Source organism: Pleurodeles waltl, chromosome 10, assembly GCF_031143425.1.
Source record: "Pleurodeles waltl isolate 20211129_DDA chromosome 10, aPleWal1.hap1.20221129, whole genome shotgun sequence".
NCBI lineage: Eukaryota > Metazoa > Chordata > Amphibia > Caudata > Salamandridae > Pleurodeles > Pleurodeles waltl.
Genome location: NC_090449.1, coordinates 525,818,553 through 525,890,641, shown reverse-complemented (window position 1 = coordinate 525,890,641; position 72,089 = coordinate 525,818,553).

Here is a 72,089-nt window from a genome sequence, read left to right as displayed (position 1 = left end):
AGACTCTGTCTAGGAATTTGAAACTGAAAAGAAACTGACTATCGTCATGAAGAGGCACGGAAAAGAAAGCTTGTTACAAATCAACCAGTGTGAACCACTCTGCATTGCAGGGCATCTGAAACATTATTACTGCTGGATTTGGCACTACGGGACAACACTTGACCACCATGTCATTCACTTTTCTCAAGGCCTGAACAATTCGTACTTTCCCACATGACTTCTTTAAACCCATTATCGGTGAACTACATGGGCTGCTCAACACTTCTTTTAAAACTCCCTTTTCAAAAAGTCTCCAATTATCTGCGCCACTTTCATCAAGACATCTTGTGCCATATTGTACTGTGGAAGCTGCGGAAACACTGCGTTCGGCTTCAAAGTGACTTTAATCAGTTCCACTCCCTTGATCAAACCTACTTCTTTTCCTGTTAGGTCCCACACGTTTTCCGGCACTGCTCCCTGCAAATCTGCATGCAACTCTTTCACTGTCAACATAGGGAAAAACTCAATCAATGGATATTCTTCATTTGTAATCACACACTCCCTTTCTGGAGCTAGGTCCTCCTCATCATCGCTATTTGTCTGAATCTTAATTCCGTCAGTTGAACAAGTAATTGAACATCTTGTTTTACACAACAAGTCCCTTCCCAGTAGGGATAATGGACTCTGATCACAGACCACAAACTTGTGTAGTCCCTGGAAGTGGCCAATCTCAACTTGCACTGGATCTGTAATCGGATTAGTCAAATGTTTGTTTTCTACCCTTACCACCTGGACCGTTCTTCCTGAAAGAGGTAAATTCAGTACTTCTGCACTCCTTACAGTCGAGCGTGTAGCTCCTGTATCTACCAAGAATGAAACCTTGTGACCCATCACCTTTCCTTTCACATGGGACCTCGCTGATCTACTTCTGAGGATGCTGCAAGCACACATGGCTCCTCATCTGAACTATCGCTCATCCATTTACCATTTTATTTCATTCTCACTATGTAACAAGAATTGGTGCACTGTGCTATTATTTCTGTCTTGTCTCTGACCTGTGACCTGTTAAGTAAGCATTATCTGTTGCTGTTCCATCAGGGATTGAGGTATCTGCATTTGCTGAATAGATACCATGGGACCCTTCTGCTGCATTGGCTGCAACTGTGAAATCTGTGCTTGCAGCACTTGCACTTGCTGCATAGGTTGAAAATTCTGCATCAGATTCATGTTATTCTGAAAATTTGGATTAACACCTCTCATTCTGGGTACATTTTGCATTGCAATGACATCACCATTCTGCAGAACAACACCTTCCTGCACCATCTTCGGACACTCCCGCTTCCAGTGTCCCACGGCCCCGCAAATGTGACACGGTAATATCTTCTTCATCCCTTGCACATCATTTTGAACCACCACAGTATTCAAATCACAACTACGATTCATATTAATTCCACGTCCCCTACCTCTCACCTGAGGCTGGAACATAACAGTTCCCTTGTGCTGTGGTATCTGCTGCACAAAAGTTCCCTGTACTCCTGTTTGAGCTGCCTTGATCTGTATCACCATTGCTTTCTCCTTCAACTTTTTCTGCTTCAATTCATTTTCATCACTACAGTATTTTGCATACTGCAACACCTCATCAATCAGTTTGGCTTGCCAACAAATCAAATGACTCTTAATCATCTGACCTATTTCAGGTCTCAACCCTTCCACAAACCTGAACACAAAGTGCGACATGTCTTTGGCTTGATCGCTTCCTTGCCACTGTACTCCTTGAACGCTTTTAACAATCTCTCATAGTAAGCATGTATCGACCCCTTAATCTCTTGCACTGTCCTGTAAATCGTCTGCCAGTAAATATTTTTGGGCGAAATCTACGTCTTCAGGAACTCAATCACCTTATAATAATGCTTCCTTACTTCAGGTGATGGTGCACCTGTAGTCCTGTCCCTTTCTTGTTCACTTGTCGGCCAATCTACTGGTCACTTGCTTTCAACCCACAAATCAGCTTTGTGATAGCAGTAAACAACATAACATCCTGCAATGTCACTGTCTTCCACTTCTTCTGTTCCCAATCCCATGTCGCTTTTGCTAGCGACTTCTCTACCTTTTTTATTCTTCTCTAACCTTTATTTCCTGCTGTTGCTCGCTATCAGCTCCCAAACAGCTAAAGCCTCAAACTGTGCTGGTCTCTGAAGCAGTCTCATATCATACAGCGACATTCGTAACTGATCCAAAATTCTCAAATTAAACGTCCCATGCTCAGGAAATGCTAAAACTCCTTCTTGCTCTGTCACTTTGCACCTCACTCTTCCATCACAATGTAAGCCGGAGAATTTCCCGGTGAGGTAGGCTCCCCTACAGTCGCCTTAATATACATATCTCTCTTTAAGGCACTCTTAAATGTTTTGAAAAACTTAATCTTGCTACTGTTTGTGATACTCAATTCAAATTCAAATCAGGAAATGACTTTTACTCCCAGGATTCCGTTCACCTGCGTTCTCAACCAATTGTCTCTCATGGACGGCTGCCAATACGCTTGTGACTCTTCTCACAAGCCAACCTATCCCAGTGCAGCTTCAATTACGTCAAATTCACACGTACTGTGGCTGACAAAGTCTGGTGGCTTGTCCTCCTAAACTTAGATCTCTCATAACTAATGCAAAATATTGCGAGCACTAATCAAAACAAAACTCTAAACTAATCTGCTGGTTTACTACATGAAAGGTAACACAATTGCTTCAGAAACCTTATGGATTTTCACTGATAGCACTTTTCGCTCAAGCAGCTATTTCTCTTTCTCAGTTCCCCAGATTCACAAGCCAAAGTCGACCCGCAAATTTTACTCTCAACTGATCAATGGGTCTGTCCTGGTGCACATAGGACTCGCCAAATCTCAGTCAAGATTTTTATTTCGCCCACTTTAACTCACACACCGACTTGTTGACCACACCCCGATCAACCTACTAAACCGGACAGATTACAACATATACCCAAATGTCTCCTGCACTTGTCAATATAAACAACCATGTAGACAATTTTTTAGCACAAAGCGCCACACAATCAATCAATCAATCAAAAAATGTGTAGAGCGCGCTACTCACCCGTGAGGGTCTCAAGGCGCTGGGGGAGGGGAAACCCGGGGGGGGCAGGGAGGGTCACTGATCCATATGACACACATATGAAGTTCGACGACTTCCCTACTCTCATACTGCGGAGTACGCCCATTCGTACTAAAACTTTACCTGGAGTACGCAGACTCTCTAACTTGCCTCACATACGTCACAATTCACCTGCAATTTGCATAAGCTGTGCAAGCGCAACCTATCTCACACGCTGTCACTAAAACGCCGAGAGCATACCCAACATAACTAGCAGGATCCAGGACCTGGGAATGTCATTTCTGGGCTTAAGGGAACATCATTCTTGCTACCATTGCCATTTCAGAAAACAAAATCCCAAACTCATTAATAATGAATAACTAACCTAACTTAAACTACTACCATAACCACTTGTCACCAAGAAACTAGTTCTCAAGGGAAACTAACCACCAAGCTGCTACCAACAACTGTTAGCGCTTAGGTCCTTAATATGTAAACTTAAAAGGTGACACGTACAGGTCGATGAACCTTTTGATTCGCATGGAGTATCCTAGCTACAATGTGACAAATGCACACAATAATCAATGCTCAGCTTAATAACATTAGTCAAAGCATTAAACAGCTAATCAAGAACACCAAAATGATGAACACAACATGACTTTTCAGTCATGAATAACCAGACCTCAAGTATACGTTTAGTAGTTTTATTTCCCTTTTTGTTACACTACTAAGTAATGAAATTAGTTCAAAACTCGAATCAATTCAATAGTCCACGATTAATTAAGCAAAAGATGCCATGAATATAATCTAATCAAAGCTTGCATCAAGATACATTCTAGAGCATTAGCACAAATCAATAAGAAAATCAACCCCAATAACCCATTTAGTGGCATATGTTCAGCAGAATTGTCAGTCAATCAATTGTCAGATAGTCATGTCAAGTACCGTCATGTACGAGAAACCTTATCTAACCCAGATCAGCATTAGCATGTGGGGCATCATGCGAAAAACAATTTAGAACATGAATTTGAGGAAAAACATCTAACTTTGGATACTACATATGCAGCGCAGTTGGCACCTAAAAGGAAAAGCAATGTAATACAGTCACTTTGTCATATCTACCTATCCACAGCAACAGAATCAGTCGTCGTCCTCAGGTCATCAGTCGATCAGCATCTCATCAGGCTCTCAGTCAAAGAGTCGAGCCTAATGACAGAATCTCAAGTCACCTCCGCAATTTTGATAAAGGTCTGCTCTCATAACTCTCCCCTAACATCTCTCCTTTCACCTCTCCATCTGCATCTCCATCTGAAGTCGTTTGCCTCTGTCATGTTGTTATATCAAAGTCACCCAGACTACCCCCTAATTCCTAATTGGTAAATTAGTCGTACGTTACTTACTTAGCCAATGAAATAAACACATCAAATCTGTAGTTTCTAATATTTCATAGTTTACATGTAGTTGATTGGTTCGCCATGCGATGTTCTCATTATCCGTCTCGTCAGGTATCAAAAATGTTGCATCTTCTTCTCCAGTCAGTGTCGTCATTGTTCAAGTCCTGGGAAAGTACACTCAGTGCGCCTTACACGACATTTGCTACAATTCTAATTCTAACATCTCCTGTCTGTCGGTTCACGTAGAAGCCTTCAGCTAACCAAACCTTTTATTAAACCATGAGCAGTTCACGGTTAGTTCAAACTTGTTAGCATTTTCCATTTACCATTAGAAATACAGCTTCTGCATGAGGCTTTGGAAGACTAGGCCAAGACATTCGCTAAGTTAAAACCTACAATTAATAAAACATAGGTTGCATCTTTTAATATGTGACATTACTACATTAATTTAATACATTTTCATTATTTACGTATATGTTAGTCTTTTTCTTAATACTTTTCGTGAATTCTGGTGGCCACCCTCTGAGGTCACAAATTACACATGTGCACATTATTTTCTATATTATTCATTTTTCTACTAATTTCATAATTCAAAATACATAAACATTCATTAATAATTTATATTCTATACATTTGCATTAACACATGCAACCCCTCCCTTCTGGAATCATTTGACTTATCACGTGTAGATTGTGGCCCTTGGCATTTTAGAATAGGGAAGAACATTTGCCTTTTTCAAACTTGCCTTTGAAAAGTAGAAAAAGTACTGGTGAAAATCATGATACCAGCAAATCTGCCTTCCAGCAATGTATGTCAGTCAGCCAGCTGTGGATCAGTAGATGAATCTGGATTGCTTTAAACTGAACGTAGGGAAAACCGAGATTCTCCTTTTGGGCACACATCTCCTGTCTTGGACACTACTGATAAATGGATGATGTTGACTCATTCTCACCACAGGTCAGCACCACAAAAAATGTGGGGACTTTTTGTCAGATCTCCTTTTACGTACATATTAATTGGGTGGTTACGACCTGCATTTTCATCCTTCATAAAATTCTACTCCTCTTCATGCAAAACTGTAGTCCAGGCTCTTATCTTCTTTTGAATTTACTACAGATATTCTGCCTGAGAGGCCCTCAAGATCTCATTATGGGCCTCATTTAGAAGGCCCGTGGCCCAGAACGGTGCAACCTGTGCCTTGCTGCGCTTCCCTACGCCACTGGGAAATGGCAGAAATGCATTGTATCTATGAGATGCAGCACACATAGAATGATACAAAACGAGGAGAAATAAAGATATTTCTCCCTGGTGCATCACTCTTACCCCACCACTGAGGTCGCATAGGAATCTGAGGCATTCCCAGCCTTGCAAATCTGGGGAATCATCAGATTCCTTTATGTTCCATGGGTGTTGTGTAGGAACAACCCTAGCAACACCCATGGATCTCCCCTTTCACATAGTGATATGCGTGAAGAGGATCCATATATACAAGGCCATGAAAAGTCATGCAAAGTGGCTTTTGTTGGCCTTGTAAATATGGGCTGGCACACTGCGCCACCGGAGCGTAAAAAAAGATGACGCTCCGGAGGCGCAGTGTGCCACAAGGGCCTTGTAAATGAGTCTCTCATTGTTTACAAATAGTCCAGAACATGGCTTTCTGACTTGTTCTTAGCATACCTAAACATATTTTGGTTAAAACCAAGTCGAAGGACTTGCACTGGCTTCTGGTAGATAAACATATTTTGTTCAAAGCTTCACTTACAAAGCTTTCAGCAACATATGTCCTGCATACCTTACAACGAAACACAGCGATCACAGGCCTTCACAGCTTCTTCGTTCTACCACCTTACTCATTCGGGTTGTTCCTAAGATCAAACATTGCAGACTAGATGGCAGGCCCTTCCTCTTTCTTTCTGCTGAATTTTTGAACTCTCTTCCTGGCTACATCTGGGAAATCCACAATCACATACTTTTCAGGAAGCACGTGAAAACTTGGCTTTTCCAACTGCCATAAGCTGCTGATGCCTCTCAATCTGTTGTTGGTTGAATACACTTTATGCCAAGATGTCCCCATAGAATTTGTGCCCAAAAAAACAATTTTCAATCATCTATTCATTTAGACTCGAGTGAAATAATAACTGTTCCTGTGTGTGCAGTCCCCCACCTAAAAGTATCCCAGTACATGAAAGGATCTATAGAAACCTGATGTAGGGTTGATAATTACCAGGGCGACTCATGAATAACACCTATTGTCAGCTATTGTAAAGTGAGGTTGGCATTACATATAATATATGACAGTCTTCAACAGAACAGCAGAGAACAGACAGGTACCATAGAGGGAACTCAAGAGACAGAAATATGGTCTTGGGCAGCTGCAATAAACACATCTGTGAAATATATTTGGAGAGTGCAAGCGCAGAACTTTTAAAATAATAAACATTGTACAGCCTAGCTTGGTAAGCTGGAACGAACAAGCTACAGCACAGTCAATTGAATTTTTGTGGATGTCTAAAGCAAAGGTTAGGGTAACGTGCTCTTCCATACTCATAAACGGTTGCTGAATACATTTTACATCGGCATTGACGCCGTTTTAGCTATCTCGAAGCAGAGGTTTGTATTATCATTTACATGATGATAAGCCCAGGCATGACACAAGAAGCATCATCATATTTGTACTGGTACCCACCAAATTCCTCACTAATAGAACGTGCTTTGTTTGAAAAACATGAACAGTGAAACATCCATTCACTGCTTGGGAAGCACACTGATATCAATTATGCAAATACCCTCCACCGCCTTGCAATGACATAGGAGCCGCACCAGGTGGTGGACATGCATGCAGAGTTCCTGTGAGCAAAAGCGAAACCTCTAGCAGCACCAACTTCACTCATGTACACCAGGACCAGTGTCGGTATGGCTTGTTCTAGATTGCCTCAAGTTCTCTTTGTATGACCCCTTCTATGTGTCCCATTTGTTCCCTTGCTGCTCAAAGACTGTCCGCTCCGATGGGAGCCTTTGCCCTGTTGGAGCCCGGCTCTGCTGGTTGTATACCCTGTGAAAGCCAAAATTCTGTGGATATTATAGTTAGGCAGCATCTGTGCCTGCCTAGCCGAGAACAGGATATTAATGCCCCCTATTTAAGCACGAAGAACCAAGTTAGTTTGTATTGTAATGTACATCAATAGACATTGATTCATATAAGATTAAAACGGTAGTCACATACCAAATCCTGTTTTTGATATTTTACCATCGAAGAAGGGGGAGCATTTACACACGCTGACGCCCAAGTCAATCCCAGCTGCTCAAATCTCCCTTCTTTAGTATTCTAGGTCTCTGGTGTCCCTCACCGGATTGCCTGGCAATTATGGACGATTTGCACACGTAAGAATTCTACAGATTTTGACATTGTACTCGTTCTCTTCCTTTAAAGGCCATGATAGCGGTAAAATCATCCATTAAAAAGATAGATCGCTAGAACTAATTTGCATATTTTAATTTTTCCTGTCAACAGTCTAGGGATTCGCGTAATGCCTGTGGAAAGAGATGCTCTTAAGCCTTGTTTTGTTGAATAGAGCAGACAGCGTTGTTACATTTGATGGTCAGGATAGCCAAAAGAAGCGGATAGGAAAGGTCCACTCAATGTATGACATTTATAGATTGCTGAGTCGTGTAGCCAGGTGTGATTCAGAGATAGCAAACTGATTTGCTGAGCCTTTCTTCACGCACGATTCACGCGAGATGATAAGAAGGAAGTCGCACAGATCCCTCGCCAGCACCAAATGACCTTAAAGGATATCAAAGAAGCAATCATTGCACAGAAAGGAGCCGGCTAATATGTAACAGCCACAGACGGGCTTGTTTCAGATGGATGTCAGAAACATTATTGTCATGGCATTCACTTGAAATCACAGAGATGCATCATTTTGACCGGGGTGACTTAGACGTCATCTGTTTGGCAACCATGCTAGCCCTTTGGAAACAGCATGGCCACTCTTGAAGATATCCTTAACTAATTTTTGCTCACATTTGAAACTTTAAAAGAAGTAATTCATTTCGTTTGTAATGCAAATACATTTTTTAAACCTGTGTCAACTACTGGGACAGCGTGAATAATAAATTATGCCTTTTGCTGTAATAGAGAGGAAAGTACAGAGAACGTTAAAACATCAATTTAAGGGGCATAAGCAAAGTGCTGGTGAAGCAATACACGTCGCCCCAAACGTCGAAAAATGTAAAAACCTAAATAGTATAATTTTCACATTTAGGTTCTGGATATTTTATTGTAAGAAAACAGCAGTTTTTATTCAGCTTTTGGATGCTTGATAAGTAATATTTCACTGGGAAAAGGAAAAGGAAAAGGGGTTACTGACGGCCTTGAGATAGCGTGATTAAACATTTATCCCAAAAGTGGCTGTTGCTTGCTTGGTGTAAAAAATATGGGGACGCTTCCACCATGACATGGTGGATCCCCAAACGGGGTTCCTTTTCCAATGCTTACATACCAAATGACCTCCATGTGCTAGGAGTTTTCCCCCAGCACATGGGGGACATTTAGGCCCTCATTACGAGTCTGGCGGTCGTATGACGGCCAGACTCCTGGTGGCTGCCCCACCGCCAACAGGCTGGCGGTGAGACCACCACATTATGACCGTGGCGGAGCCGTCATGGTTGGACCACCGATATCGCCAGGCTGCCGCAAGCCGGCAGCCTGGTGGTCCCGGTGGTTTTCAGCAGCGCCGCCCTGGGGATTACGAGTCCTCATACCACCAGTTTCCCTTTGCGGTTTGCACTGATTTAAAAGGATCTTTTAAATTACAGTGTAAAGCCCTGGAAAGAAAGGCTACTGTTCTTGCACTATCCATAAAGAATTTAAAAAGGAAAGTGTCTTGCATTAACTTAACCCTGATATTGTGAGCAATTCAGGCAAAATTGATTCTGCTATTAACCTATAACAGCAAGAGGCTATGAGGGAGGGACACTCCAAGTCTGGACCAGATGATTGCCAAAGCTTACAGAATGATTTCTGTCTCCCCAAATTTTCTTCTCCAGCCCAGATAAGGTTGACATTTGGTCTCCAAAGACAGACTCTCACCAGAAGAGGCGAGTATAATAACTTATGGTTTAAAATGAAGAATGCCTGCTCTAACTCACTGAGCTCTCTCCTGTGGGAGGCACCTGGCCACTAGAAGTGGCTCCCCCGCTCAAATGTATCTTAATGAGTCCTTGACACAACTTGGACTTCAAGACCTATGGGCAATGTTATGTTGGCCACACTCACCAGCTTTAAAACCGCAGTAAAGAAATCTATTAATCAGGTATCACTGATAAAAGACAAGGAGGCAGTTGCCAAAAGACCCCATGGGTGGGTTGTATTGCTAGGCTACCACAAAGTTGAGCCACAACCATACCTCTGCACAGGCTTCTCAAGCTTGCTCAAGGAAATATTTTTGAGATATTGGTTGGGCATCCTACCTTCACTTATACGTCTACCCCTTTGGGAGCGTAAAATGACCACAACTGTCTGCCGGCTGTGTGGAAAAGGGGAAGAAGTTCCAGTCCATTTGATATTCATCTGCAAAGAGTTAGAAACTGAGAGAAAAGCAATGTTGTGGCAACCCTTCCTACAAAGAGGCCTTCAGTCCTGCAGACAGGTGGTTCTGTCTTGTTTCTCATCCACGGACATACAACTGATCTGCTACTTTGTAAAATATTTTGTTAAGGTCGAAAAGAAACCGCAGACAGCGCAAGTGAGTGATCAATGAGGGCTTGGAACGTATTGTTTCATTTTGGTTCATTCCAGCAGACATCTCCCCTGGTCCAACAAGAAGGTTACATACGTTTTAATATGCAGTTTTTAGGATTACTTGTTCATTTATTTATACAGTTTTACCCAATGAGGCCTACCTGGCTAAGAAATATCGTATTAGTTATCTGCAAGGGTCCGAGTTTGACTCTAGAAACAATTATGGCCCCTTAGGTTTGTCGGTGCCGTGTAGCAGGCTCTACAAGGCCATTACTTTACATCCGTATGTTCAAAGCCATACTGTACACTTTACTTTGACAAGACTACCTGCCCAATTACATTCAGCACTTTTGTTACTAAGCTATATTTAGTATGATGCACTTTAAATAGTGTACTAGAGACGCTTATTTTATTCGTTTTTATTGTAGCTTTATAATTGTTGTAATTCATGTATGGTTTTAACTGACTAATGACATGAAATATATACGTCAATAAACTATCACTAGGACTAAAGCAAGTCAATCTTGTGGTCCTGGCAGGTCCAGTTGCAGGAGGTCAACTGGGCAGTTGCGGAGGGGCCTCTGGAGCTTGTTGAGTTCCTGTAACACAAAACAGGAGGTCAGCCAACTGACCCTTGGAGTTACTCAGGTTAGCCTGTGATGAAGGGAGCAGGTCCAGTCTCCGTTCTCAGAGCACAGGGCAGGCATCAAGCAACAGGGTAGTCATTTGGTAGCAGGTCAGTCCTTCTTCTCTGTCCCCAGGTCCGGGAGTGTACAGAAGAGTGGGTCTGAGGGCCCTATTTTTATACCTGGTGCCAACTTTGAAGTGGAGGAAACGTTTGGAGTTTTCCCTTCACAGATGGTTCTGAAGTTTCCTTCTTTCCCGCCCAGGCTCCAAACTATCTGGGGTGACAAATGGCTAGTGTGAAGTTCATTGTGAGTGTGCTGAGAAATCCCCTTTGAAATGTAAGTAGAACAGGGAACAGGTCTGCCCACGCATCCTGACAGGATGGCCCAACCTGCCAACATCGAAACCCTCCTATGTCTCACTGTATGGGAATAACATACAAAGGCCAAATGTCATGCTAATCGTAGTCATGAGACCCTGAACACATGCATCAGGCATCAAATAGTTAGGAGAAGAAAATGCCAACTTCTAATTGTAACATTTTCAGAATTATGACTTAAAATCTGACACTACCATTACTGAGGATTTTAGATTACAGTTCTTTTTTTATAAACCAAACATGAAATTTCTACTAGTTCCCAAACAAAAGTTATAACTTATTAAATGTAGTAAGGTAAGTTAATGTTATCCTAAGGGGGGGGATAGGCCTCATGTTAGTGAAACACAATTGCAGGAGTTTTTCACTAGAAGGACATGTCAAATGTAACTTTCTAAATACGCAGCACTGCTCTATGGGCTGTTTAGGGTCTCTCTTAAGGGTGATTTATATGTACTAAGGCTAAAGTCTTAAGCCTGTCAAGGGGGTTATTTTGACAGGTCGAATTTACAGTTTAAAATTGCATAAAGGCTTCAAAGCCAGACCTGAGACTTGTTTCAAGAGGCTACTTAAGTGGGTGGCATAATAAGTGCTGCAGGTTCACTATCGCAAAAAGGACAGATGATGGATGGAATGGTGAACAATGCATACATTCAACCCCAGCCTCAAAGATCTGGGTTTAATCCATTGTTTTTTTGCCCACTGCACAACCCCAGTTAGGACCCAGCCATATACAAATCAGTCTTGACCCTGCTCCCCATGGGAACAGTCCAGCCCAAACTTCCAGGCCAGCTCCTCCCTGGACTGGAAATAAGCATCCTGGGTGTGGAAAAAATGGACTGACTGCAGAAACTCACTCACTTTTTGCCCCTATCTTTAGCTGATACTGATGTTTTCTGACGGTTAACAAGTCCCAGGGCCAGTGCTCTGTTTAAAATGGTATATGCAAAGTAGGCCTAATTATAATTGGCTCTGGCAACCTACCTAAACGTCTCTAATACATGGACTGGCATGTAGGTTTAGGGACCCCAGTATATTTAGCACACCCATAGGTGCACTGTCATTGTAAAGGCAGGCCTGACTTAAAATTAACACCAAATTTGACTTTGAAATTTAAAGTACTTCCTAAGTCTCAAACTACCTTTTTTGCATATGTCACCCCTAAGGTCTGTCCTAGGTGCCCCAACGGCTGTGTGCAGTGTAAATGTAAGCAGGTGCTTTATACAAGATGTTTTAAAGGCCCTGGTTAAGGAAAAACAGCCACATTCATTTTCCCCACTGTAGTCAATGGGTTCCATAGGCTAACACTGGGAGACTTTATTTTAAAATAATAAAGTCTTATTTCCATCAGAGGTGAGCCAAATATATCAAGTTTGGTACCAACAAAATGTTATAATAAATACAACAACTTGACAATGTTGAATTTAATATAACTGGTACAGGAAAAGAGATTTAGAACTCTTTCTGAAAGTTATCAAATTTATCTCTGTAGTGCTCTTTCCTGATTGGTAAGCCTCTGGCAGCCTGAGCCACACTACCTTAATGAGGTTTGAAGTGGGCTGGGCTGAGACAACTGAAGCATCATGTGGGAGGAGAACTGCTGTAGCCGACTGCAGCAACACAAAAGGATGATGGACGGAGTGCTGAAACCTTTCAACCACTCGCCCCCAGTCAGAGATCTGGGTTTAATCCATCATTCTTTTGCTCACCATGCCACCCCAGTTTGGACCCAGCCATATGCAAATCAGTCTTGACCCTGTTCCCCAGGGGAACAGTCCAGCCCAAACTGCTAGGCCAGGTCCACCCTGGACCGGAAACAAGCATCCTGGGACCAGTTTCAGGGTATCACCCTTCATCAGCCAGGCTAGCTTGAATCCAGTGGCACCGTGAGCAAGGGACCCACGTCTGGGCATACCCTTGCCACTTAGGGCAACTTTAGCAACACAAAAGGATGATGGACAGAGTGCTGAAACATTTCAACCACTCGCCCCCAGTCACAGATCTGGGTTTAATCCCTCGTTCTTTTGCTCACCATGCCACCCCAGTTTGGACCCAGCCATATGCAAATCAGTCTTGACCCTGTTCCCCAGGGGAACAGTCCAGCCTGAACTGCTAGGCCAGGTCCTCCCTTGACCGGAAACAAGCATCCTGGGACCAGTTCAGGGTATCACCCTTCATCAGCCTATTGCTAAATGTAGGTACCTACCTGCTCTTACCAATAATCCACTTTCCAACATTTTTGGTACAAAAGTTTCTTGTGACCCAAAAACTAGGCATAGCATGGAGCTTGTTCTGTCTAGCCTACCCACACTCACTGCAGCTGAGCGTAGGATGTTGTGCAGAAAGAGGGGGTTGCCTGCTGCTGACAACCTTACGAAGGCAGAAATGGTTTGGTTCCTTGAAGCCTGGGCAGTGCTAGTGGAAACAGAGAAAGCCTCAGGGATAGAAGGGGAGGGGGTATATGTCCTCTCCAGCCTCCAGGAGAAGGATGATGATCACCTGTCCTTAACTTCAGACATCAGGGCCAAGTCCCAAACTCGTGGGAGGGGAGTCTCCGTAGAATCCACCCAAGAAGAAGCCGAACTGGTCCTCGGGGAGACAGAGCAACAGGCCCAGTTAGCCTAGATAACTTTAGAGTCAGAGAAGTTAGCCCTGGAGCAGACGTGGGCAGGAGAGGAGCAGAGAGATGGTGGCAGCGAAATAGAGTTTGAGGTGACCAAGTGTGGCAGGTTTTACCCCAGACTACCCAAGGAGATTGTACCTAACTATCAAGAGGGGGGTGACATTGACAAGTGGCTGACAGCCTTTGGGAGTGCTCTCAGGATGACTAAAGTTAGTCCTTAGTGCTGGGGTTCACTGTTATGGAAACTGATCCCACTATCTGGGACGGATAGGTTCCCGACCCTAGGGGATGAAGAAACAGAGCCCTATGCCAATATGAAGAAATGTCTTATCCAGACGTTTGGTCTTATCCCAGGGCAGTATGGGGTGAAGCTTAGGGACAGTCACAAGGTTAACACCCAGTTTTGGGTTGATTTTGTAGACACCCCAGTTAAGGCGCTAGAAGGCTGGATACATGGTAACAAAGTAAATACTTATGAGTGGCTGTACAGTTTGATCATGAAGGAGAACATCTTGACTAATTGTATCTCAGAGAAGATACACCAGTATCTAGTGGACTCTAAGCTGTCTTGTCCCAGAGAGCTGGGAGAGGCAGCTGATGAGTGGTTGAGAACCAGAGTATTTACCAAGTCCCTGGGGAAGACTTTAAGAAAGGGGGTCTGGTCCACAAAAAACCTAAGAGGTGGGGTGGTAAGCCCACCACAGCAACCCCTTCAGTACCCCAGAACCCTAACAAGGAGGAGAGGAGAACACACTCTTACTCTGCCCAGCAGAGGCAGGGAGACCCAAGGTTAAAAAAATATCTTAGATAATAGGACCTGCTTTGACTGTCAGCAGACAGGTAACTTCAGAGGTGATGCAGCCTGAACCAAAACGGTGTTTAGCACTGGGTTGTCCAGTGTAGTCATAGAGGAGGACTCCTCTGATGATGAGATCCTCATTGCATTGTGCTGGGAGATGGGTTCTGGTGGTAAGCTGGTTGCCCCCTAGGGTGAAAGTAGGCACTTTCACTCCTTTCAGCTGAATGGGATTTCTACCAATGGCCTGAGACACACATGTGCCAGTCATACCATATTGAGTGACAGAAAGGTGTCCCCAGACATGTATGTGCCAGGAGAAACCAGGGAAGTAAGGGTAGAAGCAGATGGGATCACAATCAAACTCTTAGCCATAGAGCACCTAGAGATGGAGGGTACCTTTGGCTGGCATAAGGTGGTGGTCAGTGCTGACCTCCCCTTAGATTGTATCCTGGGCAATGACCTCCCAGAGGTTGTGTGATCCCAGATGTGGCAACCCCCCACCAAGGGTCCTGGAGAGGCAGTTCCTACAGTTAGGAGGCAGGGGTCCCCAAGAAAAGGGAAAAAGAAGAGGAAAGGTAGGCCACTCTTAAAGAGAGGTCCAGTGAGCCAAGGGCCTTCTGACCCTGGAAAGGGGAAGCCAAGAGATGGCACTGGTAATGCTTAACCTGACCCCCAGAACAAATGTTTATTTAAACCACAAGTCTTTAAACAACATACAACCCCACTTTAAGACAACTTCCACATAAATACAATAAAATACCCCCAATAAAACTTATAAAATGAGCATTAAAATGTTTACAATCCTCCTCATATGACCACATGGAATAAATCACTATTCAGACGTGCCTAAAAAACTTTTTACAGCAATCAAAAATCTGCCAATGGGACATGCAACATCCAAGAATTGCATACCTGTCAAGAATGAAACTACTTGTGCATGATGTCTAATGCCATATTTTATAAAAACTGGCTGTAAAAATGTTCTCTGTAATAGAAGGACAGTCCAACAATCCATTAACATGTGCAAACTATTGTGTTCAGTTACCAGGCCACAGGTGCAATTGCCCGCGGGATCCATTAAAGCCAATTTTATCTCCGATGAGCAATAACCAGGGCTAATTCCCACTCTTTCCCTTAATAGTTCATATCTTATCATTCGATTCAGTAAGATGTCCAAATAGGTGAACCAATCTTCCTTTCCCCATGAGTTTAACATAAACTGGTCAGAATATTTGCCCTCTAAATATTTTCGATCATATTCTCCAGACAATTCCTTGCTATATATTTTAATTTCCTTCTTACAAAACATCCAGGCCCAATTTCTCGAGGCCCAACTTTACCTTCATGCTCCTACAACTATCCACTAACCTGTTCCAAATGCCCTTTGTCCATTTCATCTCACTTTTCACAATCTTATGCTTGCACCATAATGCAACCTTATGCTCTTCACCCCCCTCCAGTCAACCCCAAAATCTAATTAGAGCTACTTGAGCTAATACATTCCAAGATACCAAACCTGTTTCCAATCTCACAGTCTGAATCATTGCTTGTCCTGGTAGGGACATGATATTTTTCAATCATTTTCCCTCCTCTCTGTCCCAATTACTTTTCCCACTCACACACAATAATTCGGCTCCATACTAACATTGTGGGGATATCATGGCCTCCCAGGCTTTTAATAATGGCCTGTGGAATATCTCTCCATAGTCCCTATTACATTTCTTCAGGCCGCTTATCGATGCAAGGGCTTTTATTTTTATTACTTCAATCAATATGTACATTCCACCTCAAGGATGCTGTGAACCAAACCCCCAGATACTTATATTCATTCACCTCATCCAACTTTGTGCCCCCCAAATACCAACTGCATCCAGTGGCTTTCCTTCCAATACACAACACTTTTGTCTTCTCCCGATTCACCACTAACATTTTCACTTGGCAATAATCGGAAAATGCATCCAATTTCCTTTGCAAACCTATCTTTGTCCGGTCAAATATCAATAAATCATTGGCATATAAAAGGCATGCCACATGATGCCAATCCATTTTGGGACTTGCACCTCTTTCCACAACCAATGCCGGTGGTAGATCAGAGATAAATAGGGTGAACAAAAGTGGGGCCAGCATACAACCCTGACGTAGCCCATTGGCACTTGGGATGTTCTGTGATAGGGTCCCCTCCTCGTCTATGATAACTTGAGCCCAATTGTGCGTGCACAATTTCTGCATTAACAACAATAAGCTATTTGGTATATCCTGCGTAATCAAGATTTCCCAAAGGCACTTACGATCCACCTGATCAAAGGCTGCATGGAAGTCCACAAAGCAACAAAACAGCCTACCACCTTGCTCTATCCACTTCTGAGGATGGACCATAAAGCAAAACAATGATCAATAGTTGAGTGACTTTCTTTGAACCTGCTCTACTCGGGAGGAATAATTTGATTTAGTTCTGTGTAGTCAGGCAGCTGTTCAGCTTCAGGGTTTCTCACCTGCACTGACAGAAGGGAGAGTGGAGGAAGGGTGTCTACCACGGGATATGGTAGCCCCTATGCTAAACAGCAAGAGAGATGCCAGGATCCCAGAGTTACCCCAAAAGCAGCACACCCATATGTCAGTAGAGAGCTTAGGATGTGGTTCTGGATTCTTATAGCTGTCAGTAGCATCTGCTGGGTGCTGGCCTTCATGGCAGCACTACACTTGGCATGAGAGAAAGACCCCCTTAGCCAAAAGCAAAGTGGGGCCACTGACCCTGTTGGTCATGGTGGGTTGCTCAAGTGCTGGGTAACCTCTGTGGGTACGTTTGGTGTTGCCCTGGCAAAGTTAGGGATACAAGAGGTGGGCATCTCCCTATCCAAACTCACAGAGGTAGAGCAGAAAGACACCCTTAGAGTAAGGTTCCATGTTCAAATGGGTCCAGTTACTGTTGGGATGGGTTAACTGCCCAGGGGGAGTGGCCCTGACAGGAGGATGTAAGGCAGAGTGGCAATGCAATAGTACAGCCAGTTTTTCTCACTGTCATCCTCGCCTGACAAGCCAGAAAGACTCTCCCAGGTGTGGGCTGAGTCTCGTGGGTGTGCTGACCAGCGTTCAGTGGCAATTTGAGTATTCTGACCAGGAACATTCTGGGAATTGCAGTCTCAACTCCAAAGGAACAGCTCAGAGCTTCTGGAACCTTGGGTCAAGTTTGTGAACACTTCAAGGACCCAACAAGACCGCTGGAAAAAGATCCAAAAATTTGAAGAAGTTTGGAGTAATTGTTGTAAAAAGCTCCATAAGTTGAAGAAGTGCATTTTGGGAATTGTAGTCCCAGACCTTGAACCCTTGGCAGGTGCTGTGGTCCACTTTCCTGAATCGAGAAACATTTCTGAATGTAATGTAACAGTGTTAAATCGTGAGTGTCCTGAACTCCGGACCAAAGAAAATTGTGTTTTATTAGTTTGTCATTCTTTAGCTGTTCCGCTCTATACTGCCAATTTTCCTCTCAGAGTTTCTTTGTCTAGAGATTCTATCTGAAAGGAATACCCTAGGTTTCTAGCCAGAATAGGTTCCTGGAGTTTGGCCCTTCACACCCTCCAATGTCATGTTCTCCCCTGCCCTCACAGTTCATTGTGGGGGTGAAGAGAGGCACGACATTAACTGAAATATTCTGGGGAGGTAAAATTTGCCAAAGCCTAGTTTTTTGGGACTCAAAGTGTATGGGTGCACTGGCATTGACTGATGGTTGAGGTCGAGCACAAACTTTGTGCTCCAAAAATATCACAGCCAGAATTACAACTAGCAAAATATTGTGAGGGTAAGTATTCACAGAAAGTTATGGATTTACTATACTGAACTCTTGTTTGTGATGCTTGACAACCTATATATATAAATATATATGCAAAAAACAAAGGAGAACTCTGGGAAGTTCCCAATTTTAGGTGGAGAGCTGCTCTAGTAAGGAGCACCCTACAACACCAGCGACACTCTAGATTTGCTCACCTCAAATGTCTGCTTATCTAGCAAAGTTTTTAAGCATAGGATCAGCACAATGCTATCCTTGCCGAGCTAGATAGTGACAAAGTCTTTTGCCATTTGTACAGCAAAATCTTTAAGCATAGGATTGACATAGTGTCATCCTCGCTGAGCTGTAAAATGACAAAAGCCATTTACCACTCCAGGCACAGTATACAGCTTTGGACTGATCAAATACCATCCAAGCCAACCTGGAATGAGTAAAGCAACCCCTGACACGTGTTTCGCTCTCATTAGAACTCTTCAGAGGGGTATAGCTTTGTCCAGACACAAGGGAGCACACAGTATAAGTCAAACCAAGGCCCTTTCAGGATTAGAGTGACACATAAATTATGCAAAAAACAAAGGAGAACTCTGGGAAGTTCCCAATTTTAGGTGGAGAGCTGCTCTAGTAAGGAGCACCCTACAACACCAGCGACACTAGATTTGCTCACCTCAAATGTCTGCTTATCTAGCAAAGCTTTTAAGCATAGGATCAGCACAATGGCAAAAGACTTTTTCACTATCTATCTCGGCAAGGATAGCATTGTGCTGATCCTATGCTTAAAAACTTTGCTAGATAAGCAGACATTTGAGGTGAGAAAATCTAGAGTGTCGCTGGTGTTGTAGGGTGATCCTTACTAGAGCAGCTCTCCACCTAAAATTGGGAACTTCCCAGAGTTCTCCTTCGTTTTTTGCATAATTTATGTGTCACTCTAATCCTGAAAGGGCCTTGGTTTGACATATATATATATATATATATATATATATATATATATATATATATATATAATATATATTAAAAGGGTTACCCTCTGTCCAAGCAAGAACCCTCACTCTAGTCAGGGTACGTCAGTCACACACAATCCAAATGATCCTGTGACCACCCTCTGGTAGCTTGGCACTGAGCAGTCAGGCTTAACTTAGAAGGCAATCTGTAAAGTATTTGTGTAATAAATCACACAATAACACCATATAGCACCACAAAAATACACCACGCAGTGTTTAGAAAAATATATAATATTTATCTGGATATTTGCAGGTCAAAAACGATCAAAGGTGCAATAAGAAAATGTAAAGATATCACTGAAAAGTGATATAAAGTGTCTTAAGTCTTTTAAAAGCAAACAAAGTCTCTTTCAAGCACTAAGTACCTGGTTTGAGTGAAAAATCTCCGCAAAGGGCCACAGAGGAGGAGAAGCGTGGAAACAAAGGGGTGTGCGTTGATTTCTTGGGCCGCACACGGTCAATGCGTCGTTAAGTTTCCACGCAGGGACGGCTGGGCATCGATTTCCGGTGCTCAGTCGTGGATCCTCTTCGGGTTGCGGAGTTTTCAGACACCCCGGGGTCTGTGCATGGAACCCTGGGCTTGTTGACAAGCTCTGTGTCATTCCGGTGGGCAGTGCAGGGAAATTTCTCCCTCACGGCAGGCGCTGTGTCGATTTCCCCTCTGGAAGTTGGGCGACGTTGTCCCAGGTCGGCTGTGCATCGATCTAGTGGGCCATGCGTTGAAGTTCCGGTCGCACCACAGGTGCTGCGTCGATCTTTTCCTTGTGGCGTGCAGTGAAGTTTTTCACCGCGGAACAGGCTGTGTGTCATTTTTAACAAGCTGTGCGTCAAATTTTGGCTGCACAAGGAGTCCAGTTGCAAGAGAGAAGTCTTTTTGGTCCTGAGACTTCAGGGAACAGGAGGCAAGCTCTATCCAAGCCCTTGGAGAGCACTTCTTCACCACAGCCAGGGAGCAGCAAGGCAGCAGGGCAACAGCAAGGCAGCAGTCCTTCAGAGAAAGCAGTCAGGTGAGTTATTTGGGCAGCCAGGCAGTTCTTCTTGGCAGGATGCAGATTCTGGTTACAAGTTTCTTCTCCAGGAAGTGTCTGAGGTGGTGGGGCAGGGGCCCTGATTTTATACCCAAATGTGCCTTTGAAGTGGGGGAGACTTAAAAGAGTGGCTTAGAAGTGCACCAGGTCCCCTTTCAGTTCAATCATGCCTGCCAGGGTCCCAGGAGGGGGTGTGGCAGTCCTTTGTGTGAGAGCAGGCCCTCCACCCTCCCAGCCCAGGAAGACCCATTCAAAATGCAGATGTATGCAAGTGAGGCTGAGTATCCTGTGTTTGGGGTGTGTCTGAGTGAATGCACAAGGAGCTGTCAACTAAACCCAGACAGACATGGATTGTAAGGCACAGAAAGATTTAAGTGCAGAAAAATGCTCACTTTCTAAAAGTGGCATTTCTAAAATAGTAATATTAAATCCAACTTCACCAGTCAGCAGGATTTTGTATTACCATTCTGGACATACTAAATATGACCTTCCTACTCCTTTCATATCAGCAGCTACCACTCCAACAATGTATGAGGGCAGCCCCAATGTTAGCCTATGAAGGGAGCAGGCCTCACAGTAGTGTAAAAACGAATTTAGGAGTTTTACACTACCAGGACATGTAAACTACACAGGTACATGTCCTGCCTTTTACCCACACAGCACCCTGCCCTAGGGGTTACCTAGGGCACACCTTAGCGGTGACTTATTTGTAGAAAAAGGAGAGAATTAGGCTTTGCAAGTACTTTTAAATGCCATTTTGAACTGACAGTGAAACTACACACACAGGCCTTGCAATGGCAGACCCGAGACAAAGTTAAGGGGCTACTTAAGTGGGTGGCCCAATCAGTGCTGCAGGCCAACTAGTAGCATTTAATCTACAAGCCCTAGACACATATAGTGCCTTCTACTAGGGTCTTATAAGTACATCAAATAGTCCAATTGGGTATGATCCAATGTTACCATGTTTAAAGGGAGAGAGCATATGCCCTTTAGCACTGGTTAGCAGTGGTAAAGTGCGCAGAGTCAAAAAACCAGCAAAAACAGTGTCCTAAAAGTGTCAGAGGGAGGGAAGTGTCAGAGTCACCAGATCCTTGGGGCCTGCGCACGTTCCCAACACGTCCTCCACTGAACAGCTCCAAGACTCTGATAGATAAATCACAGAGGCTAAGAGAGTTCAACAGGGGAAGAGGGGATTAGGAAGGGAAACAGCTGGGAAGGAGACCTGTAGTAAGAAAAAGGTTAGAACACACAATATGAAAATTATATCTCCTGAAATCCATACTAGACTATGATTCTAAGCATAGTCATTCTGAAAACATGAACAACCTAAGAACTAAGTTTAAAATGACTAAGTTTCAGGATGGCCGAATACCTGTAAGGGAATCAAGATGGATTAAATTAAAACTTTCTTATTCAAGTACTTTCCTTAACATGAGAATCAGAAAAACGTTCTGACTAAATTTTAAACCAGTCATATAAATCCTTTTTTGAGAATGCATACTAGGACCATACAATATTGCATCTAGACACTTTAATCTTCTGTGTACTCTTAAAATGTTTCAACACAAATTGCGCATATTGTAGATTTATATATATATATATATATATATAGTAAACACCATAAAAGGATTGTGTACCATGAATAACACCATATGGATTCAGGAAAAACAAATCACATAACTTGTCAACTCGAATATTACATGAAAAATATCTTAGAATAGTGGCATACAATAAACAACATGAATTAAACTCAAGGAAAGAATCGTGCGTCTTGCTGATTCGTAAACCACGATGTAAATGCCAAGAAATAACAGCTCACAATGAATAACAAGATCAAAGTACAATGAAACGAATTGCGCGTCGTTTGCCGATTCTTAAGCCACCATGTAAATGTCAAGAAATGGTAGCGCGCAATGACCAACAAAGTTAAAACACCATAAAGCGAATCGCGCGTCTTGACAATTCTTAAGCCACCATGTAAATGTCAAGAAATGGTAGCGCACAATGAACAACAAAGTTAAAACACCATAAAACGAATTGCGCGTCTTGCCGATTCTTAAGCCACCATGTAAATGTCAAGAAATGGTAGCGCGCAATAATTAACCAGATAAAATTATCATGAAACGAATCTTGCGTCTTGCCGATTCGCAAGTCACCCTGCAAATGTCACAAACACTCAAGCGCATATTTCACACGCGCAAAGTACTCTGTCAAATCATAAAAGAATTAGGCCCAAGAACATGAGAGTTCTGGATAACGGCATCGGGAGGCCAGCCCAACCACCGTCTTACCGCCCAGAACAAGGATCTCAAAATGAAAAATGAAAGTCAGATGTCTGGACGATCAAATAGGCCACTGGGACATTAGCTCAGGAAGTAGCTGCTGCTCTGCACCCGGACCTCTGAATAGTGAGCACTTTGAGCTGGGCTGGCTCCTTTTCATAGAGTCTTGGCCCAGCCCACAACCACACCCAGGCATGTTGCAGGGAAAGTCTCTAGAAGGCCCTGGAAAGGGACCACACCCTAACACTCTGAAAGCCTGCAGCAATACATTGCAAATGTACAGCATTAGTAAGCACATTAAAAATAAGTCTTCAGGATTGAACTCTGCAATGCAAAAGGTTAAACAACAACATATCAGCACAATGCATGAATTACGTTGTTTTGAGAGTGCTGGGTTTTTGCATTCTAGTCGCCAATAGAGCGCGCAATGCCCTGGTGTTGACAGGAGGCAGACAAAAAGTTAGGGGTGACCACCCTAAGGCTGTCAGGTCTAACATGTGTCCCCCCCAGCTGAAAGTGGGTAGAGCTACCCAACCTCCTGGGAGCTCTCATCGCTAAGGTGGAAGTATCTGGAGAGACCATCAGCACTGGCCTGGTCAATCCCAGGGCGATGCTCCACCGTAAAGTCCATCCCCTGTAGGGAAATGGACCACCTCAAGAGTTTTGGATTCTCACCTCTCATCTGCATGAGCCATCTGAGGGGCCTGTGGTCTGTCTGAACCCGGAAATGAGTCCCAAACAGGTATGGTCTCAGCTTCTTCAGTGCCCAGACCACAGCAAATGCTTCTGTTCCAATAGCACTCCTCCTCTGTTCCCGTGGTAATAGCCTTCTGCTGATAAAGGCTACAGGTTGGTCTGAGCCTTCCTCATTTAGCTGTGCTAGAACAGCCCCTATGCCATGCTCTGAAGCGTCTGTCTGCAAAATAAATTCCTGGGAGTAGTCAGGGGCCTTGAGCACAGGGGCCATGCACATGGCTTCCTTCAGTGAATCAAAGGCTTTCTGACAAGCCTCTGTCCAATTCACCAACCTAGGTTGTTTCTTGGAAGTGAGTTCTGTCAAGGGTGACACAATGGTACCATAGCCCTTGACGAATCTGTGGTAACATCCAGTGAGGCCTAAAAAGGCTCTCACTTCAGTCTGTGTTCTAGGTGGTTGCCAGGCCTTGATAGTTTCAATCTTGGCCTGGAGTGGCTGCACCTTGCCACCACCTACTAGGTGTCCCAAATACACCACGGTACCCTGCCCAATCTGGCACTTACTAGCCTTGATGGTCAGGCCTGCCTGTCACAGAGCCTGAAGCACCTCCTTGAGGTCGAACAGGTGTTCCTCCCAGATGGGACTGTAGACAGCTATGTCATCCAGGTAGGCTGCGCAGTAGGCATCCTTGCCAGCTAGGACCCCATTTACCAACCGTTGAAAGGTAGCAGGGGCATTTTTCAACCCAAACGGCATCACCCGGAACTGGTAATGGCCATCAGGTGTGGAAAATGCAGATCTCTCTTTAGCCCCCTCAGTCAAGGCGATCTGCCAGTATCCTGATGTAAGATCAAACGTACTTAGGAACTTGGCAGCGCCTAGTCTGTCAACGAGCTCATCAGTTCGGGGGATGGGGTGAGCGTCAGTCCGTGTGACTGAACTGAGACCCCGGTAGTCCCCGCAGAACCGGAGTTCTGGCTTGGCACCGGGGGCAGCAGCCTTAGGGACCAGCACCACAGGGCTGGCCCAGGGACTGCTGGATTTCTCAATAACCCCTACGGTCAACATCTTGGAGACCTCCACCTTGATGCTGGCCTTGACCTTATCCGATAACCTGTAAATTTTGTTCTTTATAGGGGGACTGTCTACTGTGTGAATATCATGAACACATAAATGGGTAAGTCCAGGAGTAAGGGAGAGCAGGGAAGAGAACTGTTCTAACAGCTCATCGCAGTCCCCTTTCTGGTTTAGAGTCAGGGAGTCAGATAGAATGATACCCCCCACGAACCCATCACCTTCTTTTGCAGGGAAGAGGTCGGGGAGAGGTTCACTCTCCTCTTCCATGCCCTCATCTGTGACCAGGAGCATACTGACCTCAGACCTCTCAAAGTGAGGTTTCAGTTGGTTGTGATGGAGAAGCCTTAGGGGCGCCTAGAGGTCTTGAGGTCCACTAGGTAAGTGGCCTCCCCCTTCCGCTCCTTAATTTCAAAGGGGCCAGTCCAGCGGTCCTGGAGAGGCCTAGGCTCCAATGGCTCCATCACCCAAACCTTGTCTCCAGGTGAGAACTCAACCAGAGTGGCCTTCCGGTCGTCCTACTCCTTCATCACATCTTGACTGGCCTCAAGGTTATCTTTGGCCTGCTTCCAGAAGCGTTGGGTTTGGTTGCGGAGGGCCAGCATGTAGCTGACCACATCCTGGGGAGGTGTCTTGGAAGCTTTCTCCCAGCCCTTTTTAACAATGCTTAGAGGTCCCCTGACAGGGTGATCATAGAGAAGCTCAAAGGGGCTAAACCCCACCCCTTTCTGGGGCACCTCTCTGTAAGCAAACAACAGGCATGGAAAGAGGACATCCCACTTACGCCTCATGGCTTCAGTCAGGCCACTAATCATGCCCTTCAGGGTCTTGTTGAATCTCTCAACAAGCCCATTGGATTGAGGATGATAAGGGGAGGTGAACCAGTAGATCACCCCACACTCATCCCACATGGACTTCATGTACGCAGTGTCAAAGCCCAGCTCACCTGAGTTCTTGTTCAGTTCTGATGGAGGTTGAAGACAATCCGACCCCACCCTGAAACTGCTTGTTCCAGCACACTAGTTTTTAAAACAGTGCACTAAGAACAGAAGCTCAAGGGAGGGGGGGAAGTGGATAAAATAAAAAAAAGAGAGACAACACCGTTCTTGCGTTTCCACTGTTGAAGTGCTGCACAAATCTGCGGCCCTTTCTGACTTCTGTAGAAACTGGTGCCTAATGAAACATAAACAAAGAACAGATAAGTGCAACCTATTCCTAAATGGGTTTCTGACTATCCCTTTATTTATTAGAAATTCTCTTCTAAAAGTACCTCTTGGATCCTGGTCTCTAGTTTCCAGGTTTGGAATGTGTTACTGCTCTGGGATGTGTTTTCTATTACTGTAAAACTTTTTTCCCATATTTCCAGAATCTTTTATAAAACAAATACTGTACTTTTACATCAAAATACAGCATGTAATTTGTGCAAGTCCTTGATTTACTGTTTGCCTTGCTGTTAATGGTTTCCACTGTTCGATTCTTAAAAGTTCCATGAGAAAAAACAATGTTTGCTTCATAAAGTTCTGCAAAATATTCTTGTAACAAAGTGTTTGAATCACAATGTTCGTGGAAGGTATTTCGTTTCAAATTGTCTATACACGAATCCAGAAATTGTTGCCAAAGTTCTTTCAGGTAATAAAAGGTTTTGCACTTACTTGTTGCTGGCAAGAGATACTGATCAGTCTAACCTTGTCTTCTTTCTCTTTTGCAGGTTACTCATAGGAGAGAGGCTGAAGCAAAGAGGAACCGGAAACCGGAAGAAGGAAGAGCCAGAAGCTGCGCCCATTGAAGTCAATGAAAGTCTGTAAGGAGCAGGAGTGCCAGCGCCGAGGGATCTGTTCTCAGGTAAGCGGGAGGTAGACGAGCACAAGCACTGGGTGAGGCTCGGGGGATGCCTTTTATAGACAGGGCTGGGTGTGGTTTGAAGGGCTGGGTGTGGTCCTCACATGCTGCACATGTTCTTGGAAGGTGTGCAGAGCTGGGTGTGGTTTGAAGAGCTGGGTGTGGTCCTCACATGCTGCACATGTTCTTGAAAGGTGTGCAGAGTTTCAGTTATTATGCAAATGAGTTGGATTAACACATGGCCTAGGGAGGAGTGTTTTAAAGAAGCCTTGGTAAAAGCAAGGCCCAATGTGTAAACAAAACAGCACATTAGACAACATACACAGAAGCCTAGGGGGGGGGGGAAGGTGAGATAACAAGAAAGGCTTTCAATAGTAAGTTTAAAAGGGAGCTATTACAGAACCCACTAGTGCAGTGAGAGGGGACATGCTCTTTGCTGTGTACAAACCCTAACAGTTGCCCCCCTCAAAGGCCCTCCTACAGGACGGGGTTTTCCTGGATTTTTTAAATAAAACCGTCTAATCAGCTGTGGGGCATATACATATGATGCTGGTTCCCATGAATTCTCAGATTCATCATATCCTTTCCATTCTACCAAATAAAACAGACGTCCACTAATTCTTTTTGAGTCTTTTATGCTTTTCACTTCATATTCCAGATTTCCCTTAATTGGTATGGGTGGAGGTGGTGGTTCAGGTCGGGTTTTTGAGTTGTACGGCTTAAGCAAGGACACATGGAATGTAGTATGTACTGGATATTCTTTTGGTAAATCTAATTTTACTGTTACCGGGTTTACTATGGCAGTTATACTAAAGGGTCCAATGAAACGTGGTTGCAGTTTCGGGATCCCTCTATGTTTAGGTTCTTTGTGGAGAGCCATACCTTGTCACCAATTTTATACATTGGGGCCTCAGACCTGTGTTTGTCTGCTTGTCTTTTCATGCTTTCCTTGTACTTTAATAAATGTTTCCTGGCTTTGTCTTGTATGTCACCTAACCTCGTTAGTCTATCCGTTACTGTAGGCAACAGGGAATCTTCTAACAAAATGGGTATAGCTCTTGGATGATACCCCTGCAAGAAATAGAATGGTGAGCAAAATAGAGCTGAATGCTCAGTATTATTATAAACAAACTCTGCTACAGGGAGAGCTTCCAACCATTCACTAGAATAATCAGCCAATAAACAACGTAGCGTTTGAAGTAAGGTTTGGTTCAGTCGTTCAGTCTGTCCATCTGTCTCTGGGTGGAAAGCAGTGGATAAGGCCACATCTATTTTCAGTTTTTCACATAATTTTTTCCAAAATCTGGAGTTGAACTGGCTCCCTCGGTCTGAAACCACTTTGCTTGGCAAACCGTGTAAACGCACAATTTCCCTTATAAAAATATTGGCAAATTCTGCCGCCGTGGGTAATTTCCGTAATGGTACAAAATGTGCCATTTTAGATAAAAAATCCACTATAACCAACACTGTTGTGAAGGATTTTACAGGTGGTAAACCTACAATAAAGTCTACGCTCACAGTGTGCCAAGGTTGTTTGGGTGTTGGCATTGGTATTAACAAGCCGTCAGGAGCCTTATGAGAAGATTTATGTCTTGCACAAATTGGACAGGTAGTGACAAATTGCTTAATGTCTTTTCTTATAGTGTCCCACCAAAAGTGTTTTTGCACATTTTCCAGGGTTTTTACCCAACCAGGATGACCTGCCAAGGGTGAGGCGTGATGCCAAATTATCACCTGTGTTTGTAATTCAGAGGTGGGCACTAACAGCATGTTGTTGTGATACAATAAACCTCGTTGTATTGTGTTATGGGAATCCTTTAACCAATCCTGAGGTGCTATTTGCATGTGTGCATTATATAGATCTGTGATGAAATCCTTCTGTTGTACTGGTGCCAACAACTTTTGGGGAGGAATAATGGGTTCTCCTATTTTATCTTGTTTCATGTCTGAGGTATGTCCGTATCTAGATAACACATCAGATTGAATTTGTTGTGCACCTGGTCTATAGGTTATAACAAAGTCAAATGTGCTAAAAAAAATTAACCAGCGCATCTGACGTGGTGTTAGTGCTTTAAGTGATCCAAAAAACTGTAGGTTCTTATGGTCAGAAAAGATTGTAACTGGGTACTTGGCTCCCATTAAATGGTGCCTCCATTCTGAAAAGGCTACTTTGATAGCTAGTAGTTCCCTTTCAGCCACAGTGTAATTTTGTTCAGCTGGCAATAACTTTTTGGAATAGAAGGCTATAGGATGTAACTGGCCATCTACTGCATCTCGTTGAGAGAGAACTCCTCCTAAAGCTACTTGTGAAGCATCCGCTTCAACAAAAAAGGGCAAGTCAGGATCAGGATGTTTCAGAATTGGGGCTGAAGTGAACTTTTATTTTAGGAGTTGAAAGGCGTGTGCCGCCTCATCAGTCCAAATAAATCTTTGCCCTTTCCGCAACAAGGTAGTTATTGGGGCCGCAATGTCTGCAAAATGTGCAATAAACCTCCTATAAAAATTGGCGAAACCCAGAAATTTCTGAATATCTTTTACAGAGGATGGTTCTGGCCAATCAGCAATAGCACTGATTTTCTTTACATCCATAGTTATTCCTTGAGGTGACAGGCAGTATCCTAAAAAGTCCACCTTGTTGACATTAAAAGTACACTTTTCTAACTTAGCAAAAAGATGATTTTCTTTTAACTTTGATAATACTGCACGAACATGTTGGGTATGTTCTTCTGAGTTCTTAGAGTAAATGAGGATGTCGTCTATGTATACTATGACACAAACGTCCAGGAATTCGTGTAGGACCTCATTTATAAAGAACTGAAAGGCCGCAAGGGCATTACATAACCCAAAGGGCATTACTGTGTACTCAAATAAACCAAACTTTGTCTTGAAAGCTGTCTTCCACTCATCCCCCTCTTTTACTCGGACCAGGTGGTAAGCTCCCCGCAGATCTAGTTTAGTGTATACAGTAGAATGTCTTAATTGATCCAACAACACAGGTATTAGAGGAAGAGGATATTTATTCTTTATTGTAGCCTTATTTAGTCCTCTATAATCGATACACGCGCGCAGGGATTTATCCGGCTTCGGGATAAAAAAGAGTGGAGATGACACCGGAGATGTGGAATGACGGATGAACCCAGACTGTAGTAGGTCACCTAGGTAGGTTCTTAAGTATTTGGTTTCTTCGTCAGTCAAAGCATATACTCTGTTATTAGGTAAAGGGGCCCTTGGGATAAGATCTATACAGCAGTCATAAGACCGATGTGGGGGCAGCACACTAGCCTTTACTGGATCAAAGACGTCTTTAAAGTCAGAATATTCAGGAGGGAGACTTGGTTCATCTTGTGTAACACTAGCACAGTGTAATACTGTGCTCTGTTCTGTACCTGCTTCTTGATAGCAATTGGTTCTACAGAAAGAGGAATCCAAAGTAACAGTTCTATTCACCCAATCAATTTTTGGGTTATGAGTTGTTAACCAGGGTACCCCGAGAATCAAACCAAAATTAGGAGTATCTATCAGATCAAAGCTAATCACCTCTGTGTGCCCGTTCTGACAGACCATAACAAGTGGACTTGTTTGTTTTGTGATTAATCCAGAGGTCAATTCTGACCCATCCACTGCACATACTGCTTCTGGACAAGGCTTTAGGCACATAGGAAGTTCTAAGATTTCAGCTAACTTATTATCCACAAAATTTCCTGTCGCGCCTGAGTCCAGTAGGACAGGGAGAGAATGCCTCACTTGGGTAGTAACAATTAAAACGACCTGAATTATGAAATGTCTAGGTATGTGCGGTACCCTGAAGGCTGCAGCATTAGAGGTTTGATTAAGATGTTTTCTCGAACAAGTAACCTCTCCCCTTGTCGAGCTTAATCGTTTCCCGATTCAGTTGAGGAGGTGGAGGAAACAGCACCCTTTCGTGGAGTTTTAGGCTTTACTGGACATTCTCTGGCAAAGTGACCTGCCCTGCCACAATATAAACATAATTGAAATTTTCTCCTTCTTTCTTTTTCCTCTGATGTGAGTGGACCTCTGAGTGTCCCTATTTGCATAGGCTCTGGTTCAGGGAGTTTATTATCTGTGTCTTTCTTCTCGTGTCTAATAAAAGTTAACCGTGATTCCAGTTTGTATTTATCTCCCTTTCTTTCTCCTAGTCTATGTTCTAATTTCACAACTAAATCTACAAAGTCTGAATAGTCTTTTGGCAAATCAACGATGTGAGCCAGCGCGTCTTTTAACTCGTCTCTCAAACCTTTATAAAAAAGGGAGACACGCTTTTCTTCTGGCCACTGTGTCTCGGTGAGTAAACGATTAAAACTAGTGAGATAGGTCAATAAATCCTTGTTACCTTGTTTAAGATTTAAAAGCTCATTATCACTTGCCTGCATGAAAGTGTGTTTTGCAAAAAGGCTGGTCATGGTACGTTTAAATTGATTCCAATTATGGAGGATGGGATCATCTCTATCCACGAAAGGAATTGACCAATTGGCTGCTGTGCCACCCAAATAAGACAAGACGAATGCCACTTTCGTATCATCAGTAGGGAACTGTTGTGGCTTACAAAGGAAGTGTAATTGACATTGATTGATAAAAACATGGAATTTGTTACTATCTCCATGAAAACGTTCAGGTGCTGCTAAGGGCACAACATTAGGAACATTAACAGTAACCTCAACTGGGGAAGGCAAAGTTGTATGTTTTGATGGCGCCCCTGTCTCTGAGGAGGTTTTAAACAAAGGCGTAGAAGCTGTGTTCCACTGAGATCCCCTAAATTTATACCTGCTTAAATCCTGTTTTAAAGAGGTATTCTCCATCTTTAATCTCTCTATTTCCTCTTGCATATGTTGCAAGATGCCAGACACTGATTCATTATGAGCCAAGTCCTCATTTAGGGCCTGCGCCATATCCGTGACGACAGTGCCCTCTATTTCTTCCCCGGTATTCATCGTCCACCAGAACTGACATTTTTTAAAGGCTTGTGCTTCTGTCAAAGCCCAGCTCACCTGAGTTCTTGTTCAGTTCTGATGGAGGTTGAAGACAATCCGACCCCACCCTGAAACTGCTTGTTCCAGCACACTAGTTTTTACAACAGTGCACTAAGAACAGAAGCTCAAGGAAAGGGGGGAAGTGGATAAAATTAAAAAAAGAGAGACAACACCGTTCTTGCATTTCCACTGTTGAAGTGCTGCACAAATCTGCGGCCCTTTCTGACTTCTGTAGAAACTGGTGCCTAATGAAACATAAACAAAGAACAGATAAGTGCATCCTATTCCTAAATGGGTTCCTGACTATCCCTTTATTTATTAGAAATTCTCTTCTAAAAGTACCTCTTGGATCCTGGTCTCTAGTTTCCAGGTTTGGAATGTGTTACTGCTCTGGGATGTGTTTTCTATTACTGTAAAACTTGTTTCCCATATTTCCAGAATCTTTTATAAAACAAATACTGTACTTTTACATCAAAATACAGCATGTAATTTGTGCAAGTCCTTGATTTACTGTTTGCCTTGCTGTTAATGGTTTCCACTGTTCGATTCTTAAAAGTTCCATGAGAAAAAACAATGTTTGCTTCACAAAGTTCTGCAAAATATTCTTGTAACAAAGAGTTTGAATCACAATGTTCGTGGAAGGTATTTCGTTTCAAATTGTCTATACACGAATCCAGAAATTGTTGTCAAAGTTCTTTCAGGTAATAAAAGGTTTTGCACTTACTTGTTGCTGGCAAGAGATACTGATCAGTCTAACCTTGTCTTCTTTCTCTTTTGCAGGTTACTCATAGGAGAGAGGCTGAAGCAAGGAGGAACCGGAAACCGGAAGAAGGAAGAGCCAGAAGCTGCGCCCATTGAAGTCAATGAAAGTCTGTAAAGAGCAGGAGTGCCAGCGCCGAGGGATCTGTTCTCAGGTAAGCGGGAGGTAGATGAGCACAAGCACTGGGTGAGGCTCGGGGGATGCCTTTTATAGACAGGGCTGGGTGTGGTTTGAAGGGCTGGGTGTGGTCCTCACATGCTGCACATGTTCTTGGAAGGTGTGCAGAGCTGTGTGTGGTTTGAAGAGCTGGGTGTGGTCCTCACATGCTGCACATGTTCTTGAAAGGTGTGCAGAGTTTCAGTTATTATGCAAATGAGTTGGATTAACACATGGCCTAGGGAGGAGTGTTTTAAAGAAGCCTTGGTAAAAGCAAGGCCCAATGTGTAAACAAAACAGCACATTAAACAACATACACAGAAGCCTAGGGGGGGGGGAAGGTGAGATAACAAGAAAGGCTTTCAATAGTAAGTTTAAAAGGGAGCTATTACAGAACCCACTAGTGCAGTGAGAGGGGACATGCTCTTTGCTGTGTACAAACCCTAACACGCAGACATGAAGTTTGTGCCCCTGTCAGACACAACTTCCTTAGGGAATCCCACACGGGTAAATATTCCCAACTGGGCTCTGGTGCAGTCACTGTTCTAAGAGGGATTGCCTCTGGATAGCGGGTGGCATGGTCCACCAAAACCAGGATAAACCTGTTGCCCAAGACAGTTTTGGGGTCCAAGGGACCAACAATGTCGATGCCCACCCTTTCAAAGGGGGTTCCTTGTCTTCCCAGTAGCCTGGCAGGTGGGGCAAGCTCTGCAGAAGTTACCTGAGGCTATCCTCATTCTGGGCTAATGGAAGTTGGTGACAAGCCTATTAAAGGTCTTGTGTTGGGCCAGGTGTCCTGCGAGGGGTATGTCGTGAGCCAGACCCAGTAGGAAGGCCCGGTAACACTTGGGGACCACCAGCACACGTGCTTCCCCAGGACCTGGAACCTTAGGCTCACTGTAAAGGAGATCATTCTCCCAGTAAATATGGTGAGTACCAGAGGCGTCACCTGCTGCGTGGGCTGTGGCCTGTTGCCTCAGACCCTCCAGTGTGGGGCATTCCTTCTGCGCTGTGCAGAATTCTGTCCTTGTTGGCCCACCCTCTACTTGCCAGCCAGCAAGTTCAGGCAGGTTGCCCAGGTCAGCTATGTTCTCCCTAGTTCGCTCAGGGGCCTCCTCTTTCTCAGGGGCCCCATCCACCACTGTGGCAACATGTGAAGCGGGTTTCCCGCACCTCTTGCCCTTCCTTTTGGCAGTTGCCTGGGCCATTGTTCCAGGCTCCAGACGCCCTTGACTCCCTTCCTGGGCAGCCATGGACCGTGTGGTCATGCAGACCCACTCAGGCAAACCTAGGCCCATATTTATAATTTTTTAACACCGCATTTGTGCCGCTTTTTAATGCAAAAGCGGGGCAAACTTACCAAATCCAATTGAATTTTGTAACTTTGCGCCGCTTGTGCGTCAAAAAGCGGCACAAATGCGGCGCTAAAAAAGTATAAATATGGGCTCTAACATCTCCAGGTGGGATCTGAGCTCTACCTCCTTCCAGGCAGTATGACCAAGATCATTGCCTAACAGACAATCTACAGACATGGCAGGACTCACAGCTACTTTCAGAGTACCAGAGACCGGTAGGTGACTCTCGCGATTGTAAGTGACTATGAACTGGTGGAATGTATTAGGGACTATCTGCTCTGTTGACACCAGCTGACTCTTGACAGTAGTCATACTGGCTCCTGTGTCACACAGAGCCTCCACCCTTTGCCCATCAATGGTGACCCACTGCCTATACTTGGAATTATTTTGTGGCATGTGGGCTTTGGGCACCATTTCTGTTTCTCCCAGGGACACTAGGGAAACCTCTGCCTGCTCCCCAAAGCAATCTGGGTCTGTCTCCCTCCCGAGCGCTACACTAGTCAACCCAGGTGTCTGTCCGGTAGTGGACGGTGCTCTCTTGGAACAGTGGGAGTCGCCCTTAGAGTGACCATGCTGGTAGCACTCTAAGCATTTGGGGAGGAATCTCCTTAATGATTTATCAAACTACCCTGTCTTTTTCCCAAATCTGGAAGAGGAATAGTTGCCACCCCTTCCCTGGGAATTCTTTTGGGGGCCTTTTTAGAGTTCCTTATCTGTAAGTTTATCTCCCCCATCTTTCTTCTGTTGAGAAGCCTGACCACCTTTGTGGGTGTCCCCCCCAAATACCCTTCAGTACACTCTGTGCTAACCCAGAGGTCCGCCTCCTCAGCAAGCTTCCTGGGATCAGTCAGCTTACTATATACCAAGTGCTGGCGCAACTCTGTAAAAGAAATACTGAGCATATGCTCTCTCAGAATCAAGTCATATAACCCTTTGTAATCATCTACTTTACTGCCCCACACCCAACAATTCAGTGCCTTATTGGAGAAAGCAAAACAGTCAACCCAGGTTTGTGTGGAAAGTTTGGTACTGTCCCTAAACCTCTGACGGTATCTCTCAGGGGTAAGTCCAAACTTGGCCAGTAAAGCAGTTTTCATGATAGGATAGTTATAGTGATCACGTGGGTCTAGTGTAAGGAGTGTACCCCTCCCCTCTGGGGGTACATAAAACCACAAGGCCACCCCCCTTTGCCCTTCAGGGACCCCACGAGCCTTTAGTGCAACTTCATAGGCAGCCAGACACACGTGTCAATATCATCTCCCACCACAAAACTGGGCACCACACTCTTGGGTATATGAACCTTTTTCTCTCCAACAAGTCCTGTATGTATGCTGCCACCATCACTTCTGGACTAAGATTGTCTTGCCTTGATCTCCAGCTCCTTAAGTCTCAGTTCATGAGCTAACAAAAGTTTTTTCTCAGCCAGAGCTCTCTCAGCTTCAATCTGCTTGGCTGCTCTTTCAGCTTCCTCTTGTTTGGCTTCTCTTTATGCCCTCCTTTCCTCCTGTTGAGCCTCAATTTTTAATTGTGCCATTTGCAATTGAAACTCTCTCTCCTCTCTCCTTTCCTCTGCGGTCAGGCTTTGATCAGAGACAGAGCTCCCTGGTTTGGCAGGGGGCACAATTGCAGTGGTAACATTATCCATTAATGGAAGGAAATCCTCTGAGGGGCCATCGTCTGGACCCTCCTCCTCAGCATCTTCCTCTGAATGGGCTTCTGCCCAGGCCCTCACCGCCATTTGAAATTCCTCCTTTCTGGAGGCACCTTAGGTGGGTACTCCTATATCCCTGTAGAACCCTTTCAGTTGTTTGACAGTATGGGGGGTCATTACAACATTGGTGGTAAAAGCTGCTTATCGCCGTGCAGAAGACCGCCAACACACCGCTGCGGTAGCGGAATTCCGCCACAGTCATTATCACCCACAGCTCGGAATCTGCCAAAATTTAGACACCCACACAAATCCTCCACACCAAAGGTCAGTGATAAACTGGTGAAAACAAAACATCCACCGTCACGCCAACAGAAATATGCCCAGACTATCACAACCCATGAATCCACGTGGCGGTCTTTCAACCGCGGTATTCCATTGGCGGTACATACCGCTGCGCTCAAAATACACACACTCTTACAAAACACTACCACATTGGACAATTCCAAATACACACACCTTATACACATACACACACCACTCCCACACACCCAATACAATAAAAAACACCCACCCACATCACCCACAAACCCCTACGAGCACAATTGCGACAGAAGGCCAGAGAGAGACACTACAATCTACAACCAAGCATCCACAGGCACACAATACCTTCACCCACATAACATCCACGCACCTCACACAACACACCACTAAATATCACCCCACATATCACAACACACAACACCCCACACATCACCCACACCACCCCAGGCACGGCAAAGACACCCGAGGTTCTCTGAGGAGGAGCTCAGGGTCATGGTGGAGGAAATCATCCGGGTAGAGCCACAGCTATTCAGATCACAGGTGCAGCACACCTCCATAGCTAGGAAGATGGAGCTATGGCGAAGAATAGTGGACAGGGTCAACGCAGTGGGACAGCACCCAAGAAATGGGGATGACATCAGGAAGAGGTGGAACGACCTATGGGGGAAGGTCTCAAGACACCACCTTGCAGCTCAGAGGACTGGAAACGGACCCCAGCCTCCTCCCCCACAACTAACAACATGGGAGGAGCAAGTCTTGGCTATTCTGCATCCTGAGGGCCTCGAAGGAGTAGCTGGAGTAATGGACTCTGGTAAGTCAAACCTTAACTACTATATCCCCCACCCTAGCTGTATGCCATCACATACCTCCACCCTCGCCCTCACCCCCATCACTCCTACTCCTCACAAATGTCCCAATATCACAAACCACCCATCCCAACACCAAGCCCTGAATGCAACAACAAAGCATGGACACCCATCACCAATGCATGGCCACTGAACATACCCATACACCTCCCTAAACCATCATCACACAAGGCCCCACACAGGAATGCAAGCACTGGGGTACACGGTCACCGACCCATTGCACACCATGGTACACCCAGATGCAATATTCATGCTTTTACACCCCTGCAGGACCCTTACCCAACGTCACCGCACAGGAGGGTCCACACATGTCCACACCACCAACAGAAGAGGCCCACAGTGATGACAGCAGCTCTGTCCAACTGGATCTAGACGACCAGCCCAGCCCATCTGGGACCTAGGGACAATCGGTTCCCCTGACACAATTACAGGCCACTACAGAGCTTCCCCCCTCTGGAAACACCAGCACAGCACCCACCCAGCAGGCCCATATCTCTGTCCCCAGGACACGTCAATCAGCAGTGTGTCCACCACTACAGGGAACCCAGGCTAACCCACCACCCCAACAACACCAGGGACCTGGGGGCAGTGGTAGTGAGCACACAGTTCAGGGGACAGAGGCACAGGAACACTGGGGAACTGTGAGGGCTGCTGTGCGACAGGGGGAAGACAGGCCCAGGGAACCCACTCTCCACGAGGCCCTCTCCAACATCATGGGAGCCTACCACCACTCCCAGGAGACGATGGCAACGGTACTGGCCAAGTTTCAGGAGACCCAGCAGCTGCAGGAGGTACAGTATTTGGGCTTCCAGGAGGAACTCAAATCTATCAATTCCACCCTGGACACCATTGTAGGGGTGCTGAAGGAACTCGTGAACACCAGGAGGGACACTGTGGCACAACAAGGGGCCCCTGACACTAGCCTGGACGATGAACTGCCCACCGCCTCCGCCGGCGCTAGTGGACAGGAGGCACCGCCACAGGACCACCACACCAGCACCCCACTCCCTGCAGAGGAAGAAGCACCCCGCAAACGGTCCCTGAGATCAGGACAAAGACAGAGAACGATTCCAAGACCCCCGCCAAGAAATGAGACCGCCCTGAATGTCACCCTTTTGTCCCCCCTTGTCACCCTGTCCATCCTCAAACTGCCCAAGCTCCACTTCCTATGCCCCTTTGGACAATGCACCTGTGAGAGTAATAGCTTGGACTCTGCCATGGACATTCCTCCACCATCACCCCTCACCATTTTACAACCCCCTCCAGTATTGAGCACTTAAATAAACACCCTTAAAGCACAAAACAATCTGGAGTTTGTCTGTGATTTCGAAATAGTGTATTTGCAATTACAGTGACAAAATGCTCTCTCAATTGTAATGTCAACATACCTATGTCACACAGCTCTAATCCATGAGGAAACAAAGCAGATGTCACACTGTGGGACACACATCTGTGAAATCGTAAGGGAAAGTAACAACTCAGTGACCAAACACTGAGTGAAAAGGACAGACAGTAGAGAGGTAGTAGTGTTAAAGTACATGTAGCAGGCAGGTTTGTATTCTTACCTGTGTCTCACTGGAAGTATTGCAGGATCACAGAGTTCCTGTTGTCGATGTCCTCTTCTTCTGCTTCCTCGCTTCGCTGTCCACAGGCTCCACAGCTGCCACAACACATCCATCTGGACCATCCTCCTGCAGAAGCCATTGTCTCTTCCAGACTGAGGTCACAGCAGCACTTGCAGAGTAGGTCCTCTCCTGTCGAAGATCAGGTATCGAGTGATTGAACGAATAGAAAATGGCAGTCACGTCCGCGGGGGTCCGTACCGTCACCGCCGGCGTACATCGTCATTGGCTCCTGGGACCCATAGGGTCCAATGTTAACCAATGCAGCATTGCGCCGCGGTCTTCGACCGCCTACCGCAATGGTGTACAACGCCAGCGCAGTTACCTCACATCCCATTGTCCCACTTTACAGGTCAGGCAGCCGCCATTTCAGGGGCCCACATGGCTTAATTTTTAACTGCGTCACACATACCTAGGCCTTGCCTCAACACTCATACAGGCCAAATTTCGGATTATGATTCGTGTTCTGTGTAAGCTGTGGATACGTACCTCTGAGTTGGTTGACTCTTTGCTCGCTGTTGTCCTTCATAGGCACCGTCCGCTGGGACATGTGAGGAGATGGCGGCATCCTCCGGTGTACAGACCGCTGGTGGACCTGTCGACAATGGAGGAAAGACATGTGATCATCACCTACAGGCTTGACTGTGCCACAATCCTGGAACTGTGTGCCCAGCTGGAGCCAGACCTGATGTCAGCTATCCGCCATCCCACAGAAATCCCCCATCAAGTGCTGGTGCTGTCAGTACTCCATTTCCTTGCAAGTGGGTCATTTCAAACAACAGTGGCCATAGCATCAGGGATGTCCCAGCCTATGTTTTCCAACGTGTTGTCCAGAGTGTTGTCTGCCCTGCTGAAACACATGCAGAGCTACATAATTTTCCCTCAGGTGGAGGATTTGCCTACAGTGAAACGAGACTTCTATGCCCTGGGACATATCCCCAACATCATTGGTGCAATTGATGGGACCCATGTGGCTTTGGTACCCCCCCCCGCAGGAGTGAACAGGTGTACAGAAGCCGGAAGAGTTATCATTCCATGAATGTGCTGATGGTGTGTTTGGCAGACCAGTACATCTCCCATGTTAATGCCAAGTTCCTTGGCTCAGTGCATGACGCTTACATCCTGCAGAATAGCAGCATCCCTTATGTGATGGGTCAACTCCAGAGGCAACGTGTGTGGCTATTAGGTGAGCACCTGGAAGCAAGTCAGTGGGAATGGTTGTCTTGGTCTGGGGATATCCCTACAGGTTAGTGTGTGTCTAACAGTTGTCCCTCGCCATTTGCAGGTGACTCTGGTTACCCCAACCTGTCATGGCTACTGACCCCAGTGAGTAATCCCAGGACAAGGGCAGAGGAACGCTACAATGAGGCCCATGGGCGAACTCGGCGGATAATAGAGCGGACCTTCAGCCTCCTGAAGGCCAGGTTGAGGTGCCTCCATATGACAGGTGGATCCCTATTCTACTCACCAAAGAAGGTGTGCCAGATCATGGTGGCCTGTTGTATGCTTCACAACTTAGCTTTGCGATGACAGGTGCCTTCTCTGCAGGAGGATGGTCCAGATGGCGGTGTTGTTGCAGCTGTGGAGCCTGTGGACAGTGAAGACGAGGAAGCAGAAGAAGAGGACATCGACAACAGGAACTCGGTGATCCTGCAATATTTCCAGTGAGACACAGGTACCTGCCTACTCCATGTACTTTAATACTACTGCCTCTCTACTGTCTGTCGTTTTCACCCAGTGTATGGTCACTGAGTTGTCACTTTCCCTTACGATTTCACAGATGTGTGTCCCACATTGTGACATCTGCTTTGTTTCCTCATGGAGTAGAGCTGTGGGACATAGGTATGTTGACATTACATTTGATATAGCATGTTGCCACTGTAAGTGCTTATACACTATTTCGAAATCACAGACTGATTTGTGCTTCAAGGGTGTTTATTTAAGTGCTCAATATTGGAGGGGGTTGTAAAATGGTCAGGTGTGATGGTGGAGGAATATCCATGGAAGAATCCAGTCTATTACTCTCACAGGTACATTGCCCAAATGGGCATAGGACGTGGAGCTAGGGCAGTTTGAGGTTGGACAAGGTGACAAAGTGGGACAGAAAGATGACATTCAGGGTGGTCTCATTTCTTGACGGGGGTCTTGGCATCGTTCTCTGTCTTTGTCCTGGATCTCAGGGACCGTTTGCGGGGAGGTTCTCTCTCTGCAGGGGTTGGGGTGCTGGTCCTGTGGCAGTGCCTCCTGTCCACTAGCACCGGCGGAGGTGGTGGGCAGTTCATCTTCCAGGCTAGTGTCAGTGGCCCCTTGTTGTGCCACAGTGTCCCTCCTGGTGTTAAGTACTTCCTTCAGCACCCCTATGATGGTGCCCAGGGTGGAATTGATGGATCTGAGTTCCTCCCTGAAGCCCAAATACTGTTCCTCCTGCAGGCGCTGGGTCTCCTGAAACTTGGCCAGTACCTTTGCCATCGTCTCCTGGGAGTGGTGGTAGGCTCCCATGATGTTGGAGAGGGCCTCGTGGGGAGTGGGTTCCCTTGGCCTGTCCTCCCCCTGTCTCACAGCAGCCCTCCCAGTTCCCCTGTGTTCCTGGGCCTCCGTCCCCTGGACCGTGTGCCCACTACCACTGCCCCCAGGTCCCTGTTGTTGTTGGGGTGGTGGGTTAGCCTGGGTTCCCTGTAGTGGTGGACACACTGCTGATTGACGTGTCCTGGGGACAGAGGTATGGGCCCGCTGGGTGGGTGCTGTGCTGGTGTTTCCAGAGGGGGAAGCTCTGTAGTGGCCTGTGACTGTGTCAGGGGAACCGACTGTCCCGAGTTCCCCGATGGGCCAGGCTGGTCATCTAGATCCAGTTGGACAGAGCTGCTGTCATCACTGTAGGCCTCTTCTGTTGGTGGTGTGGACATGTGTGGACCCTCCTGTCTGGTGACGTTGGATAGGGGTCCTGTAGGGGTATAAAAGGATGTTTATTACATCTGTGTGTGCCATGGTGTGCAATGGGTGGGTGACCATGTAGCACAGTGCTTGCATTCCTGTGTACGACCTTGTGTGATGGTGGTTTAGGGGGGTGTATGGGTATGTGCAGTGGCCATGCTTTGGAGATGGGTGTCCATACTTTGTTGTTGCATGCAGGGCTTGGTGTTAGGATGTGTGGTTTGTTATTTTGGGACATTTCTGAGGAGTTGGAGTGATGGGGGTGAGGGTTGGGGTATGTGATGGCATGCAGGTAGGGTGGGGGATGTAATAGTTAAGATTTGACTTACCAGAGTCCATTCCTCCATCTACTCCTGCGAGGCCCTCAGGATGCAGAATCGCCAAGACCTGCTACTCCCATGTTGTTAGTTGTGGGGGAGGAGGTGGGGGTCCGCCACCAGTCCGCTGATCTGCAAGTTGGTGTCTTGAGACCACGGAACGCACCTTCCCCCGTAGGTCGTTCCACCTCTTCCTGATGTCATCACGATTTCTTGGGTGATGTCCCACTGCGTTAACCCTGTCTACTATTCTGTGCCATTACTCCATCTTCCTAGCTATGGAGGTGTGCTGCACCTGTGATCCGAATAGCTGTGGCTCTACCCGGACGATTTCCTCCTCCTCAGAGAACCTGGGGTGTCTTTGCCGTGCCATGGGGTTGTGTGGGCGATGTGTGGGGTGGTGTGTGTAGTGATAAGTGGGGTGATATTTAGTGGTGTGTTGTGTGAGGTGCGTGGAAGTTATGTAGGTGACGGTATTGTGTGCCTGTGGATGCTTGGTAGTAGTTTGTAGTGTCTCTCTCTGGCCTTCTCTCAGTAATTGTGGTCATAGGGGTTTGTGGTTGATGTGGGTGTGTGTTTTATATTGTAATGGATGTGTGGGAGTGGTGTGTGTATGTGTATCAGGTGTGTGTATTTTAAATTGTCCAATGTGGTTGTGTTTTGTAAAAGTATGTGTATTTTGAGCACGGCGGTGTGTACCGCCAATGGAATACCGCGGTTGAAAAACCGCCGCGTGGATTCGTGTGTCATGATAGTGTGGGCGTATTTCTGTTGGCGTGACGGTGGAGATTTTGTTTTCGCCAGGTTATCACTGACCGTTGGTGTGGCGGACTTGTGTGGGTTTCTGAATTTTGGTGGATTCCGAGCTGTGGGTCATAATAGCTATGGTGGATTTACGCGGCGGTGTGTTGGCGGGCTTCTGCACGGCGGTAAGCGGATTTTACCGCCAATGTTGTAATGACCCCCAAAGTCTCTTTCAAGCACAAAGTACCTGGTTTGAGTGAAAAATCTCCACAAAGGGCCGCAGAGGAGGAGAAGCGTGGAAACAATGGGGTGTGCGTCGATTTATCGGGCCGCACACAGTCGATTCGTCGTTTAGTTTCCATGCAGGGACGGCTGGGTGTCGATTTCCGGCGCTCGGTCGTGGATCCTCTTTGGGTTGCGGGGTTTTCAGACGCCTGGGGTCTGTGCATGGAATCCTGGGCTTGTCGACAAGCGCTGCGTCGTTCCGGTGGGCGGTGCGGGGAAATTTCTCCCTCACGGCAGTCACTGCATCGATTTCCCCTCTGGAAGTCGGGCGTCATCATCACAGGTCGGCTGTGCATCGATCTGGTGGGCCGTGCGTTGAAGTTCCGGTTGCACGGCAGGCACTGCGTCGATCTTTTCCTTGCGAAGTCGAGCTGTGTCGTCCCGGCTCAGTGTGCGGTGAATTTTTCACCGCGGAACAGGCTGTGCATCGTTTTCAGCAAGCTGTGCGTCGAATTTTCGCTGCACAAGGAGTCCAGTTGCAAGAGAGAAGTCTTTTTGGTCCTGAGACTTCAGGGAACAGGAGGCAAGCTCTATCCAAGCCCTTGGAGAGCACTTCTTCACCACAGCCAGGGAGCAGTAAGGCAGCAGGGCAACAGCAAGGCAGCAGTCCTTTAGAGAAAGCAGTCAGGTGAGTCCTTTGGGCAGCCAGGCGGTTCTTCTGGGCAGGATGCAGGTTCTGGTTATAAGTTTTTTCTCCAGGAAGTGTCTGAGGTGGTGGGGCAGGGGCCCTGATTTTATACCCAAATGTGCCTTTGAATTGGGGGAGACTTCAAAGAGTGGCTTAGAAGTGCACCACGTCCCCTTTCAGTTCAATCCAGTCTGCCAGGGTCCCAGTAGGGGGTGTGGCAGTCCTTTGTGTGAGAGCAGGCCCTCCACCCTCCCAGCCAAGGAAGACCCATTCAAAATGCAGATGTATGCAAGTGAAGCTGAGCATCCTGTGTTTGGGGTGTGTCTGAGTGAATGCACAAGGAGCTGTCAACTAAACCGAGCCAGACGTGGATTGTAAGGCACAGAAAGATTTAAGTGCAGAGAAATGCTCACTTTCTAAAAGTGGCATTTCTAAAGTAGTTATATTAAATCTAACTTCACCAGTCAGCAGGATTTTGTATTACCATTCTGGCCATACTAAATATGACCTTTCTACTCCTTTCAGATCAGCACCTACCAATCCAACAATGTATGAGGGCAGCCCCAATGTTAGCCTATGAAGGGAGCAGGCCTCACAGTAGTGTAAAAACGAATTTAGGAGTTTTACACTACCAGGACATGTAAACTACACAGGTACATGTCCTGCCTTTTACCCACACAGCACCCTGCCCTAGGGGTTACCTAGGGCACACCTTATGGGTGACTTATATGTAGAAAAAGGGGAGTTTTAGGCTTGGCAAGTACTTTTAAATGCCAAGTCGAATTGGCAGTGAAACTACACACACAGGCCTTGCAATGGCAGGCCTGAGACAAGGTTAAGGGGCTACTTAAGTGGGTGGCACAATCAGTGCTGCAGGCCCACTAGTAGCATTTAATCTACAAGCCCTGGGCACATATAGTGCCTTCTACTAGGGACTTACAAGTAAATTATATAGTCCAATTGGGTATGATCCAATGTTACCATGTTTAAAGGGAGAGAGCATATGTCTAAAAACCAGCAAAAACTGCGTCCAAAAAGTGGAGGGAGACAGGCAAAAAGTTAGGGGTGACGACCCTAAGGCTGTCAGGTCTAACATATATATATATACATGTATGTATCTACATCCATACATATATATACACATACATATATGTGTATATATATATATACATATATATATAAATATATATATATATATATACATATATATATATATATATATATATATATATATATATATATATATATATATATATATATAAACAAATCCCTTTCAGGGTAAAAGTGACACATAAATTATGCAAAAAAGAATAGCAAACTCTGGGTAGTTCCCAAGTTTAGGTGGAGAGCAGCTCTAGTAAGGAGCACCCGGCAACACCAGCAATACTCTAGATTTCCTCACTTCAAATGTCTGTTTATCTAGCAAAGTTTTTAAGAATAGGATCAGCACAGTGCTATCCACGCTGAGCTAAGTAGTGACAAAGTCTTTAAGCAAAGGTTTGACACAGGGTCAACCTTGCCGAGCTGGAAAATGACTAAAGCCATTTACCACTCCAGGCACAGTATTACAGCTTTGGACTGGTAAAATACTATCCAGTCCGACCTTGAATGAGTAAAAGCAACCCCTGACACATGTTTCACTCTTATTTGAGCTCATCAGAGAGGTTTAGCTTTGTCCAGACAGAAGGGAGCACCCAGTATAAGTCAAAACAAATCCATTTTAGTGTTAGAGTGACACATAAATTATGCAAAAAGAATAGAGAACTTTGGGTATTTCCCAAGTTTAGGTTGAGAGCAGCTCTCAAAAGGAGCACTCTGCAACTCTAGCGACACTCTAGATTTGCTCACCTAAAATGTCTGTTTATCTAGCAAAGTTTTTAAGCACAGAATCAGCACAGTACTATCCACGCCAAGCTAGATAGTGACAAAGTCTTTTGCGATTCGTACAGCAAAGTCTTTAAGCATAGGTTTGACACAGTGTCAACCGTACCAAGCTGAAAAATGACAAAAACCATTTACCACTCCAGACACAGTATTAGAGCTTTGGACTGGTAAAATACCACACAAGCCAACATGGAATGAGTAAAAGCAATCCCTGACATGAGTTTCACTCTCATTAGAGCTCACCAAAGAGGTTTAGCTTTGTCCAGACACAAGGGAGCACCCAGGATAAGTCAAAACAAATCCCTTTCAGGGTTAGAGTGACGCATAAATTATGCAAAAAAGAATAGAGAACCCTGGGTAGATCGCAAGTTTAGGTAGAGAGCAGCTCTGGTAAACAGACATTTGAGGTGAGCAAATCTAGAGTGTCGCTTGGGTTGCAGGGTGCTCCTTACTAGAGCTGCTCTCCACCTAAACTTGAGAACTACCCAGAGTTCTCTATTCTTTTTTGCATATATATTTATATACAAATAAACTTAGCTCCCATAAAAGGTGGTCCTAGGCTGCAGAGATGAAGGCTCTATCCCTAGAACTAGGAATGAGGTCTACTAACGGCCAGACCAAATCGCCCACAAAGAGGGCTTTTACTTTTAATAGACCCAATCATATGAGTTGCATCAACTATACCTTGGTTGACCTGAGACTTTGGCTTTATGTTGATGATATGGTAGTTATGGAAATAATAGAGAGCAACAATAAGCCTCTGTGCCTTAGTATGTTCGCACTCTGTGTTGTGGCAGGTATCCATCTGATTCTCTCCTTCCTTCACTTACTAGGGACATTGAACTTTTTACTGACATTCGGAGACCTAAATGGTGCCAAATAGCTGCTCACCCCAATATTTTGCCCACCATTAGTTCTAACTTACAAGTGCCTCTAGCTAAGATGATTATCTGCCTTAACAAGGAAGTAGATCTAATAGCACTCAGTGACTTATATAAAAATGTTTTTGAACACATTCAGTATTATTTCATAGTTCCTGTGCCCCATACTCATAAGTGCAGTCACAATTCTAACCCCTGGTTTAATAAGGAATGCAGACACCCTTAAATCAAAGGATACTGCTCAATGGTTTTCCTCCAGGAAGGCTTATGTGTTGAGCTTATTGAAGCCAAAAGGGCCTGGGATGCCAGAAGTGGCAGGACCTACCACTAAATTCTGATCTTTGGTCACCTGAGGGGCAATGGCTCTGCACCTCAACCCACCAACTTTATATCTCCATTGGATTGGTTCAAGCAATTTAAGAACTTGTACTTTGACAACCTACCATTCCATGCTGATAGCTTGTCCCCAGTAATCGACTCTACCAGCTAAAGTACTCCAAAGTTTGAGCTGTGTGATGCTGTTCCCGATATTTTATCAGTAGTCATTCACCTGCATGATAGCAATTCTGCAGAATTTGATGGGCTGCGCAGTGGCAGCTTACTGATCGGATCCCCATCAGAAAAGGAGTCCGAGAGGGCTGTGTTTTAGCTCCCACACTAATTTCTCCATATGTAAATGGTGCAATTCCTTTCCCAGTAACCGACCGATGCTCCCTCATTTGACAAAGTGGAAACCCGCATCCTCCTCCTTGTGGATGATACTCTTTTGATCTAGAAAACCCTTAGTTGAACTCTTTTAATGATTTTTGCTGATCTCGCGGATTGGAGATTGATGCAGAAAAAAACAGATAGGTATAAAGTTGTCCTCTGCAAAGACATGGAATCCTCATGTTGAGAAAATGACAGTAAAACAAAGACAAATTGTAGGTGTCATCCTCAAAAAGCATCATGCATCTTTTAGAAAACCTATACCATCTGCCTTAAAGATTTATGAAGCAAAAGCTGTTGGGTTCACCAGTTATGGAGCAGAACTATGGGGCTTCTCCAACGTTAACAAACTGAACAAAATCAGAGAACAAATTTCTAAGGCATTTAGGGGCTCATTCTGAGCCCGGCGGGCGGTGGGAGCCGCCCGCCTGGAGGGAGCCGCCAAATGACCGCACCGCGGTCAAAAGACCGCGGCGGCCATTCAGACATTTCCTCTGGGCCGGCGGGCGCTCTCCAAAAGAGCGCCCGCCGGCCCAGAGGAAATGCCCCTGCAACGAGGACGCCGGCTCAGAATTGAGCCGGCGTAGTTGCAGGGGTGCGACGGGTGCAGTTTGCACCAGTCGCGTATTTCAGTGTCTGCATTGCAGACACTGAAATACACAGTGGGGCCCTCTTACGGGGGCCCCTGCAGTGCCCATGCCATTGGCATGGGCACTGCAGGGGCCCCCAGGGGCCCCGCGGCACCCCCTACCGCCATCCTGTTCCTGGCGGGAGACCCGCCAGGAACAGGATGGCGGTAGGGGGAGTCAGAATCCCCATGGCGGCGGAGCGCGCTCCGCCGCCATGGAGGATTCCCCCGAGCAGCGGGAAGTCGGCGGGAGACCGCCGACTTTCCGCTTCTGACCGCGGCTGAACCGCCGCGGTCAGAATGCTCGTGGGAGCATCGCCAGCCTGTTGGCGGTGCTCCCGTGGTCGGCAGGGTCAGAATGACCCCCTTAGTCCACCTTCCATCTAGCACCTTACATCATCCACTTACATTAGATATTGGCAGGAAGGTAATAAAAATAAAGCTACAATGTGGTAATTATTGTTTTGGAGGAGAACATGGCCCACCACGGAGCTTTCCCATTATGTGGTAATCTTATAGGAAATCTCCAAAGCGAATAGATTTAACAAAATCACTCAGTTCTTAAATATCAAAAAGCTACTGATTTCTTTGGGCATGAACAAGCTCTGGGAGACTCAGCTTCGGGAGGCCATTCCCTCCAAAAAGTTGTTAAAAACAAAATTGGTTATGGACAACACTGAATGATGCCCAAACAGCTACGAGAGCTACATTGACAATGTAATTTCCCGATTTCAATTGTACCAGTGCCTATGAGCCTTTAAACATCATTGATGTCCTGCTGGACAGGAAGCTCTACTTACAATTTAAGATTGGCTCCTTACCCCTAACAACTTTCACTTGTAAATGGGATGTCACTGAATCTATATGATGTCCAGTCTGTGATGCTGTGACCAAATCTGTATCCCATGTTCTATTAATTTGTCCAGCCAATGCTTCTCCATGACACCCCACAGCCCCAGGGACCACCATCTCCCAGGGGCAAATATACAATTTTATGCAAGTAGGGCGTGCAGCCCCCTGCAGCCCCGGGGACCACCAACTCCCTGGGTCTATGTTATATTGGAGGGGGCCCTCTTTCAGAAGCCAATGATGACCTTGGGGTCCCCCACCCCCCCAGGGCTGGCTCTTGCTATGCCCCGGGGCACCCACCCCTGGGTCTTGCTGTTTAGAGTAGGGGGCTACCACATCCCGTGGTAGACGCCCTTCCTCCACTCTCCCTTCTGTCAGTGCAGGGGTGAAACCCTGAAGCTGAACAGCTGCCTGACTAAACAGAACTAAATCAAATTATTCCTCCCGAGCAGGGCAGGTTCAAAGAAGGTCCCAACAAGTCAGATCAAACTCTTCACTTTCTGCAAGTGAGAGCTGTCAAATAGCTCTGAGATGCACAAAGTCACGTTTTCATCTGTTTCCCTGCATGCAAATAGGGGTGCAGGGAAACAGATGAAAACATTGCTCCCACAAGCAGGGAGCTGCAATTTAAAGCAGCTCTCTGCGTGTGGGAGCAATGCTGGCTCCTGTTGGATGTGGGGAGCTGGCTAGGAACTTGGTGACCTTCAGACACCTCTCATGGTCCTGTCACTCGCTCTCTTTCTCTTTCAACCCATAAAAATATAGAAGAGAGAGAGATAGTCATTGCAATGGTCTCTCCATACAATGACTTCACAGATTCGGACTAGCAAGATGTTTGGTATGAATGTTATTCTCTAGTGGTCTGACTTTTGTAACTCTGAAGACCCCTCGACTATTAATTATGCAAGCTTGTATGTCTTGCTGTAACCAGTCTTTTTTAGATTATACTGTTCAGGCTGGCTATATTCATGATATCTACATTCTTAGTTCATACTACCTCTATGCTGCTTGCTCAGAAGCAACTTATTTATTCAGTATGCGCAATACAAGCAAAAATAAACATAAAAATGTAATGAATGAAACTGTGTACATTTCAATATCCATCTTAATAAATATAGTAAAATGTAACCTCCCCTTGCAGTGCTACAATATATTTTCGAGCAACTGGGCCCGTTCTGTAATAATGCAACTGTCATGAGTCATTTGTATGAACTTCGGACCGATATTGCAATGTCGCAAACTGAATGCAGACACAGAGTGGATAACCTCCTTCCCTTGGAGGGTGATATGTGCCCCTTTCCCCGGCAGTGTCTTGTCATGAGTCAGTTTGTCACTCAGCTGGTGGCTCACAGAGGAGCTTCTTGAGCACCTGCACATCATCTTGCTTCGCACTTTGCTCTGAGGGGAGGCTGGCGACTGTCCTGTCAGCTGCCTCAGCACGCGCAGACACCTACGCATGACTGCCAGTTTTATGCCAGATAATATACACCACAGGATCCTGTCTAATCTGGCGTCTTCATAGTATAAATTCCTTTCCTGCTGGATTAGGCAGAAACAGCAGTTTTCTTTGCAGACTCCGATTGGGCTCTGTCTAATTGCATATTTCACAGTGTTTTCTATTTTCAAACACTGGTGCTGCATTAGCAGGAGGTTTTATGTAAAACAAATATTTGGAAGGAGGGAAGACTGACAAAGAATAACAGTAAAGAATGGGGAACCACAAACCTCTTCATTGAAGAAATATGTGGGACGGAACAAGAAAACTTTTTGAAATGGAAGATTGAGATGTGTGGAAGTCATAATGACTAAGTGGTCCTGCCAAACATAGCCCCTGCAGCTCGGGCTCACCTAGCCCTTTATTCCACTGGTCATTTTCATAGTTATCTGGTGCCACTGCGGGCCAGTTTAAAAGCCCAAGGCTACTGCTGGTGACTCTGTCCTCTGCTCCCCGAAGGTAATTGTAGCATGCACAGGGGTGCTTCTAGAGGAAAAGAGGAGGGCAAGAGTGCGGTAGAGAGAGCGATCAGAAATGGAAAAGGAGAGAGAATGTATTGATGGGGAGAGATTGAGAGAGGAAAAAAGGTGCAGGATGGTTTGAGAATCTTTAGTGGGGCTGCTTTTGGTTCCCTAGTTCGGCTCTAACTGCAGCCTTTCCCACATTGTTCACTAATCACATACTTCATGGGGGACGTGGCCAAGCAGTAAATGGCGTAGTGCGGAGAAACCCAGAGCTCCGGAGAGCTGGATCCCATCCGACCTCATCATGAGCCAGGCGGGCACCTCTCGGGGACCTCAGACCTCCTAAAAATTCTCTGTGGGCCCACGGGAGCACTTGGAGAAGAGAGAGCAGCCATAACACTGCAACGGGCCTGGATGGCCCATGTGAGGAAGGTGGCGGACACCTTCAGTCCGCGGCCATGAGGGGAGGCTGTGGACCTTTGACTCTCAGCGCGCAGAGGAGGAGGTTCTGACACACCCTCTGGATGGATAGACAAGCTGGGGGGAGAAATTTTGGCCGGGCCAGTGGAGGTGTAGCCCTGCAACCCCAGGCTCACCAGAGAGGAGACGACAGCAGAGTCTCCCGTGACTGGGCCCGCTCACGCTCTGTTGCCAGGGAGGAGTGGAGATTGCAGTGGGCGGACTGTCACCCTGTCCCCTTCGCTGGATACCAGAAGGGGGCCAGGGGGACACCAAGATTCAGGATGACCCTTCTTCCCTAATACAGGCTCCCTTGCCGCGGTTGGAGTTGCATGGTGGAGGGCCGCTGCATCATCAGGATTCTGCACGGCCTGTGCTGCTGATGAGGCCTGGGCTGCTCGGAGAGAGGACAGAGGCGACTCACCTGCACTGATACTAGGTATGCGGAGGGACTCACTGAACACCGGTCCCACACTGGAAGGGACCCCAAGGTGAGAGGGGGGATCAAGAGGGCACATTGGGTAGAGCTCCCTCCCCCCTTGTGATGGCGGGGAGCAGAAGGTGCATGGAGTGAAGGCTGGCAGGTGATGTGGGGGCTATAACTGAGCCCGGAGGGGCCCCAGAGGACCACAGACAACAATGGCATCAACTGGACCCCCTTAGTGGATCTGGACTGTGAGTCGGACTAATAACCCAACAGCGCAAGGACCTCCAAATAAGACCTGAAATCCCTGAAAGGTCTGCACTTGGGGGAGACCTTCGCTCTGTCTACTCCTCTGAAGGAGTGGCTGGGCACCTTGGAAAGACCTAGAATCTGTAGTGAGGTCATTGTTAAGGTAAGTCGCTTCAGTAGGAAAAGACAAGTCTGGACATTCAACCTCTCACCAGGCAATAGTCATGGTCAAACATACCAAAAAGAGGGTCACAGAACTGGGAGGTTTGTGGGGAGATGACAATGCCTGCTCGATCTGCACCCGATGTGCACCCTGAACAGGGGCTGGGGCACCCTACCCCTACTCTTCAAGATGTATTACAACATATCACAGCCTCCAGAGAGGCCCTGGAGTTCAAAATTGATCCACTGAGTATGGATTTGAGCCTTTTACGTGATGACCATCGGCGTCTGGTGGAGCAGGTCTCCGTGACAGGGAGGGAATTCTCAGAGCCACCTCCTATAGTGGCAGAGTCCAGAAATCAGATGAATAGTATAGAGACTCGCCTGATATCCCTTGAAGCCAGGATGGAGGATGCTGAAAATATGGCCCGCCAAAACGATATCAGAGCAATGGGTCACTCAGAGAGGATGGAGGGGGACAACCTGGTACGCTATCTAGAGACTTGGCTTAATCATGACGTGGCACCAGAGGGACTGTCCCCCTTCTTTGTGCTGGAGTGTATGCGTATAGTCCCATCTTGGCCGCTTCCTCTGGGGGCCCTGCCCCGGTCAATAGTGGCGAGACTGCTGCATTTAAGGGACCGAGACTCTATTCTCCAACAAGCCCACCAAAAGGAGAACCTCATAGTAGAGAACAACAAAGTAATGATCCTCCCTGATTTCTCAAGAGATGTACAATAGTGCGTGTCATTTGGCAACCTAAAAAGGAAGCTTCGGGAACTGGGAGTGGAGTATTCCATCCATTTCTCAGCCAGACTCAGGGTGCTCACACAATCTGGAGTGCAATTCTTCTTCTCCCCCCAGGAGGCTTGGTCGTGGGCAAAATGCCAGCCTAGACCAGGCCTGAGTGGGGAATCAGGCACCTGAAAAAGAAGACGCCGCCTGAGCCCTCAACATCAGAGGTTCTTGGCTGGTTCTCCCACGGTGGCTGAGGCCCAGCGTGAGTGTCAGAACGCAGCTGAAGTGGCTGCCTCATTCAGCAGAATGGCACCTGGAGAAGAACACCTTCACAGCAGGAGAGTGAAGAAAAATCTAACACACAGAATGACTTGCGAATCGGATACATCCATCAATCATTTTCCAGTAGTGACCCCCCAGGACAGCTGCTGAACTGATATAATTCTGATCCTGTGAATGGCCCTTGTATGTCTAAAGCTGGGGAACACTTCTTTAATAAATATGATGGGTGCTAGGACCTGTGTGTAAGCTATACAATCTTTTGTTTTGTTTTCTCCTTCTTTTCCATTATTTTTGCTTATTTTCCTCAAGCTTGAGCCGCGTAGGTATACATGAAGTACTGCGTTATGAAAGGTCAGGTGGGGACCAGGTAACTTTGGAACCGGGTGCTGCTCAATGTCATCACCCAAAAAGTTTTACTAATGAACAGAACTGGTTGCTGGTATGTAGTTTGGATAGGTGGAGCTTTTCTCCCTGTCCTGAGGTACGGGAGTTGGGCTGAGTTGTTTCTAGTTGATGTTTGGGGATGTTGGGGTTATTCTCTGAATCAGAAGTGAGAAGTTGCAAATATAAAGGCACAGAGTGGAATAGCAGCCTCCTATTTACTCCCAGCCTGGGTGGGTGATCTTCCTGTTAGGTGCATAATGACTTGTTTATACCTTACAGGCAATGTTATAAACTAATGTCTTGGAATGTAAGGTGCATTCACATCATGGCCAAGTGATATAAGGTGTTCACATATCTGCAGAGGCAGGGAGTCAGTATTGTTTTTCTACAAGAAACGTAGATGACCGCTAAAGAGAGCACAGCTCTACAACGGTGCTTGTGATGACAACTATTTTATACAAACTTTTCAGGATATGCTAGGGGGACACTAATATGGATTAAGGGTGGAGTGCCCATCTCACTTGCATATGTTGAAGTAGATCTGGAGGGGAGATATGTTGCTGCAGTGGGCAAATTAAATGGACAGGATATTTTGTTGGTCAATGTGGATGGCCCTAACACTAATAAGCTCACCTTTTTTGATTGGTTGACCTCCCGGCTCTCTTACAGGGGAAGGTAATTGTAGGGGGAAGCTTTAACTGTGTTGCAGATCCATGTCTAGGTTGATCACATCCCCCTTGCTGGACTCACCAATGATCCGTGTTGCAAAAGCATTATATAATTGGCATGATTATTGGGGGCTCAAGGGTAGCTGACGCATCCATTGGAAAGAGACTATTCCTTTGATGCATGAGTTACATGTGAGACTTGATTCCTTCTTATTCTCCCCAGACGTACATACTGTAGTGGAGGGACTTGAATACCTCTCCCCCATGATATCCAATCACACTGCAGTATTGCTTTGTATTGGCATGGGATAGACAAATTGTATCAATCCCAACTTGGAGACTGAACTCAGAGGCCCTTGAGGGCCCCCATTTAGGGACGCTATACATCATCAGATAATAAATTACTTTACTGGCAACATGGGATCAGCTTTGAACTTCAAGTCATAGTGGGAAGCATTTAGGTTGGTGAATCATGGCCATTCTATTACAGAGTCCAGGGGCATTCGCTCCACTCTGCTCCAGGAGATCACCGGGGAAGAAGCCAGACTCCGATCCTTGGAAAGAATCAGACCGGGCTACCTTGACCTAGACCAGAGACTCCTGGAGAACCAGGAGGAGGAGTTCGCTGAGAGCGCAGTGCTGTTCCGCTCCTACGACTACAAAGCATACACTAAACAATCACATGCTGAGAGGGATCGGGTGGGGTGACTATTAGGGTGGCTTGCTAACCCAGGCAGGCAACGGTCCCCAATAGTAGAATTGACTACTAATGACGGTGAATCCCTAGTGACTCAAGAAGTGATTAATGATTATTGTGCTCTTTTTTACCGTTCCCTCTACACCAGCTAGCCATTCTTAGACAAACCGAAATGGGCTGGGATGGTTCAGACCATCGTTGTCCCCAACCCGAGGCTTCTTAAAGCCAACACCATGGGGGAGGAAATCACACTGCCGGAGGTCTTGGGAGCAATAGAAAGAATGGTACGTAATATAGTCCTGGGCTCCGACGGCTTGCCGGGTCGAGTTTTATGCTGTCTATGCAACAGAACTGGCCTAGCGGCTGGTGAAGCTATGTAATGAAGCACGAGTGAAGGGGTGTTTGTCCTCAACTAGCAGAGAGGCATTGATTGTCCCCGTTGAAGCTGGGGAGACTGGCCACAGAAGTAGTCAATGCTCAACGTCGACTATAACATTTTGAGTTGAATTTTGGCCTCCGGTTTCCTTCCCTTTAGGATGAAGCTGATCCATAGCAACCAAATGGGCTTCATTGCCAAACGCAACCCTGCCTTTGATATCAGGTGACTTATGGCCATCCTAGATGACGGCTCGCATGATCAGAACAAAGCGGCGGTGCTAGCAGTTGACATTGAGAAGGCATTTGACAGCTTTGAATGGGGCTATTTATATGATGTTATAGCCCTCATGGGGATAGGTCCTGACTTCATAGCCTTTACACAACTTTTATATACCAGCCCCACGGCTAGAGTGAGGACAGGCCAATGCATCTCAGAGAGTTTTACAGTAGAGAGCAGAACACAGCAGAGCTGCCCGTTGTCCCCCCTGCTGTTTGCCATTGCTGTAGAACCCCTGGCGGTATTAGCTAGATTGGGGAAATACTATGAGGACATCTGAGCTGGGGATGCAATGCAGCAAATAGCTCTGTAGGCTGATGAGATCCTTATTATTCTGCAGGACATGGAAGAGGATTTGCAGGGGGCCAGGTCTATAATTGAACAATTCGCAGGGGTGTCCAGATTAAGGGTAAACTGGTCCAAGACAAAGCTTTTCCCTACTGGAGAAGACAGGGTCGTGAATATCCCCCGCTGGGATCTAGTGGTGGAGTCTCATTGTTTGTCCTACCAAGGGGTAAAAATCTATCACTCTACCAATGATATGTTCGATGGGAATTATTGGATGGCTCTTTGGAACTTGAAGTCTTCAATTGCCTTCTGGCAAATTCTGCCCCTATTGTGGTGGGAAGAGTTGCCCTCCTCAAAATGATGGCCTTACCTTGACTGTTGTAACTTTTTGGAACCCTCCCGCTGTGCGTACCTCAATCCTTTTCTCACTGATCTATACATTATTAGTATAGAATTCATATGGGAATCTGGGCGGAGACGGGTGGAGCACTCCACGCTTCGTCGACCGGTGTCTAGGGTGGATTGGCAGCCCCAGACTTTGGACTGTATTATCTGGCAGCTCAACTACAATGGCTGGCTAGATGGAGGGTGAGTAGATGCAGTCTGGGTGGGCCCATTGACAGAATTACCTCCACACAACAGACACTGTTCCAACTGATCCTACAAACCAATGACTCAACTAGATTATCCTTGCAAGGCCACAAGACCATGCAGAAATGCTGGGCGAAGAGTATACAAAAATCTGGCAATAGACTTCCCTTCTCCAAGCTGGTGGATGTGTTCCGAGACGGTGCTTTGGTCCCCTTTGAGACACTAAGAGAGAAGTTTAGTTTACTGAGTGGGCATTTCCTATTCCATGGGGCAGCCTTGATGACCATCTGCAGGCACTGGAGAATGGGGGATGCATAATCCTTCTCCCATCTCTGTAGTTCATATGTCCTTCAGGCGACAGGGACATTTAAGGTGATTACCTGCCTTTATTGTTCTCTGCAAATGGAGATGCTTTAGCCCCTCAATGGACTGAGGGTCAAGTGGGAGGCAGAGCTGGAAATCCCTCTTCTGGAAAGGACATGGGAGGTCATAATGGAGAGATCCCCCAGGGTCTTCAGAAGTGCAAGATTTAAACTTGCCAGTTTTTATATTTTACACAGGGCAAATCTGACTCCAGAAAGAATCAATAGGTACTTAGATGCAACGGAGGAGGTGTGTCCCTGGTATAAGGTTGTAGGGGCCACCGTATTACACATGATATGGTAATGCCCAGTTCTGACCCTGTTCTTGGTGGAGGTCACTTCTCTAATAGCTGCAATCACGAAAATTCTGGTCCCCACCACCCCACTACACTGCCTGCTGCATTGGTTTCCCCACACCTCCAAAAACAAGGTGACCAGTAGATTTCAGGACCTGGGGCTTATACTCACTAGGCGACAGATAACTAGAAACGAGAATGACTCCAGGGGGCAGGGATTGTTTCACTGGTGGCCTGAATTGGAGAAATGTGTGAGGGAGCCATATTGCATAGGGAGGCACGCAGGGGAGTGGGGCCAATGGCGGTCATGAAGTCATGGTAGTTAATACTTGCCAGCCAAGGGACCCAGACTTATAGGGGAGGAGCTATGATTCCGTAACTGTCTGAGGATATTACAGCTGCATGCAGAGGACACTCCATTCATCAGAACTGCTGTACCCTTGTTACTCCATCAATACCATTGCTGTTAATCCCCCCTTCCAACCATCCCCCACTGACTCAGGGGGGATGGTTGGAAGGGGGAAGGGATGGTTAACACTGCAGTTGAGTCAAATGCATTCTTGAATGTTCTGTTTATTAGGCCTGATTCAATATTGGTAACTGTAGATGTTTAATCATCCTTTCATTGTACTACTGAATAACCATTACTTGCTTTGTTAATAAATGTGGTTGTATCTTCTATGTTGAAAATGTCAATAAGATCTGTTTAAAAAAATAACCACACACTTCATTCTGGCACTTACTTTTCTGTGTTTTACATTGTTTGTATGAGCTCAAAGCCTACAAGTTAAGAGTCTAGAAATGGGAGCTATGTTGGCTCAAAATGACAAGGTTTCTAGACACACCAATTCTTTCAGTGGGCTAATCAGCCCCCTCTGTTGTAGAAGGGATACAACTGCAGGCTATTTTCAATAATTCTGTTTGACGTCATGACAGGCAGATAACTGTAAAGCTTAATTATTCAGCTACAAGGCTGATGTAAACCTTCAATAATTCAGACCGTGTGGTCTTGGGTCCTGTTTCCAGGAAATGAGCTACAAACACTCTCCATACAATGACTTCACAGAGCCAGTCTAGCAAGATGTTTGATACGAATGTTACAGTAATGTTTGGAAGCAAAGCAGAACAGAGACACTTCTGGACTAATGGTTAAGGTCTTGTACAGTCACTCATTAGGCAAAAGTTTCAAATCATATTATCACTTGGCAATCCATCTGTTTATTTTCTAGTGTTTTCACTGTTAGACATTCCTAGTGATGGATCATTGGAGTCATTTTCCTCTCACAATCTGTGGGTTGAATTACCTAGCTACGTCTGGGCATTGACTAGTAAAAAGTCACCTCTGGCCTAGTGGTAAAGTTCTCAAACAGGCACACTAAAGGTTAAGAGTTCTATTCTAGGCGAGTCTTTGGTCTTCTCCTGATTTAGTTTCTTTTCAACTGTAAATATTTAGGATACTGAAAAATTATCTCACCCTTTTATTTGACAAAACAATTTTCTTTTCAATTTGTCCAGAAATATCTCATTCTAAGTATGCCATTCACAAACCCTACATCTCTCTCTCTCTCTCTCTCTCTCTCTCTCTCTCTCTCTTTCTCTCAATCTCTCACTTTCTCTCTCTCCCTCTTTCAGGGTTGGTTGGTTAGGGTAGATGGCTGCAGAGACTGGCTACAGGCACAAGGTTGTGTGGTTATAGGGGATAGGCCGCAGGGCCTGTCTGCAGGCTAAGCCCAGCGGGCGAACCGCCACTGTGCACAGCCAAAGGCCCTGAGTGGCTGGATTAACTTATAGTAGTGAAAATTACATGATGTTAAAAAAACATAGAAATGCACTGAAAAACCCAACGGTTATTGGGACATTATAGTTAGGTAATGGAATAAAAATAAAATAAATAAAAAATGCACTTGGTTACAGGGACATTGTAGCTGGGTTCTGAACGTACTCGTACAAAACCATGCACACCTAATTACCCATGATGTTACAGCACTCATGATGTTTTTTAAAACATCATTGATAACGTCACTGTAACATTTGTTGTAAAATTATTCATAAAGAAACTGTGCATGGCGGTGGCACAAGTTATAGTTACCTTAGGGCATGAGTCATAGCTACTTGAAATAACTATAACTATAACTGGTGAATTTTAAAGTTTTGTACAAGTAAATCCAGAACCTAACATTAATTTCCCTGTCACCTTTGATTTTTTTAATGAATTTTAATGTTTTTTAAATTCTATTTTCTAACTATAAATATATCTTTCATATAAATCATGGCACTAATGCTGTAAAGCACAGGGAAGCCCATTGTTTTGAATGGGTGCATCATCTTAACTTCTGCATTAGGCAGGTATTAATAATGACACAACAAAAATGTCACAGTGAAATCTAATAAAGGTCACTGTCCCATATTTCTGGGCCTCCCTACATTTGAATGCCTCCCTTGCATACATTATGCCTGGCAAAGACATAGCTGGTCATTATGAACCTGGCGGTATTACAACCGCAGGGCCAAAACGACGGGAGCACCGCCAACAGGCTGGCGGTGCCTCCCGGCGTATTATGACTGCGGCAGTAGCGCCGCGGTCGCACCGCCGGGGCCGGCGGTTTACCGCCACAATGGCCTCGGCGGATGTAATCCACCAGGGCAGCGGTGCTTGCAGCGCTGCCCAGGGGATTACGACCTTGCGACCGCCAGACTTTTTCTGGCGGTCTGAACCGCCAGGAAAAGGCTGGCGGTACGGGGAGTCGTGGGGCCCCCTGGCAGGGCCCCATGCTGCTTTTCACTGTCTGCTGTGCAGACAGTGAAAAGCGTGACGGGTGCAACTGCACTCGTCGCACGGCCGCAACACCGCCGGCTCCATTTGGAGCCGGCTCCCATGTTGCGGCCCACATCCCCGCTGGGCCGGCGGGTGGAAACTTGGTTTCCGCCTGCCGGCCCAGCGGGGATGTCCAAATGGGCACCGCGGGAGAGCGGCCGCATTGGCGGCCGCACAGCGGTTACAGCTTGGCGGGCTGTGGTAGCCACCCGCCAATGTTGTAATGAGGCCCATAATGTGGTGCAAGGGTTTACAAAGTGGCGCAACACTTGCATTGTGCCACTTTCAAAATAAGACGCATGGGAAATGCCACCTTAATGCCACATTTTTGTAAAGTGTGGCATAAGGTGGCGTTAGTGGCATTATAAATATGCTCCCTAGTTTCTGTAGAAAAAGCTATTTTTTGCTTGCCTATATCTTTCGCACCGCTTGACAAATTTTCATGAAAATGACCCAAAAACATTTACATTCTTGTGAGCTGCTGTCTAGAAAATTCAGGGTGATCCAAGAAGTGTGAGCTGAGATATAGGGTGGGGGTGATATTTAGAGTGTTTCCAATGTTAATTCCTATAAGGAAAATTGAACAGCGATGGAATTATGCAAAATTTTGCAGAAAGGCAGTCCTCGTCCATAAAGACCTCTTTTTGTTATTTGGTGTAAATCTGTTAAGGGGTTTTTGAGACATTAAAGGAAATCCAAATGTGTGTATTTAGGGACGCAAAGGATTCAAGACCCTTTCTGAGCTCGTGCTGTGATCAAATTGGCTGTCAACACTTCAACAAGGAAGTATGGGCAGCCATGTTGGGACTCGGCTAGAGCCGAGTACCAGATAAAAATGTAAAAAAAGAAGAAAAGGGGCCAGGGTACAGACACGCTGCTGCCTTAGCTCTGGTAGTGGGGTCGCAGAGGCCCCCCCGGCTAAAAATAATTTTTGTTTTTGAATTATCAGCAGAAGTTACAGTGAATCCGCGGATCTCCCGAAAATGAAAAAAAATAAATGAATAGCGGGCTCCTGTGCTTCGTTTTTCAATGCCCCCAGGTGGACCAAGTCCCAGGGGAATTGTGTTAATATAACGGGGGCTGCCTGGCCCCCCCGTAGCCCTGGGGACCACCACCTTCCCAGGGTGATGCTGAAAATATGTGCAGAGGTCCGCGCAGCTCCCACCAAACCTCGGGGGCCACCACGTCTTCAGAGTAAAATGTTTCAATTCTGTGGGGAAGGCCCGTTGGCCTCCCTCACAGCTCCGGGGACCACCACCTCCCCGGGCAATGCTGAAAATATATGCAGGGGGTCCCACGGCACCCTGCACCCTGGGGACCACCACCTTCCCAGTGTAAAATGTTATAATTCTGTGGAGGAGGTCTATCAGGCTCCCCCACACCACCACCGCAGTGCATCAGCATATTGGCATGTGGGTGGTCACGTTGCCCCCTGCAGTCCCAGGGACCAACACCTTACTGGGGCTTTATTCAGAATTAATGAGGGGGGCTGTCAGGCCCCCGGCAGCACCAGGGGCCAACACCTACCTGGGGTATTTATAATATTGTGTGCAGGGGGTTGTATGGCTCCCCAAGTAGCCCCAGGGACCGCCACCTCTCAAGAGCTATATTACAAGTAATCATAGGGGTCGATTTCAGACCCCCATTGCCCTGGGGGACCCCCACCTCTGTGGGTCTCAAGTTGTTGGAGGGGGGCTGCTTGGACCCCCTCAAGGAGCCACTGATGGACCTGGGGACGGCCAGACTGACTCCTGCTATGTCCTGGGTGCCCACCCACATGACATGGTTGTTTGCTGTGGCTTGGCTGAAACTTTGACAGCTGTAGCCAAGTCACAGCTTACACTCCGGTTTCTGACAGTAGGACCTGTCAAACAGGTACCACTATCAGAAAACAGAGTTTTCATCTCTGTTCCCTGCATGTAGATGTGCTGTTAAAAGCAGCTGCCTGCATGCTGGAGCAATGGGACCACGAGGCAGACCTGAGGCTTCCCCCACGGTTCCAGATAGCCCGTAAAGGGCATACAATAAAAAATGTTGAAAAACATCTAGAGCCACAGGGGAGACCTTGAAGCTCCCCACGCTGTCCCAGATAGCCCATAAAGGGATAAAACAATGTTTTTAAAAAAATCAGTAGCTCAGGTGTGAAGGTCATAGACATTCTCACTGAGCATTAAGGGTTCGAGTCCAGGTGTATCTGTGGTTGTTTCCCTCCTTTATTTTTTTTTTATGTTAAAATGTTTAAGGCTCATACTGAAAGGTGATCTTACTCTTTTTAATTGAGAAATACATTTTTCTTTTCAATTTGTGCAGAAATATCTCATTCTAAATACATTATCCATCGAAGCCTAAAAAACTCTCTATCTCTATCTCTCTCCCTCTCATTCTCTTTTATGCACTCTCTCTTTCAATCTCTTTTTCCCACTCACACACTCACTCAAACCCTTATGCAGCTACTCACAGACCCACTCAGACACTCATGCAGCCACTCACGGATCCAATCAAATCCTTCTGCACCCACGCAGACCCACACGCACCCATTCACAGACCCACCTAGATACTCATGCACCCACTCACATCCCCACTCAGACTCTCACATACCCACTCACAGACTCACTGACACCCTGATGCACCCGTTACAGGCCTGTGCAAACACGGACGTACCCACTAAGATATTGATGCAAGCACTTTCACACCCACAAACTCTCACATCTACTCTCATCCCGAAATACACCCTCCTACACCTATTCTCACATCCAGAGAGACAGACTGTGGTAATTTCATGCCATGCATGGCCAAAGGGCTGTGCGCAGTATGGAGTTGGTTGGTTAGAGGGATTGGCCACACGGTCTGGCTGCAGGCCAGTCCTTGCGGGCAACCCCTGCCATGCACAGGTGAATGCCGTGCATGGTGCAAGTTTGGGTGGTTATAGGGGGCTGGCCTCAGGGCCAGCCTGTGGCTAACCGTAGCCACACTAGGCCGAAGGCTGTTTGTGGTGGTAGTTGGCTTAATGTCGAATAATGAAAATGACCATAGAAATTCGCTGAAAAAAAACAAAGGTTACAGGGACATTATAGTTAGAAAATAGAATTTTTAAAAACGAAGAAATTCTCTTAAAAACAAAGGTTACAGGGATGTTATAGTTAGGCTTACATTTTAAATGTGAAAAACCATAGAAAGTCACCAGTTATAGTTAGAGTTATCTCAAGCAACTATAATCCGTGCCCTAAGGTAACTAAAGCTCACGCCCCCGCCATGCACTGCTAATTCCCAACAAATTACGCCACTCATGACATCTTTGATAACATTATTGATAATATCACTGTAATATTTGCAGTAAAATGTTTGCCAAGAAAATGTGCATAGTGAGGGCGGTGTTAGACCTGGCATTATTGGTGTGGTTTCCCCTGTCTTTTTACCTCTGATCTCTGTATTTTTGAGTGTGTGCTGGACTTCGTTTTTGCTGGTTTTGGTACTCTAGGTACTTTACCACTGCTGACAAGTGCTAAAGTGAATGACCTCCCTGTATAAATTGTGATTCTGATTTGTTATCTGTGATTGGCATATTTGATTTACTAGTAAGCTCCTAGTACAGTGCACTAGAGTTGCCCAGGTCCCGTAAATCAAATGTTACTAGTGGGCCTGCAGCACTGATTGTGTCACTCACATGAGTAGCCCTGTAAACATGTCTCAGACTTGCCATCTCAGTGTCTGTGTGTACAGTTCTGCACTGCCAATTCGACCTGGCAAGTGTACTCACTTGCCAGGCCCAAATCTTCCCTTTTACTGCATGTAAGTCACCCCTAACGTTGGCCTTAGGGAACTCCAAGGGCAGGGCGCAGTGTACTTGAAAGGTAGGACATGTACTGGTGTGTATAACATGTCCTGATAGTGAAATACTGCCAAATTTCGTTTTCACTATTGCAAGGCCCATCTCACCCATAGGCTAACAAGAGGACTGCCTTTAAATATCTTTTATGTACGGTTTCCCATAAGGAGCAGCTAGAGATCTGAAGTTTGGGGTCTCTGAACTCACAATATAAAAAAATTCATATTTTTGTAGAGTTGGTTTTTAGATTATCTGTTTGAAAATGCCACATTTAGAAAGTGGGCATTTTCTTGTTTCTCCATTCTGTGCCTCTGCCTACTGTGGAATCCGCCTCTGGGTCAGACTGACAGTTGGGCTATTTGTGAATCCCTCCTAGACAGTGACACAAAGGGAGTTGAGGTGTGCCCTGCATACCCCGATGAGTCCTCGTGGGATAGAGGGGACCGAAGAAGTTAAGTCCAGCATCTGAAAGCGCTGTGCCTGAACTCACACAATACAGTCTCCAACACCTTGGAGTGTGTCTAGGGTCAGGCCTGGGCAAGGCAGAATCTTGTGAACAGACTTTCCTTTGAAGTTTGCCTACTTCAAAGGCAGAAATGAGTATTAGTAGTGGACCCAAAACCCCTGATGTTTAGAACACTTCTGGATCAAGAGGAACCTCTGCCAAGGAGAAGAGCTGAAGAACTGTGAGGAGGAGCAATGGTCCTTTGCTATGTGTGCTTTGCTGGGTTGGCCTGCAGTTGCTGCTTCTGCCTTAGAGAGGACAAAGACTGGACTTTGCTGTGTATGCTGCTTGTGAAGATTCTCCAAGGGCTTGGACTGAGCTTGCCTCCTGTTAAGAAGTCTCATCTGCCAGCATCAGAGCTCTCTTTTTGAGACCCCCTGACTTACCAAGTGGGGCCTCATCCAGTCCCTGGATCCCTGGAAGGAGAAACTGGTAGAACCAGGGAGAACATCCACGCAACAGAGCCGAGCTGCAGAAAAATCGATGTAGCGCTTGCACTGTGGCTGAAAAATCGACGCAGCATCGGTGAAATCAACGCATTGCTAACTCAGAGCAGATTCATCACTGCTGTGGGTCTGTATTTTCCATGCATTGTACCTGGGTGTCAAAATCTTCAACATCATCACAAGGACCCGAGGCTGCTGGCCCAGAAACCGACGCATTGCTTACCTAGCGGATGAAGAATTGACGCACTGCCTCACTACTTGCGAGTAAGGAATCAATGCATTGCTTGGTTTTCTGATGCACACTCGCCTGTGCGGCTATATTTTTCATGCATACGAGGTACTTGGTGCTAAAACAACACATCCATTGATTTCTATGGATTAGGACTCTTTTTACTTTAAACAATCATATATTTGCTTGTGTATGTTGGATTTTTGACGTATTGGTCTAGTTTGATTTAGATAAATATTGACTATTTGTACAAACTGGTGAGAAGTCCTTTTGTGGTGCTTTCAATGTATTACTGTCTGTGTTGGTGAAAAATATTCACACATTGCCTCTGAGATACGCCTGACTGCTTGTGCCAAGCTACCAAGGGGATGAGCAGGGGTTATATGAGCTGTGTATCTCCCTTACCCTGACCAGAGTGAGGGTCCCTACTTGGACAGGGTGTAAACCGACTGCCAACTAGAGATCCCATTTCAAACAGACATGAGTTATAGTTACCTTAGGGCATGAGTTATTGTTTCTTGAGTTAACTCTAACGATTACTGGTGAATTTCTATGCTTTTGTAAAATGTATGCCTAATTATAACGTACCTGTAACCTTTTTTTAAGTGAATATATGTAAATATATATGTGTATGTATATGTATTTATATATATATATACACACACACACAAACGCATATATATATATATTTATAAACTATGGCAGAACGGCGTTGCCGTGACATGCCTGACAGTTGGTGGTGTTGCCATAGACACTATGCCACAGCATCACACAAACTGTCACTCTCTCTTTTCCATGTTAAGAAGGACATCACTCGGAGGTAGCAGTGAAATGTTTAATCCACTGTCAAAATCAGAGCTTTAAACATAACAAAGTGCTTCTTACTGTGAATAGGTAGTGTTTAGAACACAATTTTCTTTGACAATTCTCTTTATGAACAACAACAGGGACCCGCAATAGGGACCTGCTTCGCCCCCAGTAATGCAATATGCATGTGTGCTGGTGGAAGGAGCACGTCCTGAATAACCCTCCATTGGACACATGGCAACATAATATAGTGTTGTGGCTGCGTTATATAGATGATATTTTTGTAATCTGTAGTGGGGTCGAACAAAGTGCGGATGATTTTTTCTCTATGATCAATGAGAATAACTTAAATCTGAAATTTACCAGTCAACGTAGCAAGAAGGAGATTGCTTTTTTAGATGTTAAGATGTGTGAAGGTGTCTGTGGTGAAACATATGCCTGAAAGTACACTATATAGGAAACTACACTATACATGAATCTGAGTGCTGGTAACTGTATCCTGCATGCTTCCAGCTTTTGCCCTGCGCCTCTTTTTGAAAACATACCTTATGGAGAACTGCTGAGGACTAAAAGAAATGGTAGTACACCAGAAAATTATGAGAAGGAGAAACAATTGGTTTTACAAAGATAGAAAATGAGAGGATACAAGGAGCAATAATTGGCCAATGCATGTAAGAAGGTTGAGGCAGTGAAAGGGGAAAATTTGTTATTCAATATCCCTGCCAAGAATTTGGAGACTATCTCACAGCAGAGATTTATCACTATTTAGAGTGGGGTGCACAATAAGACGAGAGCCATATTAAATAAACATTGAAGACTCCTGAAAAATTACCCTGTAATAGGGAAAGATCTTCCTCACAGACCTATGTTGACCTTTCACAGAGGAAAATCTACTAGAGAGGAGTGAGGAGTGCTACTCAGCAAAGGAAGGAAGGTATGTGGTGGTTGACAAGGGTCAATGACTTCATGAAGTGCACTAAGTGCAAAGCATGCAGAAATGGAGAAAGTATTGGACATCAGATTTGTGGCTTCTAGGATTGTAAAAGTGATCATGTTGTATACATTTTGGGGAGTACCTGCCCAAAAATCTATGCGGGCAGCTCTACCCTGCAGGTTCACAAGAGAATACTACAGCATCTCAGTGCAGTTAAGACCAAATATGCCACTTATCCTGTAGCAAGGCATATTAATGAGGTTCAGGGTGGTGGAAGATTGGAAGATCTAAAATTTTCTGTGTTTGACGGTGTGAGAAAAAATGCAAGGGGGGAAATAGGGGAAAAGCTTTGAGGATTTTGGAATCTAAATATATTGCGGCGTTCGAGAGTAAAGAACCTGTAAGAATTAATGCAGGGGAAGAACTAAATGTACATGTCTAAAAATCTAAAAAAACAATATTGATTATGTATGCTGTGGGGGAGAGTATCAGCCAGTACAATGTATGTCATTCTCTTTTGACATAGCAACTTTTATTAGGATTCTCCTCTTTGGGTTGAGACAATAAGTGTATTTGTTTTGCCTTGGACCTTGAAACAACTGGTTTTTCATTTGCCAGAAGTGAAAAATAGTTGAGTTTTTAACTGTAGTTTATTTATCTTGTCTTACAGAACATATGGAATATTAACTTGAAAATGAGAAGGAGCTATGATATCAGTAGCCCACGTTGGCTTTCTCATTTGCAATTGGGTCTTGTCGAGGAAAGGGGGACACAGATGAGTGCAGGTTATGCCCTCCTGGGCTTTATTTTGTACTTAATAAACTGCCGTGTATTTTATCATGATTTACTCTGAACGGGCTGATGACGAAATTCTGGTTTAACTATTTTTTTTGTTACCTTTCATCTCCATTATTGTTATTTAGGCCATTTTCTAATCATTGAGGATATGAGTGTTTTTTTTAAATATAGAGCTATTAGCTGTGATCTAATCTCATAAGATAAGATAAATGTAATGTATTTTACCTTGATTTGTTATGGAATGGGCTGAATCGTAAGTTTGGTGGAACTTTTGTAACCAATCATTTTTATTTTTGGTTGTCAGCCCGTTTTTTATCTATTGAGTACATGTGTGTATTTGAGTATTGAGTTATATGCTGCGACCACAATTTAGATTTAAATGTTTAGTGATATTTATTGAGATGTTGTTCTGATAAGAATATGCGTTGCGTAAAATAATGAAGAGAGTGTTTTCACTGTAAGGGGATAAATTGGGTTTGTCGCAAGATTTAGTTATATACAGAGTCAAGATGGGGCCTCAGTAGTTGATAAAGGCACCTCTGTGCTGAAACGCGCTCTGCTTTCCACTGTAGATTAAACTTTTCACTGGTGCCTCCGACTGTGCGGCTGTGACCGTGTGTTCCTGATCGCTGCTGGTGCCCGTTACAGTGTGACCACCTGCACGCGTCTATTTTCTTCAAAACCGCCCCTCCTCTAAGAAAAGCAAGACAGCATTTCCAGCTTGTGTGCTTCAAATAATTTATTCCTGCTGCTACAACCAACGCGTTTCAGTATATATATACATATATATATATATATATATATATATATATATATATATATATATATATATATATATATATATATATATATATATATATATATATATATATATATAGCCAGAATATTGAATGCCCAGAAAACAAACATTTTTTTTTTTTATATATATATATATACAGATATTTGGCATTCAATATTCCGGCTATGGCAATTTGGTATCATGCTATTAATATTTATCTGTTCCCTGAATGGCCATGGTTGATCTGCAACTGCCAAGAACTGTCAATGTAACTGTCTACACCAGCTCAGGGAAGATTTCTATAGATTTAGACCTCTGTGGACCATGAGACGTTGCTTCCTGATGCCCATTGACTCAGTGAAGGAGCTCAGCAACAAGGCTTGGTGAAAGTAGGCTAGCCTGAAATTCTTGCATTTGTGAAGAGCTCATTCAATCTAAGAATGTTCAGAGGCAAGGAGTTAGAGGACCAAGAAGCTGCCTCTACATCATACCAGATGTGGATTGGCCAGCCGCCAACAAAATAAAAGTGCTGATGAGTTGAGTTTGCACACTCCCTCCCTGAATCCCCAATTTGATTGGGTTGCCCCTGTTATTTCTCGAAAGCCCCCTCCTTGTGATTCTCTGATGCCCTCTAGCCTCCATACTCTCTAGTGAGAGCAGGGGCCTAACTGCGTGGCAGATGAATGAGATGTCCCAAAGCCTCACTTGGGCGTCTTTTGATCATGCCTGGCAGTGCACAAATGTAGCATCTGTTAGCTCGTGTGCTAGTCTGATCACAAATAGCTTGCACAGGGCCAGCCTACTCCTCATTTGTCTGTAGACCCACACTTGCCCTTGAAGGAGAGGCACCTTTCTGACATCCGTAAATAGGTCATCTCCTTTGAATTTTTCCGAAGTGACACAGGACTTCCTGCACAATTTCTGGCACAAATCAAAAATGAAAATGATGTTACTATTTATTCTTTACACTTCTTGATTTCAGGTATCCTCAAGTTGCATTAGCCTGCAGTTTCAGAAGTTATTATAAAGCATTTAAGTTTGCAGGTTAAAATGAATTTCCTTTTTGGAGCACACAGCTCATCATCAATATCCCTTATTTTGGTACAAAAACACGTGGACCCGTATTTTACAATTAATATTTATGTACATTAATTAATACTAAAGAGTCAAAAATTCAATGTTTCACTGTATTTACTATAATGAAGTTCAGTTAACATTGATATGAGCGTGGCTTTCGGCCTATTTGTGTTTTCAAGTTCACACATGTTGATGGTTACATTTTTCTAGAGCTTGACATAAACTCAGCTTCCCCCTTCCTGCCTGTGTACTGCGGAGCTCAGATATGTCCTTCAGGTTTCATATTAACACAATTAACTCAGTTCAAGGTTTGCTTGCACTGTAACCGTTTTAAAATGCAATGTTTTCTGTTCCTGATGTTCCTGGAAAGGACAGGTTTTATAACTGCATACACCTAGTAGGCAATTTCATTGTTTCTTTTGGGCCTAATGGAAATGTGTTTATATTTTCAAAGTGGCATTGTTTTATGTGTAATGCACAGCCCTGCATCTCATTCGATTTAGGGCAAATGTCATATTTACCATTTTATATGTTTTCTATTTAGTTATTGGCTGTCCTATGTAACTTGAAAGCCTTTATTGCTTTATGCTTGGAATTATTTCAGGTTTGCTTGCCCAACTCTCAGAGAGCAGATCCTATGTTTATCACTTTATACTTAGAATAACTTCCAGGTTCTCTCCTACTTCTGAGCTGTCCTAAAGACATATGGGAAATAAAATAAATATATATATATATATATATATATATATATATATATATATATATATATATATAGGTGTTGTTTTCCTGGAGCCACTATCAACCCACAGGGAAACCACACATAAATAAAAAAAAAGTGATGTATGTATGTGTATATATATATATATATATATATATATATATCTTCATGCAATGTTGAGAATGAACTCAAAATACAGCTGCACTAAAACAAAATGTTCACAACTGTTGACTCATACAGAAAGATCCAATTTTTGCATTGTTCAATGCTCTTATGTTTATTCAAAATCAAGTGCCATCAACATACCACCTCCAAACGAGAAACTGAATTTTCATATATATATGCAAAAACAACAGATGATGGACGGAATGCCGAATAAATCAAACATTCACCCCCCAGTCACAGATCTGAGTTCAATCCAGTCAGTTTTTTTGCTTGCCATGCTACTCCAGTATGGACCTAGCCATATGCAAATCAGTCTTGACCGTGTTCCCCGTGGGAGCAATCCAAACCGATCTGCCAGGCCCTCCCTGGACCAGAAACAAGGATCCTGGGACCCGTTTCAGGATATCATCCTTCATCAGCCAGGCTAGCTTGAATCTGATGGCATAGCAAGCACGGGACCCACGTCTGGGCATACCTTTCCCAATTGGGGCAACAAAATCGAAAAACAACAGATGATGGACGGAATGCAGAATAAATCAAACATTCACCCCAGTCACAGATCTGGGTTTCATCGATCAGTTTTTTTACGTGCCATGCCATTTAAGTTTGGACCTAGCTGTATGCAAATCAGTCTTGACCGTGTTCCCTGTGGGAATAGTCCAGCCCGAACTGCCAGGCCAGGTCCTTCCTGGACCAGAAACAAACATCCTGGGACCAGTTTCAGGGTATCACCCTTCATCAGCCAGACTGGCTTGAATCTGGTGACATAGCAAGCACGGGACCGACATCTGGGCATATTCTTCCCACTTGGGGCAACACACGCAAAAACAACAGATGATGGACAGAATGCAGAATAAATCAAATATTCACCCCCAGTCACAGATCTAAGTTTAATCCATCATTTTTTATTTATTTTTGTTGTTTCTTAGCTTGGCATTCCATTCCAGTTTGGACCCAGCCATATGCAAATCAGTCCTGGAAACAGTCCAGCCCGAACTGCCAGTACAGGTCCTCCCCTGAGATGAAGGGTAATATCCTGAAACTGGTCCCAGGATGCTTGTTTCTGGTCCAGGGAGGACTTGGCCTGTCAGCTTGGGCTAGACTGTTCCTATCAGCAACAGGGTCAAGACTGATTTGCAAATGGCTGGGTCCAAACTGGGGTGGCATGGTGAACAAAAGAACAATGGATTAGACCCAGATCTGTGACTGGGGGTAAGTGTTTGCATTGTTCAGCACTTGGTCCATCATCCTTTTCTGTTGCTAAAGTTGCCCCAATTAGGACTGGTATGCCCAGACGTGGGTCCCGTGCTCACTGTGCCACTGGATTCAAGTTAGTCTGGCTGATTAAGAGTGATACCCTGAAACCAGTCCCAGGATGTTTGATTCTGGTCCAGACAGGACCTGGCCTGGCAGTTTGAGCTGGACTGATCTTATGAGGTACAGGGTCAAGACTGATTTGCATATGGTTGGGTCCAAACTGGGGTGTTATGGTGAGCAAAAGAACGATTAATTAAACCCAGATCTGTGACTGGGGTGAGTGCATTGTTCAGCACTCCGTCCATCATCCTTTTGTGTTGCTAAAGTTGCACTAAGTAGGACGGGTATGCCCAGACGTGGGTCCCATGCTCACTGTGACAGTGGATTCAAGCTAGTCTGGCTGATGAAGGGTGTTTCACTGAAACTGGTCCGAGGATGCTTGTTTCTGGTCCAGGAAGGACCTGGCCTGGCAGTCTCAGCTGGACTGTTCCTATGAGGAACAGGGTCAAGACTGATTTGCATATGGTTGGGGCCAAACTGGGGTGGCAATGTGAGCAAAAGAATGATGAACTGAACCCAGATCTGTGATTTGGTGTCAGTGTTTACATTTTACAGCACTCCGTCCATCATCCTTTTGTGTTGCTAAAGTTGCCCTAAATTGGACGGGTATGCCCAGACGTGGGTCCCGTGCTCACTGTGCTACTGGATTCAAGCTAGTCTGGCTGATGAAGGGTGATACCCTGAAACCGGTCCCAGGATGCTTGTTTCTGGTCCAGAGAGGACCTGGCCTGACAGTTTGAGCTGGACTGTTCCTATGAAGAACAGGGTCAAGATTGATTTGCATATGGTTGGGCCCAAACTGGGGTGGCATGGTGAGCAAAAGAATGATGAATTGAACCCAGATCTGTGATTTGGGGTGAGTTTTTGCATTGTACAGCACTCCGTCCATCATCCTTTTGTGTTGCTAAAGTTGCCCTAAGTAGGACGGGTATGCCCAAATGTGGATCCCGTGCTCACTGTGCCACTGGGTTTTAGCTAGTCTGGCTGATAAAGGGTGATACAGTGAAACCGGTCCCAGGATGCTTGTTTCTGGTCCAGAGAGGACCTGGCCTGACAGTTTGAGCTGGACTTTTCCTATGAGGAACAAGGTCAAGACTGATTTGCATATGTTTGGGTCCAAACTGGGGTGGCACGGTGAGCAAAAGAACGATGGATTAAATCCAGATCTGTGACTGGGGAGTGTTTGCATTGTTCAGTACTCCGTCCATCATTATTTTGTGTTGCTAAAGTTGCCCTAAGTAGGACTGGTATGCCCAGACGTGTATCCAGTGATCACTGTGCCACTGGATTCAAGCTAGTCTGGCTGATAAAAGCCGAGACAGTGTGCATGATTTCTATAGTGACTTATATGAGCCCAAAGTTTCAGACAATGCAACTGGGAAATTTTTCATGCAACATCTGCAGTTGTCTTTGTCTGAAGAGGATAAGGAAGTTCTTGAAGGGGACTTGGTGCTTGCAGACCTCAAAAGGGCCATGCTCAGCTTGCCTAAGGGGAGATCCCCCGGTTCTGATGGCATACCTGTAGAGTTCTATGCTACATTT